Here is a 72,089-nt window from a genome sequence, read left to right on the forward strand (position 1 = left end):
AGCAATGACCCAGGTCACATGAACACATGAAGCTGCCTTATACTGAATCAGACCCTTGGTCCATCAAAGTCAGTAGTGTCTACTCAGACGGGCAGTGGCTCTGGTCTTCCTTGGAGGTCTCCTATCCAAGTACTAACCAGGGCTGACCTTGCTTAGCTTCTGAGATCAGATGAGAACAGGCTAGCGTGGGCTATCCAAGTCAGGACCACTGATTATAGTATGTGTGTGTGTGTTAAATGCCGTCGTCGCTTTCGACTCATGGCAACCCTACAAATCAATGTCCTCCAAAATAATAATAATAGCCCTGCTTAATTTCCAAAGTGAGAGGGAAGCTGAAGCATGCATGCATGTTATGCTCAATGACCCATGAGTCTTCCTTATTAATCCAAAATGAGTGATATGTGGTAGCCGATATCCTGCCTGCATAGGCTCAAAACTTTTTTTTTTTTAAAAAAAATTCAGTACCTCATTTCAGAGCTGAGTTCTGGGTCAGCCCTTTGGACTGTAGCTGGTGTTGCCAGAGAGTCCCAGTAGCCATTGAGCCAATGTTTGAAGATAGACTCAGAAAGGACTTGTCCGCAGAACTGTTTGTTGCCTGAGGTCAAAGCCAGATTTGGCCTGGTCCTAACAGGAAGCGGGGGGTGGGGGTGGGGAAGGAACTGGCTGATTTAGGTGGCAGACTGTAGGAAGCTTAAGTTTTAGAGATCAGGGTTTAATTTTACATTTAAAAATATACAACTTATGTGATAAGCACTATGGAGTGCCCTGCCTTCTGTGGACAAAGTCCACCCTTTGGAGTTGGAGTTGGAGGCAGAGGACTGGAATTCCCTTCTCCTCTCTACCTTTGCTTCACCCCACAGCCACTCACTCCAGTGCTCAAAATCCCACAGGTCCCTTCAGCTATTGATTTATATGCCTGACATAATGCAGGGATGAGGAGGAGAATTTCCTGTGTGAATCAATTTGCTCCCCCTACCAAGCCATATCCTTCCTCTTGGATCATTAGCTCCTTCCCCTCTGTAAGATTCTTAAAGATGCTGCAGGCAAAATGTGGAGTGAAAGGAGGTAGCCCTACTAGTAAACCCATATTATGAAGCTATTTCTCACACCAAACACATAAAATATGAACAACAGATATGAATATACATGGCTCATTAATTTTCTGTTACCTTCTGGGGACACATGTATGAACATGGACATATAAGGAGGCATATTTTACATACTTTATGTGTTTCCAGTTGGAAAACTCTATTTAATACTAGTGTGCCACAGTTGTCAACCACAATGTGAGAGTTTACTTACAATCTTTTACTGTTCTACTGTTCTACTGTTACTTACAATCTTTTACTGTGAAACAACTTTACAAATAGTTGAGTATCATATAAGATGAAGCCAATGTGAGTAATCCAAAAACAGTATAAGCTCACAGGGCCCCATAATTATGGAAAAACAAAGTTTCACACTCAGGTGGTATGTGTGGTTGTGTAGGTATGTAGTTCTTCCCTTTCCCCAAGTATGTGATTGTGGCCCTTATGATTTTGATGGCAATTTGTAGCAATTTAAAGTGTCAAAATATTACGTTTACCTGTTCAATGATTTCCTAAAGCAATTGTGCTTGCCTGCACATTTCTCTTTAGTTAGAAACATCTACAGGTCTTATCTTCAGCTAAATGATTTCCTTTGTATTTGATAGTCTAAAAGAAATTTTACTGAAGAATAGCACACTGTGATTTATATCACTGAGAAAGTTTTGTTCAACAACCCATTTGAAGTGGTATTTCTGCTTGTGCATTCCCCAGTAAAACTGATGGATGTGCTTCATATATGTAAACAATACTATTTGGTATGTTCAGAAATTCCGACAAACTTAGACCTTGAAAACAACAATGGAAAAAATGCATTGTGAAGAGACAATGATGAAAACTAAGAAAATTTCCCTTCCTTAAATTCTGTTCTAAGTCTCTGAGATTAAGCTTTTTTGTGGAAGAAATAACTGGGCCTTTCGTGAAAAGGAGAAAAGAAACAGAGGCAAGCATCTTAACTCTGTAGATGCTTGCTTATGTTGTACTGGCAGGAAGTTCTAACTGTACCCTAGAGAGTTCAATCATACTTCAAGCTTTATTTGCTCAGCCCCTGAAGGGCTGCATATACCTCACCACATGTGTGCAGGGACAGGACAAATATTTGTTTTTTCAAGTTCACACGAGAAGCTCCTACTAGATTGTCTAATAGCCAACTCTATTCTACTTTATTTTTCTATTTATGACAAAAGGAAATTCCCTCTTCAAAATCTTACTGAAGCTTCAAAAAGGCAACAGATGTATTTCTATGACCTTTGGAGGCAAGCCCTACCTTTAACACATGCGCACCCACCGTTTGATATATATCTTTGCAAATCCTATAAATCACAGTCAATATTTGGGGGTGGGGGGGGGAGAGAGAGAGAGAGAGAGGTCATTGCTTGCTGGTTAGCAGCAGTTTGGATTTACAGATTCTTTGGCATCGTTGACATATAGGCATCCATTTTAAGGCTGTTGAGGGAAGGTAGAATTCATTTATCCGTTGCAGGAGTTTGGGGGCTTTGAGTGGGGGATGAGTTTATTGCCAATTTCTTTTAGACTCTTTCTTCCCACAGTGGTGGGAAGTCTTCTTTGACTTGCAAAATGCCACTCATGCCTGGGGTTCCTCCAGCAACCTCTGTGCAAAGCCCTAAAAATCCATCACCACCAGATGATATTTCTCTGATGTGTGCACTCAGTAGTTAGGCTGTGGCTCCTGCATTCTTGGAAAAGTGGAGCTGGGAAGCTGTGCATGGATTTGAGGAGGGAGAAAAGGAAAAAAATATAGGGGGCCCCTGCACTGGTTGGTTACTAATCATGTGAGGTCATTCAATCCCCGAGAAGCAGGAAGGGAGGCAGCTAAGGAATTTGAGGAAGGGGAGACTCTTCATTGCTGCTGGTCTAGAGCAAGTAGAAGGGGGTGGAGTAAAAGCACCTACAGAGGCTGTGAATATGCAAAAATGTCTTTACAACTCACCCTCCCTCGAGTGGAGAAGTAACAGTGGGAATGTTTTCCCCTATCTAATTCTCGAATGGTAATTGTGGGTGGGGGGAGAGGGGGTTCAGATCTTCCACTGTTTGGAAGAGGAGCATTGTTATACATCCTTGTCAATCTCAGGTACAGAAAGTCTCTGTGTAGCCTTTCCAAGAGGTGATGGAAAGGAAGACTCCTCATTGTGTGTCAACATTGTGTGCCAACACCTTACTTGTGTGCCAACAAAGAAAAGTGATCCTATAATAGTTTTATAGTTTCCTCTCAGAAACCCAGGTCAATGTACATAGTTCTTCTTTCTTTTCCCACCCTCATAGTACTCAGGTAGGCAAAAAGTATTACCATCTACTATATGTGAACCCTGTCCACCCTCTAAGGAGATCAAGTTGATATAGATACATCTCCCATTATTTTTCTTCATAACTACTCTGTGAAGTAGATCAATACTATTTTTTTCAATAACTAAATTACAAGAGCACTTGCTGTCAAAAATATACCAAATTTTACTAACATTGGAAACAGCATCAGAACAAGTTAAGGTGTGCATGATCAAATGGATGCAAAACTTTGGCGAAATGATCTCAATGGAAACTTGGGAAAAACTGTGGATGACTGGAATTAAATTTTCTTCTTCTCAGGCGGTCAGAGAAAACTGGTATAAAATGTTCTATAGGTGGTATTTTTCTCTAAAAGATCTTCAAAAGATGTTCAAAACTAACCAAGCAAATTGTTGGAAATGTTCTGAAATGGATGGGACTTTCTTTTACCAGTGGTGGATGTGCAAAAAGAGCCAGCAGTTCTGGAAGATGATACATAAGACAATTCAAGACATTCTCCAAATGAACTAAATCCTAAATTTATGCTACTGGGGATTATTCCAACACAAATAATTCCAGTTCAAAGAGAATTCTTTTTATGTGCAACCACTGCAGCAAGAATATTGTATGCATCATACTGGAAAAACTCTAAGATCCCAACGAAAAATGAATGGATTCAAAAAGTATTTGATTTTGTTTCAATGGCAAAATTAACTTGTTTGATAAAGAAGCAACCACTAGATGATTTTTGGGGCAAATGGCAACCTTTTAATGACAAATATGCATAAGGATACAATTAAACATCTATATCAACTGGTCTATGAGAATACTAATCAAATCTAGAAATGTTTTTTTTTTTAGGGTAGAAAGTTATATGTGTGATTGTGATAAAGTTATAGTGTATATTAGTTTAAGTATTGATAAGATTGACTATCTGTTTTTATGAGTGCATTATATTTTAATGACAACAAATGTATTGAATACACTTGGACACAAACCAATTTTTTTGCTTCCCCATTCCCTTCCCCACTTCCCTTTTTATTCTGTATCCTAAAAACCCAATAAAAACTTTTTTAAAAATACTATTTTTTTACATTGGTATACCACCCGTCCTTCAAGGAATGCAGGGTGGCATATATGGTTCCCTCCCACACCTTATCCTCACAACAAATTACTTGTTTTCCTGAAATATTTTTTGCCCTGGCTCTTCCAGAATGCCCCAAATATGTCATCAAGGCACCCAACAAACTATAGACAGAGAAGGCTGTAATCCTAAACAGTTGTGTGTGTGTAACTATTTAGGTAGTTAACAGTTGTCAAGTTCCTTCTGACTTGCGGCAACCCTATGACCTCCAAACCATCATATGAATAACAGCCTTGCTCTTCCACTTTTCTTGATGCCTTCAACTTTTCCTAGCATGATTATCTTTTCCAGTGGCTCTTATCTTCTCATAATGTGACCAAAGGACGATAGCCTCTGTTTAGTCATGTTAGCTTTTAGGGAGAGTTCAGGTTGATTTGATCTAGAACACACTTATTTGTCTTTTTGGCAGTTCATGGTATCCATAAACTCTCCTCCAACACCACATTCCAAAGGAAACAACTTTCTTCCTGTCAGCTTTCTTCATTCCCCAACTTTCCCAACCACACATAGTAATGGGGAATACCATAGTATGAATTATCTTGATCTTGGTTGCCAGTGATACATACTTACAATTAAAAAAAAATTTCTAGCTCCTCCATGGCTGCCCTTTCCAGTCTCAGTCTCCTTCTGATTTTTTGGTTGCAGTCTCCCTTTTGGTTGATGGTGGAGCCAAGGAATAGACAATCTTTAGATAGATAGATAGATAGAAAATAAATTTCTTCATTGTCAGCCTTAAAGTTATGTTATTCCCCAATGGTCACTACTTTTGTCTTCTTGATGTTCATATTTAATCTTGCTTTGGCACTTAAGCAGTTACCTGGGTGAAAACCCCACCGTACATCTTAGGACTTCCTTCTGAGTAGGCATGTATAGGATTGAACTGCCAGCCACGTCTAGAGCTATGATGTGAAATGCAGTACAAACATAGGGGAGCCACTATAAAAGCTTTCCCAGAGCTTTCCATAGCTTCCCAATCCTCCCCTGGTATTAGAAACAGTTTCCCAGACAGAGACCATGTTAGTTTATCTGGTGTAAAATTTGCTGAATTTTGAAAACTAAATTAAGTACCTTTATATCAATATATTTGGGGTGTGTAATTTCAACTGAGCAACATTTTTAAAAGGATGTTGATAAGACAAAGTTTTATGATCATTAACTGAGGAATCTGTCCCCCTGCCTTTGTTTTTGTAACATCCAGCATGATAAACAGTTTTGGAGAACTCAAAAGCTTGCATACCATTTTGTGCAATTTTGGTTGATGGTAATAAAAGGTATAATGTGGCTTTAAAAATATTGATTTACAGTGGTAAAAAGCATAAATATCTTCATTATGCAACAGGACTTGTGCATTAACGAGGGAGGACACTTCTAAATAATATTTTCATGCTTTTCTTTGTGAAAGATCTGTTTCTGGACAAATAATCCTGGCACTGCTAAAAGAAGATAGAAATACCTCAGAAAGATCCATAGCCAAAACTGTTCTCTTATCCAAGTGAACAATAAAGCTTTTTCAGATACCTTCTATGATCTTCACAGTTCAATATTACCAAGGAATAAGTAGACAAGAGCTCTCGGTTGTGCAAGTGTGTCTAAGAAATTCCATGCCCCAAAGACTGATGGGGATTAAATAATGAAAGAAATAGAGTAGCATATGGTTGCTAGTCCTGAACATCAAAGATTGTGCAACACTATTTAGGTAGTGCCAGCCAGAATCAATAAACTATTCCTGCATTATACATTTTGAGTACAATAAATATATTTAATAGTTGCTGCATTTCCAGGCAGGCAGATAACATCTGTGTTTGAAAATATATCAAAGGCTTTGCAGACCTCTTAGTAGGTGATGGTGTTTTAAAAGAAAATAGTTAACACAAATTGCCAGCAGTGATGAAATGACTTGTGGCCCTATGATAATCTTTTGATCACTATATTAAGGAGAAGGATGTAGAGCTGAAGAGCTGGGTTTTTTATATGCCAATTTTCTCTACCTTTTAAGGAGAATCAAGCTGGCTTACAATCACCTTCCTTTCACCTCCCCACAACAGACACCTTGTGTGGTAGGTGAGGCTGAGAGAGTTCAAAGAGAACTGTAACTAGCCCAAGGTTACCCAGCTGGCTTCATGTGTAGGAGTCAGGAAACCAACCTGGTCCACCAGATTAGAGTTGACGCTTATGTGGAGGAAGGGGGAATCAAACCCAGTTCTCCGGATTAGAGTCCACCGCTCCAAACCACTACAGCACACTGGCTCTCAGGTGGTTTCCAAAGGGTTGACTGTGGTTGGGGATTACATTTATGGGAAATGTTATGTGGATGCTGGAAAGTCAGTAGGATTCAGGAGGGATGGGGGGAGGATGAGTTAGAGAATTTCAGCAACAGGTCTTTTGTGAGAAAATCATTCAGGGATCCCCAACCCTTCTTAGCCTGCAATCACCTTGGGGATTTAGAGGTAGGGTAGTGGGCACCTGTGAAGTCCTCAGGACTAGGGGTTGTACCCCCCTGTAGAAGAGCCATCTTTTTCATATTTTCAGATAGGAGGCAGTACTCCTTCTCTTGAGTAAGCCCTTCATCTCAGGAGGCCTTTACCCCTGGGAAATCCTCTGTTTCACAAGTAGCGAATACTGGTGGGCTTCCCTTTTGACAGTGCCTCCTTTGCTGTTGCCACCTCACCTGGCTCTTTTCTCAGCCCTCCCACTGGGCTGCGGCCCTCCTTAGGACTGTGACCCTGCTCCACCCTTTCTCCCTGGAGGTAGGGAGCCCTGGGCTGTGACAGTGCCACTAAAAATGGCTGCCACATAGGGTTGGCCAGCCCCCTCTATCCCCCCACTGGCATTTCCCACTGCCAAACAGTGGGTGCAAGAAACAATAAAAATGAAAAAGGTCATTGGCTGGTGGCATTATTTCTGGGGGAAACTGGAAGTAACATCTCACCTATCTAGGAACTGGTCAAAATTCTATGGTAAAACTTAGAGGGGTGTGATGTCGCTTCCCGGTTTTCTGGATGGGGAATATAAACACATGCATAATCAGACGTCCAAGGAGGGATAACATAGACACAGAAGAAGATAACCAGGGTGGGAAAGAGAGGATAAAACACACATAATAACATCAGTTGCTCCCTAGCCCCTACTACCTCACATCTGGACTGTTTGCCTTGTATATAGGATGCTGGATCCTTCTCCAATGAATGGAGGGAAAGATCCAAGTGAAAAGCCCCTTTATTTGTATGAAGGCAGCCAGTCCAGGGTCTGTCTTCCCAGTGGCCTCATCTACTTTCCTGAAGCACATGGTGGACACCAGAGGAAGTGCCTGCAGGTGCCATGGTGTCAATACGTGCCACGTTGGGGAACCCTGGATTGAAGAAGGAGGTAGGTAGTGCTAGGACTGGCTTGGCTTCTGTGGTTCAGGGACTCTTGGCCCTGAGAGTTGGTTCCTCAGGTTGCCTGATCCACCCAAATAAACAAATAGAAGCCATGCAAAATAGATATCCAATAGACAAAGACAACTATCCCAAATAAAAGCCTGTCATAAAAGATTATGTTTTATGACACCTGCAACGTGATGACAGTAACAAGTTGACTGACCCCATACTTCAGATTCTTATCACACAGCCCAATAAAAATAAGTCTGTGAGCTAGATGGAAAGATGATCTGTCCCACTGAGAGTCAGAATAAATTTTCAGATCTATGGTTGCCTCACCGTTGTCCCAAAATACAAAGGTCCTCTGCAGGAATCTGAAATATATTTAGGACAAAAAAGTATTTATAAAATATTGCTATTATTTATTTTTCAAACTGTCTGTCAATGAGATGGAATTGAATGATAAACAGCTATAAAAATCTGGCATTTTATTTACATTTTTTAACATCCTGGTGTTTACACATAATTATGTGCAACATTCTCCATCTTTGACGTGTAGCTAAATTAAATCTTCATTGTGGATTGTTCTATTTTGCATTTAAACACTAGTTTCCGTTCAAGTAATCTGTTTTCCATTTATCCATTTTAAACAAATCTTAAAATAAAACACATGCTTCAGGATTACCAATATTTAATAAATCCACATATTTTTCTTTATTTTTGTGAAATATTTCAGGCTTCTCTTTTGCCTACAAGTGAGCAGACATTTGGCTTTTGCCATAAATTTGCAAGGGGGGAGATTATTGAAAGCCCAAGGAAAGATGATGTCAAACCAGATAAGCCATCATTTCATAGTGGACCAATACTGATGATACTGAAAGAGCAAAAAGTCTCAAGGCAATGGAATTTTGATGTCTGTTAGTTGTGTTCAGGAGTGCTTGTGCTAGCAACTCCAGAGGAACATAACTGTAAAGTTTTATGAAAAGTACTGGGATCAAAAAGAATTTTTAAGGCAAATATAATAAGAACATAAGAAAGGCCCTGCTGGATCAGACCAAGGCCCATCAAGTCCAGCAGTCTGTTCACACAGTGGCCAACCAGGTGCCTCTAGGAAGCCACAAACAAGACGACTGCAGCAGCACCATCCTGCATGGAGGGATACGTAGTTAAACTCAGCGTTAATGGCAAAATAGTTTGGTGGAACTATCCTTTCCTTTCATTTATCCCTTAGAAGCTCCTTGATCCATTGATCTTGAGCAGCATATATCTAATGTTTGAGAGATATAAGGACTGAAACAAATCTTGCCACTGACAATGTAGCCTTGGGATCCCTATCGCTTAGTAGAAAAGGCATTATGTCAGATGCAGAAGCATTAGATTTATATGTTAAAAGGGGAGAGATATAATGTGATCGAAGTTTTTCATAAAGGCAGCATTCCAAGAGGGCATGAGCTAATGAATCAATAGAGCCAGAAGAGCAAGGACAGGTCCTGTCTGGATATGGTATATTCAAAATTCTGCCCTGCATAATCATAGAGGGGTTAGCATTCAGTCTAGCTAAACAGAAGGCTCTAGAAAGACGAGGAGTTGTCAAATAATAAGTATAAGCAGGCAAACCACGTGGTCATGGTATTCTGAAGAACTGGGATGAACAAAGGCGGCGAGCCCGAAAAGTAGTGCTGTTATAATCAAGCTCTTTAATGCGCTTTTTCATTTTGGCGAAAGCTTCAGTTTTCCCAAGATCTAATAACATATCCTGCGAGAAGCCCAACAGTGACAATTTCTCGTCTAAGATTTTTTGCCATGAGGATTTAAAAAGGTCATGCTTCAGAGAGGCTAGGAGCCCCTCAGCGCTAAAGCGCAGCTTAAGTAGTAGCTTAAAGGCAGCCAACCATGCCCTGGCTTCAGACGACATTTGGCCAAACTCAGAACGAAGGGGCCAGCAACACATCAAGGGGCATTTAAGAGTTTTCGTAAAAATTGAAGCAATGGATAATCTAAAAATTCATTGACAACAGTTATCCAAATGGCAACACCAGGTGGAACTGTCAGAATGCGACAGACACTCGTTTTTATAGACCAACTTCTGATTTGCACTAATTTGCTGTAGGTATAAAAATGGTGAGTTGTATCCTGGCTATAGTTTTATTGTGGCTTTAAGACTCAAGACTTACATAATCGAAGAAATGTCAGATATGAAATCCTGCAAATGGTCTGACGTTTTACACACAAGGCAATTCTGAAACAATATGAGTGCAACATTGGCCACTGAATGTAATACTGGTTTCATGGGGAAACTGTAGGAGGAAGCCAAACACATTTCAAAGAAAAGCTCAGAGGAAACTTTCAGCTGAGAACAAATAGATGATGAGCACAAAGGATTTCATAGGGAGTAAAATAACAACTACTTCAAAATTGCTGACAGCAGGGCTGTTCTTTTGGGATGATGAGTACACAGGAAGCTATGCAATACAAACTTAAAAATGCTTTAAGTATCCCAGGGAGAGCTCAGCTTGAGAATATCTCATTTCATTCCAGTCTCTCTCTGCTTGGCCTGGGAGGTAACGGATGGAAAATATGTTGGCAACTTATCATGAAGCACCCTGAAAACTCATTGGAGGTTAGAGTCTACATCAGAAGATGCTCAGCAGAGAGAGATGGGACAGGGACTTGAACAAAAGATTATGGGCAATTTGATAGCCGTGTCTATTTGACTAGTGTTCAAGTTAAGTTAGCAGGGAAGGATCAAGCAGGGAAGATAACAGGGCAGGATTCAGAGATAAACATAAAGCACTGATATACTAATGACCAGAATCATGTTTCTGAAGGAAAACTGAAAAATACTTTGCAAAGGAATTACCTTTTGTTACATGCCCATAGATTTACTGTTGGCAGAGAGATTGCACATCAGTTAGGATGCAAGCTGATTAACAAGTAGAGAGGAAGGCACTGGGTTTGTTCCCTTAGAAGGACAGAACACCTGTTAGTCTCTTGCCATGAAAACCCCAAAAAGGGGTCGCCATAAGTCGGCTGCGGCTTGACGGCACTTTACACACAGAGAGAAGTTTTATTCAGGAAGTAACATACTTGATAGTAAAGCAAAGAACTAGGTTCCTAGCTACTGTGCTAGCTGAGAGAGAGAGAGACAGAGAGACACAGAGAGAGTTCTGTTCTATGGAACTACCAAGAAGATGGAGGATATTGCTCGAATAGTAGCAATCTGGAGACAGACAAGAAAGGACACTTATCAGGAAATAAATATTGGCCCTACGTATCTATCTAATGAGTGCTTCCTCTTGTTGCCCCCTTCTTCTCTTCTTTTGTGGTGTACACAAGACATTGCTTACTCCAACACTTACTGGGTTTGTTCCCTTAGAAGAACACTGGAGATTTATGGTGTTTTTACAGTATCTGCTTTGTGGATAAATGTACACAGATGGAGGAGAAGAGGCACTCCTTCAGATCTCAGACAGAGAGATCCTGACCACCTCCTTCAGCCAGCTCACAGCAGCGTCTGTCTGCCTCTGTCGCTTTTAGATCCTCATCCGCACTTTCTTTTCAACAGACACTCACTTATCCCCTCCCTTCAAAAGAAAGGGATGATCACTCAGTCCTTCCAAGTCTTGATTGGTGCTTGGACAGAGCAGTTCCTAACATGTAAGGCCAAGCAAGGAGCTACTTATAGTTATTAAGAGGTGTCACTATTTCTTGTGTCATGGACTCTGGTTTCCTGCAAGTATGCCAGTTTAGAACAATAATTCACTTTAATTCACAACAACATAAATATGTTGGGAACGGGGAGGAGTGAGGGAAGGCAGTATGGTATAACCCAATCTCATCATATCTCGGAAGCTAAGAAGGGTCCAGGGTTGCTATGCAAAGGAAGGGACTGGCAAACCACCTCTGTTAGTCTCTTGCCTTGAAAATCCCATAATAGGTCACCATAATTTGGCTGTGACTTGATGGTACTTTACACACACACATGTACTATGCTGAAAAGCTCTGTTGTCTAGAATGCACAATTGATTTTTTTAAAAAGTTAGTCTCTTCTTCTTTGTATCTTGCATTAACAACATCCATAAGTGACACTAAATGGTTTCTAGAAACACTTGGGTTAATAGCCAGACAGTATGGATTTGATTTGTTCCCAGGAGAATTTTATTGTTGTTGTTTCTTTACATATTCTCTCTGACAATTGTAGTGTTGATATTTAGTCATTACTGACATAAAACTCTGCCAGCTACGGTAGTACAATTCACAGAGCAGTGCCAGATTCAATGAATGATTCATATGTTTCCTATTTTCTCTGACTGTGAGCTGGGCTATTGCTCTGGCACTAAGAGCACTGTAATAAAAAACATTCTTGACCAATGCCTACCGTGATATTGTATAAGTGTTCTGTAATTTTGCCTATCGGGAAGTTATGAATTGTTTGATTGAGTGGGTAATCTGAATCACATACATACTTCCTGTGCCAGCATTTCTTATCACTAGGGAGTGCTGAAAGAAGTACCAATGTGACCTGGGTTATCCATACAAACACAACACGCATATATTGCATGAGAGTAAGCTTTTTAAACTATCATGTTTGGATAAATTCTGACATGCTTTTACAAGCTTCTGAAACAGCCTTTTTGTGTGTGTGTTTTTGCCAAGCCTCTTCCCTCTCTAAGTTCAGTTTGTCACATTCCCGCCCTGGGTCTCTGTGTTCCCACATGTGTGTTGTGTGTTTGTCTGCATGTAAAAGCGTGTTTCCTCCTCGTGCCACCACCCCAAGATATAAAACCCCAGCCTCTCATTAACCAGTGCTTTGGGGTACTCTGGTCATTTATTTTTTATTATTATTTTATTAAATTTATAATCTGCCCTCCCCAGCATGGACTGGGCTCAGGGCAACTCACATAAAATAGATTTTAAGATAAAAAACATGTTAAAACAGTAGTTAAAAGCAGCCTGTACAATCAAACACACAGTAACCTATATCTGAAGGTGCCACCTGTGTGAAATAGAGGCTATAGCACACTGCAGCATTCCACATCCCCAAGATGGAATAATTCAACAGAGGGGTGCGTGGGTGGGTGTGCAGGGTAGGGTAGGGAGGCCAGCATTGATGGAAACTAACTGTAGCTGGCCTCAACCATAGGCCTGGTGGAATGGCTCTGTCTCATTTGAGAGGTGGGAGGTTTGGGGGGCAGAGCCTGAGGAGGGCATGGTTTGGGGAGGGGAGGGACTTCAATGCCATAGAGTCCAATTGCCAAAGCAGCCATTTTCTCCTGGTGAACTGATCTCTATCAGCTGGAGATCAGTTGTAATAGCAGGAGATCTCCAGCTAATACCTGGAGGTTGGCAGCCCTAGTCTTAGTGTGTGGGTGGGAATTCAGGCACAGTCTGCTTTCTTAAACAGGGAAGAAGCTTTATTACTAAAGATTAAACTAGAGCACATAACATGAAAATAGCCATCATAGTAAGAGATAACAGATCTAAGGAAATGAAAGGAAAACATGTATCTAACTAAGTTACATCATGCTAGTTACCTTCAGATGGAGCAAACACATTCCCCTGGTCACGGCATCTGAGCGAAGTGTTTGAACACACAGAACAAAGGAAAGGTTCACCTTTTAACACTTCTTTTAACACTTAGGCAAAACCTTCCTCCCCCCAATCCAGAGTTCAAAATCTTGCCAATGGGCCTCTTCTTACATAGCTCACTCCCAGATAGAATTTCATGATGCCTGTCCATCAGATCCCCTTGGCAGGTAGACCAAATGGCTGGGTTTCCCGCTGACCCAAAGTACCTGTTTTCTCTGTCTCTCCCATGGTAAAATAAACAGGAACCCCCAATCATAATACAGTTTTCTTCTTATGACAAGTTTTTCAACCAAACACTTTCCTGAGCTATCCTAAATCTTTTCATTTATTTAGACCTTCATTTCTGTCAAACTGACATCTACATCAGAGATTTCAACTTATGGGATGGGAACCTCAGGTGTACCATGGAGACCCTCCTGAGGAGCTGCCATTTTGCTGCCTTTTGGAAAGACTTGTGGTATAAAAAGCAAGAGTGCTATGCTTCCTGCCTGTCTTTTCATTGGGGTACACTCTGTGGTATTTGGCTTGTGTTTCCTGTTCTTGGCCCATGGTCCTGCCTTATTAATTAATTATTGTTGTTATTATTGTTGGTCTTGTGGGAGATTTTTTTTTAATGCAGGCTCATATACTTACTGGAAGTTCTTACTTGGTGTGGCAAATGGTAGCTCTAGGAATTGCAGGAAAATTTATGGTAAATCCATAGAGTTTCTGGCAATTCCTGGAGCTATTCCGGAAGCGACACAGGTTCGCTCTAGGAAGGTTGGTCATGGGAAATAATTCTCTACACAATCACATGCCAGTTGTGATATGCCAGTAAAAATTAAAACATGTTTTAATTACTTCTGTAAAATGCTGAAGCTCTATGTTTGATGAGATTTCTAACAGTGATGGAGCCATGTTATATATCAGAACTTCCAAATGTTGTCACTGTAGCCTGATTTAAATGTTATACTTACTAAGTTCTTCGTTGGTGACATATTATGTGGCGTAAGTGGTGATTGCTGCACGTGTTTATTGTTGCAGATGATAATATGCATTGTGTGGTATAAGAGATTAAAAACCAAGTTTAATTACTACGAGACCTGCTGGCATGATGGAGGAAGGCTTTCCAGTGACATTTTGATATCACTGGTGATACAATGACATAATTGCTGGCACGACTTGGAAGTGACGTCATCTCATAGTGGTGAAAGTTTAGCCTTTGCCCCAAACTCTATGGTTTCAGATAACACATTGGAGAACTGGCTTGTGCAAATGTGCCATTGGTACAGGCTTACTGTAATCTTATAATCACTTTAATTTGTGGAATGCATCCAGTCACAATTATAGGACTGCTACCAAGTGTGTTTCTAACTTGTTACAGTACTGGAATTACTATGTACTGTAGATAACATATCCTTCCATAAAAATATGAATACTATAAATAAATGTGCCCTGAACTGGATAGCCCTAGACTAGCTTGACCTTGTCAAGACTAGCTTGACCTTATCAAGCCAGCGTGGTGTAGTGGTTAAGAACGGTGGCTTGGAGTAGTGGAGTCTGATCTGGAGAACCGGGTTTGATTTCCCACTCCTCCACATGAGCGGCAGAGGCTAATCTGGTGAACTAGATTTGTTTCCCCACTCCTACACACAAAGCCAGCTGGGTGACCTTGGGCAAGTCATTCTCTCTCAGCCTCACCTACCTCACAGGGTGTCTGTTGTGCGGAGGGGAAGGGAAGGTGATTGTAAGCCGGTTTGATTCTTCCTTAAGTGGCAGAGAAAGTTGGCATATAAAAACCAAATCTTCTTCTTCTTCTTCTTCTTCTTCTTCTTCTTCTTCTTCTTCTTCTTCTTCTTCTGCTTCTTGGATCTCAAAAGCTAAGGAAGAAGCTAAGCAAGGTCAGCCCTAGTTAGTATTTGGATGGGCAACCTCCAAGGAATACCAGTGTCGTGATGCAGAGGCAGGCAATGGCAAACCACCTCTGAACGTCTCTTGCCTTGAAAACCCTACTGGGTCACCATAAATCATCTGTGACTTGATGGCACAAAACAAAAACAAACAAACATGCAGCCTCATGAACCAAACCAAAGACACAATGCTGTTGATGTTATTTTTAATCTGACACACAGAATTTATGTTAATAGTTTCAACAGGGAATATGGAAGATGATATCTACAGTACAGAGTAATTACAGTTCTATAACAAGTTAGAAACACATTTGGTAGAAGTCCCATAATTTTGACTGGATGCATTCCATGAATGAAAGTGATTATAAGATTACAGTAAGCCTGTACCAATGGCACATTTGCACAAGTCAGTTCTCCAATGCGATATCTGAAAGCCTGCTTCCCTCTCCCCACTCCCCAGTTGATGTATTCTAACTTTGCAGCAGTGAGGCCTGTCCTTGCTTGGTGCTGTTCTTTTCTAAGGCGTGGCATTCCGTTAGTCATCTTTACTTCAAATAATACCCATGGGCATATCCTGCACTAACTTATGTCTGATTAATTTTATTGAGCAGAGAACTTGGCCAGTCATCTGAGTACACCACTGAGCAGTCTTACAGCACCTGTAATTCTTTGGGTGGCTTCAAAGGATTGTGCGCGTTGGGTCTTGTTGTCTTGGTTGTTCACATTCACAGTCTGCTGCTCGGATTAGTTTGAAAGCAGAAGGAAAGGATGAAGTATAAATATTCCAAGGCAGCAAAGCCTGCATGAGTTTGACAATCAGTGGCTTATTCTGACTGGGCTAGCTGTTGCTTTTGGCAGACTTAGTATTTGTGTCCCTCTAAAACACTGGTTCCCAACTGGGGATCCGCGGACCCCCAGGGGTCCATGAGAACGAAATTAAGGTCCGCGAAACAAAGTTATAAACCCATAATAAATTAATATTTTCAATTAAAAGCTCTCTATTATAAAAAATATATTCAAATATTATTCTAAGTTTAATGTTTAACTAACAGTTATGATTAAAGTTTATTTTCAAATTCTCGGAATTTTTATTTTGACCCTTGGGGTCCCTGCACCGAACAAAAAAGTCCTAGTGGTCCCTGGTCAAAAAAAGGTTGGGAACCACTGCTCTAAAAGGATTATTTGTCCCTCAACGGCATTAAGGGGAAAGTGGCAGACAGCACCAATGAACAGAAGAAATGGAGAGCTGTGGACAGGTGTGGGGAAGCAATTTACCAACATAAATTATTACAACCGAACATGTATCCCTGTAACTAGAGTTGCCAGGTCCCTCTTCGCCGCTGGCGGGAGGTTTCGGGGGTGAAGCCTGAGGAGGGCAGGGTTTGGGGAGGGGAGGGACTTCAATGCCATAGAGGCCAATTCCCAAAGCGGCCACTTTCTCCAGGGAAACTGATCTCTATTGGCTGGAGATCAGCTGTAATAGCAGGAAATCTCCACTCTAGCACCTGGAGGTTGGCAGCCCTACCTGTAACACTAATTTATGAGTGGATTTAGTGTATTTCTTTTAGGAGAACACTCTATCTGAGCCCTGCTGTTCAGGAACAGTGACTAATATCTGCATAATTCCTCATTCTTTTCAAAGCTGTGGAGAATTCAGTTTAGCCTTTCAGGGCCAAACTAAACATGCTGTTTTTTTTTGTTTTTTTTAAGAGTTGCTGCTTTGTAAAAAATGTTTGTGCACGTGGAGCAGCAAAAATGGGAAAACAACTCCCTGCAGCACAGTTAGCACATGGGAAACTGGCTTGGGGGCAGGAGCCTTTCTTCCCCATGGTAGTGTTCCATGCCCGAATAGGCTGTCATTAATTTTTAACAGGCATTTCCCCAAGCTGCTATTTGGCTGTGGGGAAACAGAGCTGAGACTGGGCCCCCCAGATTCCTTGGACTCCACTTTTTAAAAAAAGAGTATGTCTAGTTTGGCCCTCAGACCCAACATGTTCCATGACACTTACACATACAGTAGTGGACTGTTGACAGTCCAGACTTCCCAGTGTGAAGCCGCCTTATACCGAGTTAGACCAGCTCAATATTCTCAATACGACTCTGGCAGTGTTAACTGCAGATCTAAGGACTGAGCAAGAAATGCATGTGCTGTATCGCTGAGCTGTGCTTTCCCTCAGATATGCAGGATAAAAGCCACAGGAAACAATTGCTGGTCATGAACAGTTGGCCATATTACAGTTTTACAGGTACGTGGTAATTGTTTTGTGCATACCCATAATAACTGCAATGTGTGAACCAGTTATTAGATTATACACTGTGTATCCTGACATGTGGCATACATGATTACTGTTATAAAACAGAGTAAAAATAATTTGGGTGTTGGGAGAACACCAGCGCCTCAAAATCAACTGATTGCAAAAAACTCAAGATAGTTGAATTAGCTCTCAGACAATTAATTATATGGCTATTTGGTGCTGCAGACATCCACTGATGTTTTGTGTGTGTGTGTATGTGTGCATGCCATTAAGTCACAGCTGACATATGGTTATAAAGGCAAGAGATGTTCAGAGATAGTTTGGCATTGCCTGCCTCTGCGTGGGTTGAGAGAGTTCTGAGAGAACTATGACTGTCCTAAGGTCACCCAGCAGGCTTCATGTGGAGAAGTGGGGAATCAAACCTGGTTCTCCAGGTTTGATTCCGCCACTCTTAACCACTATGCTATTTCATATAACAATAAAAAGCTGAAATTTGGATCCAGTGTCATCTTTTTACTGTGAGAGTTTCCAGGCATCATCTTCTTCCAGCATTTATAAATAGGTCCATAGGACTGGAGAGTGGGTTGATCATGCAATATATTCATCCTACAACAGTAAAAATATTACATTACTGCCCAATAAACTAATAAAGTTGTAAGATTTTTTTCTTTAATAGAGTATAATCACAAAAGGGATCACGTTACTTGGTTGCAACTAGAGCCTCCTGTAAATGTGTCAGAATCTTATCCTGCAAATATGTAGGATAGGAAGACATATCCTCATATCAATCAGAAACTAGTTAACAACAAAGCAGAGAATAAGAGGAAAGGGAAATCCTCTCAGGGGAGAGAAGTAAAAAGTGGGGTTCTACTGGTGTGAGTTTGGGGACTGGTGCTATATAATTTGATCTAGAACCAGGCTGAGCCAAGATTGCAGATGATGTTAAACTTATTCACCAAAGCAGATTGTGGACAGATCTAAGAGAATATCTCCAGATTTGGCTAGTGGTGACAACATGGAAAATAAAATTCAATGGAAATATAAAGTGACACACATTAGGGTGAAAAAGCCAACCTTCAAATGTATGCTGATGGGATATGAATTGGAGGTGATTGATGATGAAAGTGATCATTGGTGATAGTAGATAGCTCAAGGAAAATGTCAACTCAGTGAATGGTAATGGTTTGAAAGGTAAATTCCACGTTAGGGATTATTAGGAACGGGGTTTAAAATAAAACAGCCAGTATTGGAAAGCTTTTGTATGGATCTGTGTGCAGCTGCAGTGGGGATACTGTTTACAGTTCTGGTCATTGGGCTGTAGCACTGTACTGTAGCACTGGAATAGGGGCAGAAAAAGGCACCCACAATTATCCCATCATACATCATATATCAAACCTTTAATGGCATAAAAGAAGCAGGATAAGGCAATACAGAACTTATCGGGTTCAATAAAATACAGTAGTAAAAAAGCGTTATAAACACAGGTTTCGTTTGCAATAGACAAGCTATTGCTTGTCAGTGCAGAGATTCATCGTTAAAATTTTTGCCAAATATTCGGCAACTGCTTCGGTCAAGTAAGGGCACTTATCGGCTAATAAGAGTTGGGTGGTCCTCTTCGCTGGGCCAGGGAAATTCAAAATAATTGGGTCTATGAAGCGGTTTCTTAGACTAGAAAGGAAGGGGCAGAGCAGTAAAATGTGAGTTAAAGAGTCAGGTTCAAGGAGACAGTATTTGCAAAATCTATTTTTAAATGGGATATTATGAAATCTCCCGAAAAGGACTGCCGAGGGAAAGACGTTCAGCCTGGCGAGCATAAAAGCCCGCCGATGGAGGGGATTGGTGGTGTTTTGAATGTAAGGGGCTCCCCCTGGGGTATAGGTCAACAATCTGTGGAAACTGGGGGAGCATGTCGTCCTGGAGCCTGCCTGTTCCTCAATTATCCCAGGGTATCAGCATATTCCCTGAAAATAAAGGGTAAGGTCTTAACTGTTTAGTTCAGAGAAAAGATGGCTAAGGGGATAGACATGATAGAAGTCTAAAAAATTGTATTAGGGAAAGTAGATAGAAAGAACTTCCTCTCCCATGATACTAGAACTCAAGGGCACTCAATGAAATCAAAGTGCAGTAGATTAAGAGGAGATAAAAGGAAGTACTTCTTCACTCAAAGACTAATTAACTGCAATGGGCCATTTATATATGGTTGTTTCCTCTCGGTAACCCTGCCTACTACTTCAGGGCTTTGCCTTGATTATGCATGCATTTCCCGACTGTCAGAGGTTGCCTCGATTTCCCCTCGCGTTTTCATGCATTTTACCCGTGTTTTCTGCATTCATGTTTAGCCAGCATCCGGAAAACCCAGGCAAATGGCACGGAAAGGTGCGGGGAGGGTGAGGCGACCTCTGACAGTAGGAAAATGCATGCATAATCGAGGCAAAGCCCCAAAACCATTGGCAGGGTTACCACAAGGAAACAGCTATGCATAAATGGCCATAGGCTGTAGTGATGGAGATGGACACTAGTTTAGATGGTGGAGTTAGACATTCATGAAAGATAAGCCCATCAGTGGCCATTATCCATGAAAACTAAATGAAATTTTCCATGTTAGAGGCTGTAACCATATGAATAGCAGTGGTGCTGGGGCAGAAGAGGGAGACTCTGGCCTTTATGCCCTGGCTTCCCAGGGACATCTGGTTGGCCACAGTGTGAAAACAGTTTGCTGGACCAGATGGACCATAGTCTGATCCAGCACATCTGGTCTTATGTTCTGGATTTTAATTCACTACCCAAGACCGAATTTTCTGTGTTCCTTCAAAGCCAATGTCTGAAGAATTCCATATATCACTTGTAAATCTTTAAATGTTCCCCGAGACCACTTATGTCCTTTGAATCCCCACAATTACATAGTGGCTGGTGTGTGGGTGGTGCATCCCTAATTTGCAAGCCAAGAAAAATACAAGGCATCTCTGCCTTTCTGTTAAACCTTTTATTGTGCCCGAGCCCACAGCACAGTGAGAACCACTTTATATGAAGCAAAACAAAATGATTAATGTAACAGTAGGACATACAGCATAAGTTCACAAAGACAAATGATCCTTTGTTGTATGGGTGTATTTTCCAGAACTTCCCAGGCACTCAAGGCATTTGGTAATGAGGGGAAAGGGAATTTGATTGAGCCACTGGTTCTTTCTATTGCTCTTAACTCTATGGTGGTCACTGAGTGTAAATGCATGTTCAGCCTATTGAGATGACCTGGATATAGATTTTTCTTTTGTTTGGGATGCATATGAGAACTGACCAGGGTTGAGGTCAAGCTATTCAAAGGGAAGTCTAATATCGGCATACTTTCCTTTGTCCTTGCAAGGCTGTGGAAAATCCACTTCAAGCTGTTTCCTATTTAGAACCTATGGGATGTCTAGTTAATCACATGGATGCATAAAAATGTGAAAGCTCTGTTAACAACTATTAAATGAATCTCCTGGAAAAGAAATGCTAGTGGATTAAAACTAGCACATTTTTTAAGCATACTGAACAAGCAGGATTTGTGTATAAAAATTATTTGTATTTCATATCTTTGTGAATTTTTTTTACACAAGGAAACAGGCTATTTGCATAAAATACAATTTTTTGTTTAAAAAATAGGGTTGGATACCACCTTTCCGCCTAGGCAGAAGTGGATCATATCTTCTTGCCTTTCTCTTTAGCCAGTTGCCTCCTCGATTCCACAAAAAGGTTAATCCAAAAATCACGTCACCTTATGGCTGTGGTGGAGAGAAGAATCAGGTGAGAGGCTTCCTCACTCCTACTGCAGCTGCAGAAAGCGGTTACGACCCAACATATAATCTTTTATCATGCTACATTTATTCAAAGCCATGAGAAGTCAGATTTTGTCTACATTGTTAGGATTTTTTCTAAAAATCATCTTACTTGCATTAAACACTGTAATTTCTGTCAGAAGCAAGATCAGTTTTGTTAACAATAGACAGACACTGATCATTGCAGTTAATTATTAGCAGAAATTGCTCGGCGAAACTCTATATCTGTAAGGAATTATATAATTGCTTTTGCATGGTTTGTACTGGTTCTTCTTCTTTTTTTTGTTGCTAAATTATTTTATTTGACAGCATCATTATAAACAGTCTTGACAAATACAATTGCTTCAAGTGCCTACTTTGTTCTCTAGGATTCAGTTTCCTGGGACTCAGTATTGTAAGTTACTATATGGTATACAAAATCTACAGATGCAGATGAAATGACAGCTGCAGGGCATGCTGTATAAACTAAAACGAGAGAGAGAGAGAAAGAGAGCAAGTGAGAGAGAGACCTTTCAGGACTCTTGCATATTGTGTCTGTAAAAAATATTCCTGACTGTCAGACCTCAGCACCTCGTCGCGTTTCTTGCATAGGGAACTTCACTCCAGACGTAGTCGCGAAGTTTTATTAAGAAAGCCAGCGAGTTCAGCAAGACATAGAAACTTAAGGCTAGAATACAGACGTGGGGAAATACTGGTCCATTTATAGGGTACATACAATGGGGCTGATTAGTTCAGGGTACAGTACAAAAGAACGAGGAGAGGCAGAGTTGTCTTGATAGTTCAGATACAAGGAAACAATACGGAAGTTAACAGCCGGTAACTACTTAAGAAAACACATACAAGAAATTAACGCGTGCAATAGCTAGATGATCTCCAGGGCTCCCAGGCATTGTTCCGCGGGACCTGGTATCATACTAGCGATTACTCGGGTGGGTCTCCATTGTGGTGCAGATGCCGGGGGGGGGGGAAGGGCAGAGGCAGAACGCCAGAAAGCCTTAGCTGACACTGACCTACGGTGGGCTTATGAAGGAGGACAGACAGATCAAAACGCTCTAATGGTCCATCAGATCAAAACCACTAATGGTCCATCAGGCTTGTTTTTATCTAAATATCCACCTGGAAGGTACTTGAAGCTTTAGGATGGAGACGGAAAGGAACAAATTGTGTAGTTTTGCATTTGGCCCGAAGGGAAAAAAAGAAAGCAATCCGAGTTTCAGAGGCAGTGACAGCCTTATAGGCTGAAGGCTGCTGTGGCAGATTTTTGGGGGACTGAAGATGATATAGGATTAGCAGTTTCTGCATCACATGCCTCATTGCTTCCCTCATTGCTTTACCTGTAAATGGATATTACAGAAGTACCTTAAGTCTCCACAAATGTCTCCTCTCAGGCGTCACACCCTGTAAAGCTGCTCTAGAACTTCTTCCCACTTGGATAAATAGGGAGTGCCCTGAGCAGTCATGAAGATAAGACTGTAACTCTAAATTTCTATATACATAAACTTCAACATATACATTTCTCTCTCCCCATATAGCTGTCAAAAGCTACCAAAATAGGGTTGCCAACCTCCAGGAACTATCTGGCAATCTCCTGCTATTACAACTGATCTCCAGCCAATATAGATCAGTTCACCTGGAGAAAATGGCCGCTTTAGCAATTGGACTCGATGGCATTGAAGTTCCTCCTCTCCCCAAACCCCGCCATCTTCAGGCTCCACCCCAAAAACCTCCCACCAATAGCGAAGAGGGACCATTATTTTAGAATTTTGTTCCCTGCAAGCCAGTCAGTTTGTTGAATAAAATATAGGCCCTGCCCTCAATTTGGAAGTTAAATTTAAATGTAAAGACAATTAATTCAAAAACAATATTATTATTATAGTGAGCATTTATTTTTGAGTTTGCACTTTCAGCAAGCTACCCTGTGTCTTCAAAATGTCTCTAGGTAAATCATTGCATTGACGTGCTACAGGGGAATTTGCAAGTGACATGGTGAAGTTAAACAGTTTGGCATACATTTAGCTGAAGGCGTCTTTCAGCTTAAACTTCTACAAATTAACTGTGTTTGATTTAAAAGCATATTATTTGCCTCTGCATTCTGTGGGAGGTGAAACTGTTTGTTATGATTGTGTTCCCTAATTTAGACATCCTCTAATTGAGGATATTTGCCAATTGAATGGTTTGTTTGCCTTGTTTGCAAAGCTGCTGTGTGTTCACAGCCCTCTTTGAATCCGCTCTTCCAAGGCAGGAGAGAGAAAAGCTATAGGCTTACATGGAAAAAAAATATTGGGTTGGTTCCAGCCGGCTTTTTCACTCAATTTCACCTAATTCCTCGCCTTACTAAGCCTCATTCCGTGTGGCTTTTGTCCTTGCAGGTTCTATGATACGCAGCCAACATTTTTGGTGGCCAGTGGCTCCTTTATTTTTAAATAATGGAAAAGCTGTTGGATCCAACGCAATAACTGCACTTGCACATGACAATTGACTTAAGAGCACAGCAATTTATACCTGAACAATCTTGTCCTAGTATTTTCCATACAAGATGAATGTTCTTTGTGCAAAGCAGATCATCTGCCCACTGATCCTCTGTCACTAAACCAGCATATGCTGCTCCAAAAGGTGGGGCAGTGAAAAATGGCAGATCTTTGTGGAAAATGGCTGTTTGTGTGTAGTTGATGACTGCAGAAGCCTCCTTGCGACTGCTTGTAGAATAGCTATCGTGCAGCGTCTTATTTGTATATAGCCCAACACTGGCGGTTGACATTGATTTGACATTTGTTAGCACCCATGTCCTGGCAACAGGGTTGTCAGCCAGGAGCTGGCAACCGGTGGGATCAGTTCACCTGGTGGGAGTCCAGGGGGTGGGGACACGGCACACCATTGTGTGACTGCATGATATCACTTCTGGGAAAACCTGGATGTCATTTCACACCTCTCTAGGAATCTCTAGATACAGCATGATATCACTTGATGACAATTCTCCCCCTCCTTCCAGCTGGCTGCTGGAGTAGTGGCAGGAAATGGGAGCTTGGGCAGGGGATCCTCTGCCCTAGTAGGAACTTGATAAGCCCACCTGGCATCACTGTGTGTGTAAAGTGCCGTCAAGTCACAGCCAACCCATGGCGACTCTAACAGAGGTGGTTTGCCAGGGCATCACTGACTAGAGCCCTAATAAATTGCTTCTGAATGAAGCTCCTGCTTTAACCATTTACAGTACCTTCACTCATGCTCTCGGTCCTCTTTCTCAATACCCATTCCCTCTCCCAGTGGCACAGAGCCCCGTGGCGCAGAGTGGTCAGCTGCAGTACTGCAGTCAAAAGCTCTGCTCACGACCTGAGTTCGATCCCAACAGAAGTTGGTTTCAGGTAGCCGGCTCAAGGTGGACTCAGCCTTCCATCCTTCTGAGGTCGGTAAAATGAGGACCCAGCTTGCTGGGGGTAAAGGGAAGATGACTGGGGAAGGCACTGGCAAACCACCCTGTAAACAAAGTCTGCCTAGGAAATGTCGGGATGTGACATCACCCCATGGGTCAGAAATGACCCGGTGCTTGCACAGGGGACTACATTTACCTCCCAGTGGGCCCAATCTAGCTATGGTGGCGGCTGTTGCTGTTCCTGGATTCCTGCTGTTCCTGGATTCCTGGGTTAAGTTCTCTCCTCCCTCTCTGTCTGGGCCCAATATGGCAACAGCAAGCTGGTGATGAGCAACAGTGGGAAAAAAAAGTGGAAAGCATCAGGAAAGGAAATGGCAGCAAGCAGAAGAAATGTTCTGCTGTCACTTGGCCTGGAGAGGAACTACCTCCAGGCCAGACAGCCTAGTCTTCCTCATGTATGTATGTGAACAGGTTCCACTGAAGCCCTGTTCATGTTACAGTGATTGAACATACAGCCTGCATGTATGTGTGCACACCTGTTTGTAAGGAAGAACCAATGCACATCCACATAAGAAATGATACCAGGGCCCAATACATGGATAAATGTGGGCTTTAAATCATAAGTTTATACAATGAATGTAACATGAAAATTACTCCGCACATGTATAAAGAAAAATCAGATGTATGCTGTATGTGTGTTTGCTTTAATTTGTGAATAGGCTTGAAAGGGGCACCATAGTAAAATGGCTTTAAAAAGTTATATGGTTTTTAAAGAGACACCACATAATATATCAGTAGTATCATGTTTTTTAAATCCAAGCCAGAGAAAATTAAGTACAAAAGAAGCATTTCAAAATGCCTTATTTGGGCAGCCGCTTGACTCTTAAAATGTTTGCTTCGCTGTTCAGGACAGCTTGCAAACTATGTAAAGCTCTTCAAAATCTCCAAGGCATGGAGAAAATGATTCAGCTTTTCCCATTCATGTTGTTTCCACAGTTTGACAATCCACTGGATCAGGAACTGGATTGGAGAGGCTCTCTTCTGACATAGCCTTAGTTATCTTTCAGGGGGGTAGGGTTGTCAAAAGGTACAAAGAAAAAAAATCTTGTCTGTTTAATAGAGGCTTAATGTGTAGAAATGTGCAGCTGAAACTTTTCATGGCATAAAGGTAAATTACATTGCCTGATAAATAACATCCCATTAAAGATGTTTTTTCCTCTCTCCAGGCAGTTGGCAACTCTTCCCAGGAACATTGTGCAGTGCCCTGCAAATTAAAACGACTGCAAATGCAAATATTGCTGTGAGAATGTAGCGGCATTTCTAGAGGATGAGTCCTGCATACTACAGCAACTTTGGAGGCAGTGGATTGGCAAACTATAGTAAGTCTATGAATGTGGGAAGCCTCCTGGGCTATTGACCAACTCCTTAAATAAAACTAAACCCCTCTATACTGGAATTGCTTACTTTATGCTCAGCTCCTATATTATCACTAGGTTTCAAGTAATGCATATTCCTCTTTGGAACAATTTTGTTTGGAAAAAACCACCATGGCAAAGTTGTGTGGAAAATATGTTTTTTATTATAAAACATACAGTATACTGATCTTAATATTATATAAAACACAGTAGAAATATCAGAGTCTTGTAAAGACCAATAATTTATACACTGAGACACAGTCCACTGCAATTCTTCTAGTCTCATTGTCTGATTGGAAAAAATAATAATATATAGAATGACTGAAATCTGCTAGGGATTCCCTAGCTGTGAGGCATTTGCATTGTTACAGTAATTATTGCTAAGTTGTCCTGGAATTAAATCAGAGGGTTGTTGTTTTTAATTGCTAATTGTTGATTCTGGAGACATGATAGAAGAATGAACACCAGGCAGTTAGAATTTATGTTCTGTAAAGGTTCAGCTATGTCTCAGCAGTGCAGGGGATGAAAGAAATAGTTTGTCTGGAATTTTTTTTTAAAAAACCTCAGCTCTTTTGGTACATTTTAATACTATGTTGGTATGTTTTAAGGTGCTTGTTGCATCAAGGAACTAATTTGGACTATTAGTTATCAGAGTGTTTTAGGCTACAGACTGAAGCAAAATGAACTGGGATAAGGATTTGAATCTGCTTACAAAGAATGCAAATTTATATTACCATTTTCCAGCATTCCTATTCATGGATGCCACTGGATCTAAGGTATTACAAGGTTTTAGGTATTACAAGGTAAAAACAACAACATCAATTTGACAAGTTGGTACTAAATTTTATTGCCTTAACCTCAATCAAACAGATTTAGTCTGAGTATATTTGAGGCTGTTATGAAACACTGGGATCACCAAAATGAATTCTCCTCCTTTGCCCTGTAATTTGAAAGAACACTCGTCCCATTGCTTCTCCATCCCCAACAGTGGCAACCAATGATGTGGTGTGGGGGGTGGAGAAATCCTAAATGCAATGACATCATGTCATTGGATTAGCGGTCCTATATGTTATGTAAGAAATGGAGAACAGGACGTGTTTACAGTATCATATCATAATGTGTAGATCCAGCCTTAAGGACACAGAAAGCAATCCAGCCATTTTCAGTTTCCATCAACTCCAGTGATCAACCCACTAACTGAACTTAAGGTCATCTAAAAATGCTCAGCTTTACTCGGATCTTGCTCTTAATTTTTTTTCAAACAGCTATCAAAATGTAATTTTCTTTTTGAAATTCACAAAGTTATTCTGAAACACTAATAAACTCTGAATTTTATTTCAGCTCGTCTCAAGGTGAGAAACCCAGATGCATCAGTTGGGATAGTTCAGAGGTCTTCTCAGGCAAGATACCCACCAGACTAGTATTTTGGTACTGCACAAAAGAGAAATCTGTGATATGCCACCCCTGCCACAACCCTCTTTTTCTCCCCTTAATACAAATGATTCAATTTAGCAATTATATTTTCCTAGCTGTGCTCACTTGGCAGGATCTTTGAATATTTGTGTATTCAAAAGGCATTTGTTTGAACTTTAGAATATGTGTATGTAGGTTGCTTTTGAATCGCTGCCAAGTATATTTTTAGCAGTGCATTTGTAGAAGCCTGCATCTCTTTGTGTAGATTGTTGGATGATTAATGAGCCCTGAGGGTGAAGGAATTTGTTTCCATACAGACGGGACTGAGCTCCTGTTGTCAGATGTGATTTGTCTGGGAGTTCCCAGGTTATTTCTGCTTTAGGAATCCCAATGGCCATACAATTCAGCTTCACTGTATTGCCAGGCCTTGCATAGATGACAGGAGCTGGTTCGCTTGTGATGCGGGGTGGGTAGGCAATCACAATCACTGGAACATTCATAAGAGAAGAACCATACTCAGTTGCCACCTTGCACAGATAAGTACCTCTGTCAAATACAGATGCTTCGCGAACTGTGAGGGTGCCATTCTGCAACAGGGAGAATCGACCAATGGTCTGAGGGCTATCTAATATCATCCCATTGGGCAGAGTCCAGGTTACACGAGCCCGCTGACTGGGCTGGGTTATGCAGTGAAGCTGCAGGGTCTCCCCGTTGATGATGCTCACCAGGTTGTTATATGGATTGCTGATTTCTGGTTTAAGGCCCACTCTGAGGAAGACCACTCGCTCAGCAGAACCACCTGGGTTCCTGGCCATGCAGTGATAAGTGCCGGCATCTGTTCCAGAGAGGGCACTGATGTGAAGTATCCCATCTCTCTTATGGTAAAATCTATGCAAATGAGTGGCTCTTTGAAGTTCTGTGCCATTGGGAAGGATCCAGGCTGTGCTAGGCTGAGGATTTCCATGAACTGAGCAGTTCAGATTGATGCTGTGGCCTGCAGTGGCAGTGATCTTTTCAGTGATTGGATCCCTGAAGGTGGGATTTTCCACATGGTCCATTACTTGTAGCTGCACAATCAGCCTGGCCTCCCCACCTTCATTTCTGCCAATACACACCAGTTGCACTGAATCAGTCTGTCTCACTCCCCGAATGTCTAACGTGCCATTACGGTGCACTGTGATTCTATTCCCATAATAAGGAGCAGGTAGGATCACTCCTTCTGGAAAGGCCCACATGACCCGTGGAGATGGGATGCCTTCTGCCTTGCAGTCAATCAGTTTACGGCTATCTTTCATAGCTGTTTCTCTCACTGAGGTGATGGTGCTGGGATACCCATTGATTCTGGGAGGCTGGACATTGATGTGGATCAAGACAATTTTCCGGTCTTCCCCGGCACTGTTCCGAGCAATACACGTATAGTTGCCACTGTCAGATCTTTGTGCTTTCTGAATGAGAAGTGTCCCATCTCTGTACACCTGATATTTATCTGACAGAAGTGGGATGGGTCTGTTGCTTGGAGACAACCAGGTAACTTTAGGAGCGGGCTCACCTTTGGCTTCACATCCTACAGATACCACATCCCCATATGGGACATTGATAGTTGTGAAGGTTTTGTTCCTAATACTGGCAGGCTCAGCCACTACTTTGACTCGTACTTTCATTTCATCTTTGCCAATCTGGTTCTCAGCATAACAGGTGTAGTCCCCCTCTTCTCTCAGTCCTACTTCATTGAAGTACAGCGTCCCGTTGTTGAACACCACATATCTCTTTGCTCGGCTTCCACTGTCATCAGATTGCATCAAAGTGTTGACCATGCTGCCATCTGGAAGGCTCCAGGAGATCTCGGGGTTTGGCAGACCTGTGGCTACACAGTCAACTTTCAGATCCCCGCCATACAACACCTTGTGGTTATTCTCATTCTTGTGTTCTATTTTTGCCGGTTTCATCATCACATTCACTTTGAGGACCACGTAATCATCTCCAATCTTATTGCGGGCCACACAGAGATAGTCTCCTGCGTCCTTGTCAGTGATGGAATGGACAAACAAAGTTCCATTGCCAAACACCTTGATTCTGCTGTCCAAACTAATTTAGGAAGACAAGAAACAAAACACATGTTGTAAGTTTATGATCATAATTCACCATAATTTGAGCCAGAAAACAAAACATAATTATCTTCATTTGCAAGCAAACAATTCCATCCTGAAACAGACTCTCCTCTAATGGGAAGATGCTTTTATTTACTTTATGCTCTTAAGTTCTAGTTTTGATTGATGCTGTGTTTAAAAAAATGGAAATGTAAAAAAAACTTGTTTATAAACATCATGTCTAAATTTAAAGCAAACTTATATGTGTGGATACACATGTTTACACAATGAACAGGATATTGACAATAAATTCCATATGACTAGATATACACATTTATTAAATGAAGACATGTTACTCAAAGAAGAGTCACATTGGTATGGTTTTAAGTGGTTAAAATAAACCCAAACACACACACACACACTTACACACACACACAAGTGCCTACATTAATTTACACTGGGTGTTGAGAGGTCTGAGAAGACAGTTCTTGTTCCATTAATACAACAGAAGATAGTTTATATTACCAAATTATTGAATGTATAATCCTTGCGGCAAGAGTAAAATGTATGATCAATCTATTTTAAATGAGATGTTTGGCTTAAATGTTGACCCAGCAGGAGTTACTGAGCCTCTAACCCCTCAGACTGTTACTCCTCAATCATTTTTTTTCCATTTCTGGGAGAACAGCCACACTGGCTGAACAGCCACACTGCCATTCTATCAGACAGATGAGGAGTTGCTTTATACCAACTCAGATTACTGCTCCATCTAGCCCAGGGCCCATCTACTCTGAGTGATATCAGATATTACTGAAGAAGTACCCCTGCCCGACATATAATCTCTGCTGTATACATCCCATGGAGCTTATTCTAGCACTCCTAGGGGAACTTGTATACAGCATTTTTATATTCATAGCCTGTTCTTCCTTCAAATATCACAAGAAACACAGCAAACTGAATGCAGAAGTGACTGTGTAATCAGTCCAAAGCTACTTTAACTGGCAACTGCCTTTTATGGCCAGGCACTTGAGATCCTTTCAACTGGAGATGTCAGGAACTAAGCCTGGGATCTTCTGCATGCAAAGCATGTGCTCCATCAAAGATCAGTGGCCCATTTCTCCACAATGAATAACAAGCTGTGGTTCTTCCTGGAAAATCTACACGAGGAATGGAGCACTCAATGCACTGTAGTTGAAGAATGATGCTAAGATCAGAAGGATAATTAGCTTTGTCCTGCTTCCAATGAAACCACTCTCACTACTCCAAGGAGGAGTGAGCAATGGCCTTTGCATTGGCTAGAGTGGGAATACTAGTGTTGCTACTCTGAAATGGTTCTTGCACAGGGCTTAGTTTCAGTCCAGGTTCTAGCATGAAGATACAGTATTGCTCTGCACCAGTGCTAAGACCCTAACATACAATCCTATGAGGTACCACCTCAGATCATTGTCTCATAAGGTCAAGTCTATTAACTAACTTTTTAAAAATCTGCAGCATATAAAGGGGAATAAGACATTATAGGATTGCCACAGAAAAGGGAATCATTGCATTATGCCCCTCCAATAAAGTCTAGGGAAATTCAGCCCATTCTCTCCAGGATCAGAGGAGCATGCCTGTTATATTGGGTGCGGTGGAACACAGGCAGGATGGTGCTGCTGCAGTCGTCTTGTTTGTGGGCTTCCTAGAGGCACCTGGTTGTCCACTGTGTGAACAGACTGCTGGACTTGATGGATCTTGTTCAAATCCAGCATGGCCTTTCTTATGTTCTTATGAGGTGCCATTATCATGCCGTGAGTTCCCCTCTTCTTGCTAGTGGCAGCCCATGATGTGTAACAGGGGTTGGGAAACTCACATGATGGTCTCACACTGAACACTGAATTTCTCTGCATGCTAACAGGAGAGGGGCGACACGGTTTTCTGTGGAAGTGCTCCATCTTCCACAACTTGTAGTTCAACCTTACCTTTACAGTAAATTTTTATAAAACTAAGTCAGAGAACCAATATTTCGTCTCTTTCAAAAAGAAAAGCTCACAACAGCTGTCTTACTTTCGTTCTTTGGACTCAGATATAATTAAGTAAAGGTAAAGGTACCCCTGTGCAAGCACCAGGTCATTCCTGACCCATGGGGTGACATCACATCCCGACGTTTACTAGGCAGACTTTGTTTTATGGGGTGGTTTGCCATTGCCTTCCCCAGTCGTCTTCCCTTTACCCCCAGCAAGCTGGGTACTCATTTTACCGACCTCGGAAGGATGGAAGGCTGAGTCAACCTTGAGCCGGCTACCTGAAACCGACTTCCATCGGGATTGAGCTCAGGTCGTGAGCAGAGCTTGGACTGAGGTACTGCAGCTTATCCCTCTCTGCTACGGGGCTTAGTGACCCCTGTGCTACGGGGCTTAAAAGCAGACATATACGATGACAAAGATGAGATATTGGCTGCATTTATAAACCTTGCATTTATTCACATTCCTCAAGAAGGTTATTTTTTTTTGGAGGGGGGAATCTTTGACCTTAGATTAGTAAATGTTCAACGATCATTTATCCAGTGTGGACAGAAATTTGTCTGTGACTGAAGATATCTGAGTTCAAGTCTTTGCTCAGCTGTAAAGCTTACTGGTTGACCTTGGGCCAATCATTCTCAATGTAGCCTCTCTCAAAGGGTTTTTGTGAAGGTAAAAGGAGGCAATTATATCAGTGTGCTGTTCTGAATTTTATTATTATAAACAACATTTCATTATTATAAACAACATTATTATAACAGCAACAAATGTCTAATAAGGAAACATTCCTGGAAAATGGGTCTGAAAACCAAAATCTGTTTTAAATATCATGGCATCTCTACTGGGCTATAAAATAACTTAAGTGAAGTAGAAATCAAGACCAAACTGTTTGGCAAAGCTTACACTTCTTGGCAAGCTAAAAATATTACATTTATATTTTTAATAAAAAATGTAACTTTAACAAAGGCTTCTTGCTAAATGTATATAATGTAACAAAGAGATAAAGTTGTGCAGCTGCTGTAGCATGCACATCCATAATCTACCTTGAATTAAATCTTTTTCAAATGGAGAATTCAGTATATATTCACTATCTTCCCTGAAATCAATGGCCCTTCACAATGCTCAACTCAGAATGGAGCGCAGCCCATTTTGTTTTCACATGGAACACAGTTCAGTTTTCATATGTGCGCAGATTTTTAGCTCTTCTTCACCCTTTATTAGAACTATTTCAAGCAATTCTAACCTAATTTTATCCATCCCCTCTATCAGAGGACTTTCTTTGTGACAAACAAATGCTAATTTTTCTCTAAGCTACTGGATTTTAAATTTTCTGCCTTCAGAAATGGAACCTGTGTCCTTATTCACATGTCTGCTGCAAAACTTCATCCTGTGAAGCATCTGTGCATTGTAGGACATTCTGAGGCACATTCTGAGGTGCACATGAAAAGCTGGTCAGGCCTTTTGGGCCTCATTGTTCCCCTAAATGCATCTTGAGTACATAACACAACACAACCAAATATTCTCTTGTGGTTGTTCTTGGCAAGGAAAGGCTGTGTGATTGGAGGTAAGCGTCCCTGACCTAAGTGAGGAATTTTTAATATGCTTCTGAGGAATCTCAAGCATGGCGTAGTGGTTGAGAGCAGCGGACTCTAATCTGGAGAACCGGGTTCGATTCCCTACTTCTCCACATGAAGCCTCCTGGGTGACCTTGGGCCAGTCATAGTTCTTTCAGAACTCTCTCAGCCCACACAGGCAGGCAATGGCAAACCACCTCTGAATGCCTCTTGCCTTGAAAACCCTATGGAGTCACCATAAATCAGCTATGACTTGACAGCCCATACACACACAAGCAAACAACACTATGCATGCTTATTAATGAGAAAGACCCACTGAATTCAGTAGGACTTATTTCTGAGTAAACATGAGAAGGATCAGTAGAAAAGGGCAAGAGTCCAGTAGCATCTTAAAGTCTAACAAAAATATTTTCTGGTAGGGTATGAGCTTTCATGAGCCACAGCTCACTTCTTCAGATACCTGTATCTCACGAAAGCTCATACCCTACCAGAAAATATTTTTGTTAGTCTTTAAGGTGCTACTGGACTCTTGCCCTTTTCTACTACTGCAGTACTACTGCAGACAGACTAACATGGCTACCCACTGTGATTTATGAGAAGGATCAGTGTAGTCAAAGCCAGTGTGTTCTGGACTTTAAAGTACTGGACAAGGATGTCTGAGACCTTCAAGTTTCAAATTCCCACTTAGCGTAATGGATAACTTTGGACCCGTTATACTCTATAACCACTTCACAAGGTTGTGGTGAGGGTAAAGGGAGCCAGAGAACCACATATGCTGTCCTGAGCTACTTGGAGAAAGCACAATATAAACATATATACACAGATATGTAGGATCACCCATCTGAAGTCCAAGCATACTTATGATATGCTGTACAGGGGAACCAGGAATGCCACATAAAGGATTAAATTGTTTCTGGAGGTAGTATCCATACAGAAATGACATGTAATATATAAATGAAGAGACAGCATCATGAACAGGTCATTGTTTCTAACAACGAAGCATAAAACTGGAATGTGACATGATTTGGTAACTTGCAAATTGTCCTATAATCGAAACCAACAATGTATGACCAGCATGCAAAAAAGCAACAGCAGATGTTTTACCTGTGTACAGAATCCACCATTCTTTTGGAAGGCAGTCTCCAGAGTATCCGTGGCCAGGGGTCCCCTGATGCACTGCAGTCCAACCGTAGGGTGCTACCATATGACAAATCAGTTCTCTGAGGAGAACTCCCAGTGATCTTGGCATTTGTCGACTGCTTCTTGACATGCAACCATACCAATCTCCTGGCAGCACCTACCATGTTGGCTGCAATACATTCATAGCTCCCACTGTCTTTGGGTGAAACATTGCGTATGTAAAGGGTTCCATTTGGAAAAACAAACAGATTCCCATGGACAAACTGGGAAGTCCTAATCTGGGTACCATCAAAAAGCACCCAACGGATGCTTGGCAAAGGAGCTGCTTTGGCACTACAGTGAATATTAATGTTCTGTCCCACATTAAGGGAAATGTTTTGCTGTTTTTCTTGTTGGATAATAGGTGGTAAGGCAGCTATGTGAAGTCTCACAGCAATGCTATCGGCCCCTGCAGTATTGCTGGCTATGCACTTGTAAACTCCCCGGTCTGCGAAGTTAGTGTCCTTGAGGGATAAGGTTCGGTTCTCATACAGCATCACTCTTCCCTCTGTGGTACTCAGAGTTTGCAATATTTTCCTGTCAGGGAAAATCCAAGAAATGTGTGGGCTTGGGAGTCCAGTGGCTTGGCAATCCATTGTCACCTTTTCTCCAAAATAAACAGTCACATCTCTGAAGCGGGAACCTAATATTTTGGGCTGCTGGGCCAGGACTGTCAACAGAACAATCATTTTATCAACACCGTGCAGGTTCTGAGCCATGCATAAATACTGTCCACGGTCCTGAAGCTGAACTTTGCGGACAATGAATGTACCATTTTTCAAGACTTCAAAACGTTGTATCCTTGTATTAGCTGTCATTAGAGCCCCTAGAAGATTCAGCAGAAAGAAAATAACAGATTTTATTATTCTTAAAAAGATGCTAGAAACCACAATTACTTTATGTTTGCTGCAGAAAACATCTCAACTAATACTTTAATAGAATAAAGGGGGAAAGGAGCAATAATTCATGCCAGATAGTCTCTCATGGAGACAATAAATGCTCTTGGGCATCTGAATATGTATCAAATGATGCATCTAGCCTGTTAAAAAGATCTTACATGAGCATCGCAGCATCCATCTGGATCTGAATGGTACATTTCCATCCACATAGTGAAGGCTGCTAGATTATTGTGATCATGATTTCAAGACAGTGGCTGTGTTAGTCTGTTGCAGCAAAGAAAAACAAAACTCAATGACACTTTGGTTTCTTAAAGGTCTTAAAGATGCCACTTGAGTTCTGTTTTATTTAGATCAGTGTGAAATACGGCACTAGAATAAATACAAGTATGGTCTGAGGTTAGGTACAAAATTACAAGATGCAATAGTAATAATGGGAAACTCACTTTTTAAATAGGTAGAGCAAGGGGTATGTGAAAGGGTATGTATATAGCAACTAAAGTACATAACCTTTTTTTTTTAAAAAAATGCAGGTTCTCATGCTATTTGTGACTTCACCAACCTTAAACACTCTTACCTGTGGAGACTTTTGTCCAAGAAAGGAAAGGTTTGGGTTCTCCTGTGGCATCACAAGGGATAACAGCATCTGATTCCGCAAGGATGGATACACTGTTAAATCCTTTTGTTAAAATCTTAGGCCTTGTTCCCTGTGTGCTAAGATTTGTGGAAGATTTAATTATGCTAGAATTAAATGCCTTTCCTCCCAGTTTAGGCACAAATGGCACATGTAGATTGCTGTTAGTGATGCTTTGGGACAACTGTAAGGTTGATGCCATTTGAGGTTTAATGCTTGGAGTTATGAATGCAGGAGGGATAGTTACAGCTGGTGGTACAGTACTTAAGGCCACGGGAGGGACTGGAATAGCTGTGACCTTTCCAGAAGTGCTCTGTGTTACACTGGTTGGAAAGATAAATTTCTTCTTGGTTGAGCTTGCTGGGGCAAGCTGATTAGTCATCATGGATTTAGAATTTATATCCAAGTATTGGACTACTCTGGTTCTGTTAATCAGGAAGGGCATTCTGGGCTTGGGGATATATGGTATAGCTTGATTTATTATTTTTCCATGCTTGTCTTTGGTATCAGGAAGGTAGTTATTGACAAAAACTCTAGATGGAATGTTGTATCTGGTTTCACCCTGATTGCCAAATCTGCTTGGAAGATTTGACTTAGGTCTGTATAGTGGAGCTGCTGTTGTGGTAAGAAAGGTCTCTGTGTAAAGAGGAGATATTTTTCTGTCTTGTGTGGTGTGAGCAGCATAGGCAGTTATTTCTGGTTTATTGGTATAATGAAGGGGAGGCTGATGAGTTCCAAAACGATAAAATAGACCTGGTGCAATGAGATATGGAGGCCTCACTGTAGCTCTCACGAGAGGACGTTTTGGTGGTGAAAAAGCAGGTGGCTGATTAAAAATTGGTATAACTCCCATTGGTTGGTGAGGAACATTTGGATTCAGAGCTAAGTTGTTGAATGTTCTGCTACCAGATGATTCCTTCAGTTGCACTTGCTTTTGCTGTGTGGTTATTCTGTCCTGGTTTGAATGGATAAAGAAAAGTTCATTCTGCCGTGAGCCAAATTTGGCTTGTATATTATCAGCACTGGATCCTTTAAGGTCAGGAGATAGGACTTGACCAGGTGTATAATTTTCCTTAGCAGAAAAATGGTCAGACCAATTAAGAGTGCTAGATTCCAATGGTGGGAGAGTAGTCGCCAGAGATGCAGATGCAGTGGGCAAAACTGGAGAATAGTTTATTTCAGTTCTATGAATAGAAGTCTGATCATTATGGTTTTGTAATTGAGTGATAGTTTTCTTTGTGTTACTCGAAGATGTTGTTATTTGTGTTTGATTATGTAAAAGGCTGGTAGCTTGGTTAGTTTCTGGAGGTGTTAAAAGATCATCAATTATTGTACTATAGTGAGGTGAAGTCTCTGTTTCTCTTTGATTAGAAGATGATGTGATTGTAGTCAGTGTTAGCGAGGCTGAAGATTTCTGCAGTTCATCGACATTTGAAGGATTGGTAAAATGAACTGCTGTGCTATCAACAGTAGCCCAAGCTTGTATATTGGCCAGGCTTGATTGAGGTGCTTTAGGGATGACTTTATTTTCTGGAGATGATGAACCTACAGATCCTTTTTCAAATTCTGGAACTGAGGAAACCAGTAATCTAGTGAAACCTGCAATAGATACTGAAGAGCTTGGTGTATGTGCATCCATGCCTTCATAGCCTGTTGTAGGCACATTTCCTTCAATGGTTTGGATGAATTCATTGTCTGCTGATGTTGTAAGCTTATGCCCTAAGCTAGGATCTAAGAACAGTTCTGGATCACAGGCTGTGATCAATGCCTCATGTAGTGATACCACAGTCTGAATTTTCTGCTCTTTGGTAATATTAGAAACTGTTGCAGGTGTCCTAGGCGGTGAAGGAGAAAGACTGAGGACAGAAACTGCTTCCAGGTCATGGACTTGGATGGATTTTTGTAAAGCACTAGTACTTGTAATTAAAGAAGAGCTCTCTTCCAAAGGTTTATGTTCATTTGAAACTTCAGCATCAGGTATATGATGACTCCTATAAATATATCTTTGCAAACTCTGGGTTGCAGCTTCAGTTTTAGGTTTATTTTGAACAAAAGGCCTAGCTCCCACAGGAGAGGCAGTAGGAGGAATAGGTCTTGGTCTTCTGAACCTGTTTGGTCTTAATCTCCTTCTTCCATATGGTCTTCTTCGAGAATGCGGGGGAACCTGTGAGTTAGAAAGAGTGTTTTTTCTTCCATGGTCGGGAATGACTGCCACTGTGGTTAGTCTGTCAGCAGCAGAAGTCATTAGCCAGTCACGTTTATTAAACGGAGCAGCAGTTCTTTCCAAATTAGAAACAGACTCTGGTATTGGAATATGAATGTTTTCAAGTATTACTCCTTCCAATACCATGTTTGGGTCAGAATTTTTGTTTACTTGCAGATGTTCTATGCTATCACTGTTCCCAGGACCAGAATCTTTAAGTGGAGAAGTAGGTATAAAAATGGTGATTTGGGAGCTTTCAGAGGTCTGATGGCCTGCAGAGACATCAGCTTCTAGTGGTCTTTCTACAGAAGAAAATGTATACTGTGTGGTTCTAACCTCCTTGTGTGCTGTGATTAAAGTGCTCTGAGTATAAGATTGGCTGCTTATTACTTCTTCATTTGAATGCTCTTTGGTGAAAGAATTGGGTTCTGTTGGGTAATAATCTGTTCTCAAATCACTGTGTTTCCACTGTTGTGATTGTTCAGTTGGGGAGATCCAAGAATCTTTAGCAATAGGTGTTGATGATTTGTACTCTATAACAGGCTTGGTCTCAGGACTTCCTACTGTAGGTGATTGAAACTGATTATAATCCTGTGCAACAATAATGGGAGGGCCGGTGACTGAAAGTGGCTGTGTCTCTCCCAAGTAAGATATGTCACCAGACGACTCCTCTCCACTGACAGGAAATTCCATAGTAGTCATTTGTGGGGGACTGACAATAGGAGGAGGTCTTATAGTTTTATGCATGAATGGAGTCTCTGTAGTAATCCTTAGAGAAGGGACTGGAGCCAAAGTTGTTCTAGGAAACTTTTTGCCACGGACCTTGGCCAAAATGTTGGCCCAGTGCTGTGGGTTTATCTGCTTGTTTGCCATGTTTATTCTCCTCCGAGATTCAAATACTCTACGTCCCTCTGCAACATTGATCTCTGGAGAACTATCCATTCCTTTCCATAACTTCATTTTGCGTTTTCCTTTTTTATTCTTTTTAACATGACCATGAAAAACATTGTCAGTCTTCTGTTTAAGGGATACTTCATGGTTCTTCAAGTGGATTTTTTTACTCAGAGTTTCATCTGTCTCTCCAGCACCTGAGCCCTCATCATCATCTATGACTTGAACCTTTGTTTTTACTGATGTTCTTGAACCAGGACGCTTTTTTAATTTCATGCTTTTTGAGGATCTGTCAGACACCATTTTATTTACTATTACTCTTATGGCAAATTTATCTGATCCTTGTTGGTTTATAGCCACACACCTATAATACCCACTGTCACTGACATGGCTGTGTGGAATTAACAGTGAGCCATTGTCTAAAAGGTACCCATTGGAGGAGTTTGATAAATCATTGAGAACATAGCTGTTTGGGAGTATCCAGCTTAGGTGTGCATCTGGTATGGCCACCGCACTGCAGGGCAAAAGTATGGACTCGCCCACGTTTTTCTGAACCTTTATGATCTCAGAGTCTGCTGGCTGAATGACTGAAGGCTGCACCAAAATTCTGTAGGACATTGAATCAACATCACTTCTTACTTGAGCAACACAATGGTAGACACCTGAATCAGCATAGGCTACTGATTTGATGACCAGCTGACCACTGCTGAGGACAGAAAACCTGTTGTCCTCCATTTTGAATGGAGCTTTCAATTTAGTCCCATCTGGAAGAAGCCATTTGATGGAAGGACTTTCTGTTGCTTTCACATTGCAGCTCAGATGAGCATCTGAACCCTCTACTACACTCTGAGCTGCCTTTGTGTGCAAGTCTTGCTCTATCATAACCCAGCTGTTTCTCTGCTGTCTGTTTCCTTGAGTTTGAAGGGTTTGGGAAACATGGGTAGAAAAAGACAGCACCACTTTCTTCCCAGTACTTTGGCGTCTATTTAATTGGATGTGTATTAGAGACTGCATCAACCAGGCAGGCTCCGCAAGGATCCTGCCTTTGACACCTGTGTAGTAAAGTGCATCATAATCAGACCCTTGCCTGTAATGGTAGCTCAGCTTAGGTTCATGGCTGAGTACGTGCTCCCTTTCTAACTTGACAGGGACTTCACTGTAGTAAGCAATTAGCTTCCACAGCTTTTCATAGTTTTCTCGGCTCATGAGGCACTCCATATCCAGGGAAATGGAGACATTGACTTCAATTTCTTTGGTAGAGATTTGATTCCACTTGATTTTGGTGGAGTCTGTTGGTTTCTTGATTTCACAATTCAGGTTCACGATGTTTCCATGCTCATCTGTCAAGTTCAAAGTAATGTTCCATGGAGTAAGTTGAAATCCTTTGCTGTGAATTTCAGAGCTGTCATCATCTTCCTCCTCTTCCTCCTCATTGTGGCTGATGTTCAGTTTTAGTGGAGACTGTATGATGGGCTTTGTGCAGGAAATGTCTTGCAAATGTTGAATATCATGTGTCTGGAGTTGCTTAGGGTAGGTGCATTTTGGGCAAAGTTGCCCATCCTCATAGATTTTGTCTTTTTTACACTTTAGGATACCTGGAAGACAAAAAAAAAAAAAACCTAGATAATCCATGGAACTTTCACATAGAATGTTTTTAGCAGAAAAATCAAATATGTAACGTTTCTAAAGGCAAGAACTCAAATCTCACAAGCAAATTGAACAGAAACATACTAATTCTAGTTTCATTGTTTGGGGGCATAATTGGAAAGCTAATGCCAATTTAAAACAATAGAGTATGAAATGTGAAACACAATTATTTACTTATTTACTTTATTTTCTTATTTATTTACTTTATTTTCATATTTATTTACTTATTCCCCACCTTTCTCAACAATAGGGATCCACAGCAGTGTACATTGTTCCTCCATTTCATCTTCACAATCACCCTGTGAGGTAGGTTAGACTGAGAGTGTGTGACTAACTCCTGATCACCCAGCAAGCTTACATGGCAGAATGGGAATTTGAACCTTAAGTCTCCCAGATCCTAGGCTGACACTCTAACTACTGCAGTATACTGGCTCCACACAAGAGATTTCTTCTACACATTCCTTTAATGTCACACTTCTCATCTGACCTGACCACCAGAAACTACCCGACACCTTGATTTTCAAGTCAATTCTACAACCCTGAAAAAAGGATATGTAAATTTTTTTAAAAGGTTTTGATTTGGGAGGACCTGGTTTTCTTTTTATTATTCCTACCATTTGTCAGATTCCTTAAACCTAAATTGAGGTCTTAAGTTTGACAGCCCTTCCCTGATTATCACCACTGGGGATTGTTTTCACCTCTTACATTGGTTGTACACCCATGACAGCACTATGGATATCCGTTTGAAATGAGAATATGTCACAGAATGCTTTTCAACACTGTATGGTATTTTTAGGATGCATTCTCAGATTGTATGGGAACACCCTCTGCCCCAGCATGCAAAAATCCTCCCAAAACCTTGAGTTGGCCCTGATGCCCGGGCAAACGTTTGCTCTTTAGGGACAGCTGTCGATATGACGTCTACATATACTTCTAACAAGTCATAGTCCCTGCTCAGGAATGTAGAAAGCAGTTTGTCTGTAACCATGCCTATAAGAAAACGGTAGGACTTAGTCATTGACCCAAGGAGATTCAGAAACTAGCCTTCTCTCTGGCATAGTAAATTCTATAGTTTTCTGACAAATGCTCCCCCATTTAAAACTCTCTCTTGGGCTCAAGTAGCATTTAGAACCCAAAAGGAATGTGGGCCTCCATAACCAAATGTTTATGTACCCAAAAGGATTTACATAAGAAATCAAGCCCTTAACAAAAGATCTATTTGGGCCCTCAGTAGGTTCTGACCATCTTAGTCCTGCCTTACATTTTCAGTGCATTCCTGAAAGGGGGGGGGGGGCAAAAGAGGTTTGAATGCAGTTTGACTCCTGCCCTGGTGTTAAGTGCCACTTATGCTGGCAAAATGGGCATTTATGCCAGAGCGGGGCCACTTACACCAGTGCTGGGGAGCAGCACGGCAGCGCCATGCACAGGCACCGCCACAGTCTCAGTGGCAGCATATCTCTAACACTGGGGCTTGCACCAGCACCAAAGGGGGCATTCTTGGAGGTGGGGCTGACTTTAGTTAGCTCCCTAAGCCCTTCCACCCCTGGAAAGCCCCCTTTTGCCAGTGTCAAATTATGCCAGCAAAAATGGTGGCATAATCTCAAGGGGCTTGGGGATTTTTCTGATTGCTTTGATTGTCATGGTATAGCAAACCGATCAGGAGGCAGCCTGGTTGTGCCATCCCTGGTTGCACCTCTATTACCCCCCCTTAGGATTGCTCTGTTTGTCATTCAGGAATGACTTAGATTCCTAAATTGTGCCTTTCTAAATTGGTCTCCATCAATCAAAATCCCAAGAAAAATTGTATTTGGCAAATCACAGGATCAGTTCAAACATACATTTTTATATCTGATGGAATTTTTTTGATATTGTTTTGTTCATTGCAATCTGCACCGAATTACAGAAAGGTAATCTATAAACTTAATAAATAAATAAACCAAACCTTGAGTGTCCACACCAAAGGCATACAAAATATATGTACCAGTTTCTGTTGAAGTCAATTTTCTAGCTTCTTAAAAAAAAAAACCCAAAAAAAAACCCCTTACCTGCAGACTTTTCATTCCATTCAAGTAGCCATCTCAACCTGCAGTCACAGGACCAGGGGTTCCCATGAAGATAAACGTTCTCTAGGAGTGGCATTTTTTGAAAAATGCCCACAGGCAGTGTTCTAATAGCATTTTCAGACAAATAGAGGTGCTTTATTGTTGACAGCCTGAAATAATCCAGAACGATAAATGTGGAAAATGTGTTGGGGTGAAGCTGTTGAAGTAAATTTCCTTCCAAATGGAGAAGTCGAAGGGAAGTTAATCCATTAAAAGCATTTGGATGGATGAATTCGATTCGGTTGTGGTCCACATGCAGTCTCATTAGGCTGGAAAGCCCTTGGAGGGTTTGTCCAGTTAAAACTTGCAGCTTGTTGTAGCTTATTTTGAATACCTGAACGGTTGAGGAAAATTAGTACATTAGTGAGATAACATTTCATAAAAACACATAACACAATGCAGGAAAAAGCATTACCTCTGACTCATAAAAGTTGTCACATTTACCGTAAATTCTATTGAAATCAAAATGATTTAAGTTCTACTGAAATCAAAATTATTTAAGAGAGGTGCATCTAACTTGTCCCATTGATTTCACCAACACTTAAGTATAATTCTTGTTCTATGGATCAGAACCATAAACAGGACACTAAAGAACATTATGAACCATAGCAATAGACTGATCCAAAACCTCAAGATCTTCAAGGAATAAAAATGACTGTGCACAATAGAAGCTCAACAATGGGTGGTATCCTACTGAAGAAGCATTCTTCCAACTTAAGTGGCTCTTCCATAGGGCAATATACTTATTTCATTACAATAGGACACTGATGTGGATGACAAAGGGCTTCTCCTCTACATCCATCAAACTTTCTCAAGAAAGCTCAAGAGTATGGAGTAACCTTGGCTAATACTGACTTCTGGATACATGCAGGAGCCACGTAAAGTCCATGTATACACTCTAGATTTTTTGGGGAATACAGCAGAACTCTGGGTTGCCTTCCTTGCCTGGTACCTGGTGAATTTCTGAGGTGGAAAAAGTGTGGCATAGCCAGCTAGCCAGCCAGCAGTCTGTAGTGAGCAAGGGTGAAGTTGTAGCTGTGCTTGAATGCCAGGAAAGGAGCATGCATACCTTCTTGCCTAGCACAAAAGCAGCCACTCCATCATGGTCCTCCTTTTCGTCCTTGGTAGGTAGAGGAGGTGAACTCTGGGGTACTTGCAAAACACATTCAGTGGCAGTTTCTGCTATGGGAAAACTGTTTTCTATCTCCTCCTTCATTTGCCAATGGATAGGAAGAGGCAGAGAGAGATGGAGGCTGGAAGCTGCAGTGGGCGTGGGAGTGAGTAGGAGGTAGTAAGCTACTTGGACCTTATCTACCCCACCTGGGTTAGGCAACTTTAGCTGTTACTGTGAAGCCCCTCCCCTCATCTTCCATGGGGATGCTCTTTTGTTGCAGCCCTATGAATTGCTTTGGGTCCCTTCTCAATGCACCCTTATAGGGCTTTTGGGGTCCTTGGAGGGTTTTTTTTTTTACAGGAGCTCCTTGCCTTGCTGCACTACTTTTTTTCTTTTCTTTGACTGTCCCCTCCGTTTCTTTTGATGTCAATACCACCTAGCTGTTTCTCAGCAGATGATGATGAGCACTTAGCATCTGTTAGACAGGAAACTTACATGCCATTTCATTTTTAAAGATAACTAAATTTGCTCTCTTTATTCATGAGCTACTGCCTAGCAGCCTTAGCTTTTTAAAGTTGCCATTTCGTTGGGTGGGGTTTGTGATCAGTGTAGTAGTACTGGTGAGGGAACAGAGTGATCTTCTTGAACCTTCTTCTCATATGAGACTATATTATTATTTTTTTAATCCAAGAAGGATCTCTTTAATGAACTTCCCAATCCTGTCTCTCATAAGCTTAAAATGCCAGCTTCATTTGCTCCCTCACACCAGCCATTGGCAGAGACAAAATGTGTCTGGACAGAATATAAAGGTCTGAGCTATAACCTGCAATTAAGATAGCAGACCAAGTAAATTTGAATTTGTGGGTCCCCATACCAAAAAGACTGGGAACCAATAGAGTAGAAGACTATAATAGTTATTCTAAAGGAAACAAATTGATTTTACCTGTAATGATGACAGATCTTTTAAGGCCCCATTAGGTATATTTTGGATGTCATTCCCATGGATCATGAGAAGTTCTAGTTTTGTAAGTCCTGCAAATGAGTTTTCAGATATAGTCTGTATGCTGTTAAACCTGGGAAGAAAACACATTTAGTTATGTTTTGTAATGAATGACAGCTGTACCTGATCTTTTAGATAACTTTGGTTTGCTCTTAAGTTATCAACTTAATTTGACATGGTTAATGAAGCATGCTAACAAGGTCATGCATAATTTATAGTTATTTTCATACATATTTTCTAAAATGAGTTTTCTGCTTCTTTAGCCACTTTAAAAAAACCTACTAATTACAATTTAAGAGTCAATATCAATTAGAATAGGCTTTCCCCCCTTCCATGCACTGGGGATATTAGTTAATGGCAAGAAGCCATATGATGATGATATGGAGCCTGGCAAAACAGTAGACCTGCAAGAGTGCCAACAAAACATGTAACAATAAATGAATAAAGATTTGCGTAGAGGACATTTAAAAATGGATGCCTGCCAAGCCATTTCTGGAAGGAGAAAACCATAGCTACTAGCTAAACTGCTAGATTTGCAAATAGAATATGCAATTATGTATTTAACTGTTAAGATAAATCACTGGTCTTCAAATGGCAAAAGTGTGGGTCTAAAAATAGGGCTGGGATCTCATTAAAATGTAATAATTATAAATCACGTAAGCATCTAGAGCTGTACAATTTTTAATCATTTAAGTTTTGATTGATTAATTATGTTTAAATACATTTGCAAATTACCCAAGCTGTGTTATAGGTCACTCTTTGAGATACCGAAAGCCCACAATGAACTGAAATTGGACTGTCAGAAACTGCTATGCATTGTTAGGGAAAAAAAATACTCTAACATATTGGTATGTGCCCTGTCACTCTACTAAGCAAAGTCCAAAGACTTCCTCCAGCCTAAGTTGCCTCCCTCTAACTTGTGGAAGAACCACTCACATTGGACAAAGTCTCTAAGGAGTGGAGGACCTTCATGTAGCAAAACCACATGTATTCACCCACCTCTAGCTTCAGGTTTATGTAGACTACACACTGAAAGTCAGGACTCAAAGTCACATCAGATTCTGAGAGATACCATGAAGGTCTCAGTCAATACACTACCACTAAGCTATAACCAAGACAGAGGCTCCAGCATAGTCAGCTAACCTGCAGCCAATTGAGTAGTGGTAGGTATACACAACAGAAGAGAACAGTCACTGGAAAAGACAATCATGCTAGGAAAAGTTGAAGGCAGCAGGAAAAGAGGAAGACCCAACAAGAGATGGATTAACTCTATAAAAAAAGCCACAGTCCTCAATTTGCAAGAACTGAGCAAGGCTGTTAAAGATAGGACATTTTGGAGGACATTGATTCATCAGGTTGCCATGAGTCGGAAGTGACTTGATGGCACTTAACACACACAGGTTAACACAGGTCATGTGGTAAGGTCAAGCCTTTGGGTGATGAAGCAAACATCTGCCTTGATCCTAGGACCTGGCCTTCTTGGATTAATGGAGGCTGGGTTTGACACTGATGCCAAGCTTAACTGCATGGGATCAAACAGCTGAGGCTTCTGATCTGTTAGATTCTGCATAAGCTTTGATGTGTTGACAGGGCTGGAAGTTCTTACATTATGACTCTGAAACATTTCCTCTTACTTCCTGCCACATCAGAGCAGTGGGTGCCTTATGCTGCCAAAACTAAAAATAATTGGCTGTGACTGGATTGCTCTTTTAGTGATTTGGGTTGTTATACATCCAAAGGCAGTTAGGCCTGGATATTGTCAGCAACAAAATACTGGAAGACCAGATAAAACTTTTAGTCTCTCTGTAAACCAATCTTTCATAGCTTAAGTTGATCTTAAGTGATCATGTCATTCATAGGAGACACCCTTTCCAAATGCTGCACATCAGCCATGTTTGCACCTATTTGAGGAGATGAAAGACTTTATTCTTAATTATATCAAGGTCACCAATTGCTTGTTCCCCTGTAGCCTTTTTTTATACATTAATGGATTTGGTTTCTTGATCTTTAAAAAGCCGAGTTGTTTTTGGCAAAGCACCGTCAATTCACAACAAATGGATTCTCAATGTTGTTATGCGCTATCCGTTTGGGGATTTATTTTGCTTCCTGAAAGAAACCATAACCTACCCCAAATGTCATCTCATGAGAGTCACAAGCAGAAGAGGAATTAAGTGCTTTCTTCTCTTTGGCAAATACAAAGAGATCATAAGAGCGCTTTAAATGATAGCAACCAAACACTGTAAATTCCTTTGGAGAACAAAAATGACCTAGCCACTCCTGTGATGCCCTTCCTAAAATGCTACATAGAAGTCATTGTGTTAGGGCTAAAAGTTGTCTTCTCTTGTGTTGCTGAGTTTGAGTCATTACAAGATGACACAATAAATGAGCATCAGAATTAGAATTACAGCAAAAATGTCAGTTTATTTAAGAGAATGGTATTCAAAATGGCTGTTGAAGCTGGGCATACATGCAGCAAGTAGTCTGAGTGATCTGTACCGCCACCCTAAGCAGAGTTAACACTCATCTATGTTCCTTGAAGCCAGAGTGTAACTCTGTTTAGGAGGGCATTGTTGGAGAGTAGGATGATGGCGCTAGAACAACAGACATGACTGGTGGTGAGCAGAGACTGCAGAAAAGGTGTGGAAGAGAAACAGCAGTACAAGAGGTGATAGTAAGATTCTGATTACTTGGGAAAAGTAAAGACCTATGGAACAAGCAATGTAAGAATGATGTGGAAACAGAAAGAAAAGACAATGCCTAAACTGCAAAGGGCAATGCAGATATGGTGAAAACAGTAAGTGGGAGTAGCTTCATGTAGAATCTTGGAAGTGGCAAGGCACATAGGGACTGAGGTGGGAAGTTGGAAATCTCTGAAAGGAAGATATGTACAAGTTATGGTATTTGTTGACAGAGACCCTAATGCCTGTAACAGTGTTTTTTCATTCCGAAATTCCAACAAGAAGCATGTGGACAGGATATAGTTTTGAGGCACATGGAGAGAAAGCACACATGATGTACATTCCATGTTGGCCCATCTTTTTAGTAATGGATTAAAGGCAGAAGTGAGAGAGATTTGAGAGAATATAACAGTCTCACAAAAATGCCAATTAGAAGAAGAACACAGGGATTATAGACCTGGTTTCATTAGCATTCCTTTTTATACAAAGCTTTTGATTTGTACAGTAGAGGTATCAAATTACAACTCTGTTCAGTAGTGATGCATAATTCTTCAACTATACGCAACATGTGAGATGAACTCTATAGGATTATACTCAAAGAATGTAAAATGCTACAGTAAACTTGCAATACAAACCCCAAATTGATTCGTTCCACATGTTTCGAGATTCTTGTTGGCACAGCTACTAAGGATCGAAATGTGCAATGAACTTCAGTGGGAACATAACAGGCGCATGGGTGAGGACACGTAAGTGTGATTTCTGGAAGCCCCAGAGAGAAAATCAGCACCACGGATAGTGCCCCCAATTGTGGTTTCTTTAGCATCTTTTCAAATTTCTTCATTTTGCTGTACCTATTTCATTTCCAAAAAAAAAAAAAAAAGATAACATTAATTCTCACACAAATATACATATAGCATTGACCTCATTTAAGTACCCCTGAACATTTGGGCTAACCTATGTGCTCCTGACACTGTGTTAGAGAAGCTCCTGTTACTTATCATCTTAACCACTTTGGAGTCAGTTTCCAAGTCTTAGCTTGAAACTTTATCTGTAACCATCTGATATTGCAATCCTAAACACATTTACAATGGTGTAAGTCCCACTGAACTCAGTGATTACATGATTAGAGCTGCACTATAAATAAGCAGACAGGTATAAAGTTTTATATGTGTATCCACAGCCCATGGCACAATAATAAGTAACAATAACTCAGATAAGTATTCATCTGCTTTATTGTTGGGCAGCACAATCCTGAGGAGGGGGTAGTTGTGCTGGGGAGGGCACAGCCACGGCGCAACCAAGCCACCTCCTGAGCGACTTGCTTCACTGTGGCCAGCAAGCCAAAAAGGAACACTCCCCCAACCCTCATGGAACTGATGTATACAGTTCCACAGACTGCACCACCATTTTTACTGGTGTATGTTCATGCCTCGTGGTGCAGAGTGGTAAGCTGCAGTATTGCAGTCCAAGCTCTGCTCACAACCTGAATTCGATCCTGACGGAAGTTGGTTTCAGGTAGCCGGCTCAAGGTTGACTCAGCCTTCCATCCTTCCGAGGTCGGTAAAATGAGTACCCAGCTTGCTGGGGGTAAAGGGAAGAAGACTGTGGAAGGCAAACCACCCCGTAAACAAAGTCAGCCTAGTAAATGTTGGGATGTGACTTCACCCCATAGGTCAGGAATGACCCGGTGCTTGCACAGTGCTTGCTTTACCTTTAAGTTCATGCCAGCAAAGGTGGGCATTCCTGGGGCGTTTGGTGCCGGTGTGAGCCCTTATGCCAGAAGTGTGCTGCTGCCATGGCTGCACAGGTGCACATGTGTGGTGCTGCTGTGCCACTCCCTAGTGCTGGTGTAAGTGGTCCGGCACTGGTGTAAATGCCCCTTATGCCGGTGCAAGTGGTATTTATGCTGGCACCGGGGTCATGCCTCCTCCTAAGCACTTTTGCCCCCCCCCTTAGGATTGCACTGTTAATCATTGTGTTGTGGCTGTAGTCACACAAATAAAATTACCACCTGTCTGGCCACTCATAGTACAATTCTATGACAAAAGTACAGACATAACCTTCCCCAAATCTCAAATTAAGCACCAAAATACTTTACATAATGATCATTAAGGTATCCAAGTAATAGTATATTAGTGTCCAAACCTTCTTTGCCTATTGTGTAGTGTTCAAATAAATCTGTCACTACTTTGCCAGAGTTAAAACAATTACTGTAATTTTTCGTAACTTCTTATTACTCACAAGTAAAAAACACAGGCAACTTACTGTATATTTGATGGTTCATATTTTTTGAGCAGAGGGGTAGGAATTTACTTTGCTCATTTGCAGAGATGGGACATTATAATATACAATATGTAATGTTCAGTATTTTGCCTTCCAAACAGATGCAGTGCTATAAATTAAATGAAATATTTATAAACCTGCCATCCAGCATTGCTGAGGGCATTTGCTGAAACCTGAGAAGAATAAATGTTCTCCTCAGTGAATTACTACTTCAATCATCTAAATACTGTTCAAGACATCTAAATAAATATTCAGGATTATATTTCAAGTTGTGGCATATCTGCAAATATGAACTCAATGTTTTTAATCTAAGGAACCCAACATGTAAGTGTTCAACAGAAAAAGTTCCCTAACATCAATCTTTGAATACAGAGGGGATGGGAGAGCCATACATGTTTCCCTGGGCTCCTTGGAGGAATCTGTGGGCTAAAAATACATAAAGGGACAGGTAGACGAAATCCAACACATCTAAAAATTGCTGCCAAAGACACCCACAAATATATTCTGCAAACTCTGGCCCTCTCCTCCTCATTGGAGCATCAGCAATAGCTCTCATCGGTTCTCCTGTGCCTTGGGATGTAAGCACACCTGAAAGTACACGTTGAAGCTCTCTGGCTTCAGTAATGTAGCAGTTTTGATGTCCAGTGACAGGATCTGCCCCAGACTTGCATGGGCAACTCACCTTGGCTGAGACAAGCCATATGTAAGTGACAGCTGCATCATTCAGGCCAGGGCTGCAAACTCTAGGTTCAGTAATTGAGTTTGGCAGCCACGTGGAGCCAGTCAAATAATCAAGCTGTGAGTGGGAGAGGAGGCAATCTAGGATGTCAGCTGCATCTGAGACAGGGTGGCAAGAGACTTCTGGTTTGGTGAGCCAGGGAGTGTGTAAGAGTAGGGAGGGGGAGAAACCCCACCCCAACCCCAGTCTGAGATCTTACAGATCCTCAGTTGCAGGGAAGGACATAGCAGAGCAAGGACAACATGACCCCTGCCCCAGGATGTGGTGATGGCTGCCAGCTTGGAGAGCTTTAAGAGGGGAGTGGACATATTCATGGAGGAGAGGGGTATTCATGGCTATTATTTAGAATGGATACTAGTAATGCTGCATACCTATTCTCTCTAGTATCAGAGGAGCATGCCTATTATTTTGAGTGCGGTGGAACACAGGCAGGATGGTGCTGCTGCACTCGTCTTGTTAGTGGCTTCCTGGAGGCACCTGGTTGGCCACTGTGTGAACAGACTGGTGGACTTGATGGGCCTTGGTCTGATCCAGCAGGGCCTTTCTTATGTTCTTATGACCCTGACCATATTTCATCAACAGAAACATGAAAAGACTGTTGAAAGGCTGGTCCGTAGTGCCTGAAGAGAGTTCTTTGGTTGTGCATAGAACCTTTGTGATTCTTCTGTTTGGTCTGGCCCGAATCCTACCCAATCTGTTTTTATTCCCCTTCCTGTTTGCTTATAGTCCTCCCTCCCAATTTTGGTATATAATCTTTGATCTGGTTTGCACCTGGACAATAACTCTCCTTTCAGGGCAATACTATGCTGTGCTAAAGACCAGGGAGAAACATAAGTGCAGCATACCAACAGCTTGGCCCTAATGCTTTGGCAATGGGACAAATTGCCAAACTCACTCATCAGTTCCAGACCCTACAAGCCATTTCCTCCACACAATAGCTCGTACAATAGAGTCATTAGTCTCCACAAAGCTATTGCTTTGTGTGTACGTATATAGCTGTTCTTAAATATATATCCCAGCAAAAGAGCTGGTCAGGCTGAAGGGCTTTCTTGAATATCTGTGGTCAAGTCACTAAGCAAACTGTCCCTTTGTTTAAAAATAACTCAGTGAAATGTCTAAAAACCATGTGCTTAATGAGGTGTCTCTTAAAGTTGGCATGTTTAAATATGTTGCTTATTTTCTTTCCTTTAGATAATGAATAAATACCCACTTCTGCACTCAGAACTTTTCCTAAGAGCCAAACAGAAGTTGCAACATCAAAAGAATACTTGCTATTCAAAATCCTGGGCTCATCCAAAGTGGAAATTATGCACAGTGACGGTTTTGATCTATAGCAATGGAAAGTGCATTATGTCTTCACACTGTCTTCCATTACTGTAGATATTTGGCGCACCAGCACATCTACAGCCGACTACAAAACAATGGCTTTTAAAAGGCTGGAAGTCTTTACTCAGAAGCTTGGAAGCCTTTATTACTCAGAAACTGGCATGTTACAAATGAGAAGGAGTAGGCAGCCCAATACAAAGAATAACTTTTTGGCAGAAGGGTTTTTATTAATTTGGAATACCCTGTTCAACCTAACGTAATCCATTGCAAGTATAATGCACAAAATTTGAGTCCAATAACACTTGACCTGGATGGCCCAGGCTAGCCTGATCTCGTCAGATCTCAGAAGCTAAGCAGGGTCAGCCCTGGTTAGTATTTGGATGGGAGACCACCAAGGAATACCAGGATTGCTGTGCAGAGGAAGGCACTGGCAAATCACCTCTGTTAGTCTCTTGCCATGAAAACCCCAAAAGAGGTCACCATAAGTCGGCTGCAACTTGAAGGCACTTTACACACACACAACACCTTAAAGACCAACAAACCTTTCTAGGGTAGAAGGTTTCATGAGTCAAAGCTCACTTTGTCTGATACAAACAGGAATGAAGATCCATCAGCCCTTATATTCAGGTCAGAAAATGGGAGCTTTGTTGCAAAGAAGGGCCACTCAGAGTTAGGTCAAAACACAATCAGCTTGATTAAAGCTGGGAGAGATGCACAGAAGCAGAAAAAGCAGGAAATTGGCATCTGCACTGAGAGAAGAATCCTATGTCCCTGTTCAGTCCTGGAAGGGGTGGGGGACTATTGTCCTGAACTTGTTGATGAATTCTAATACAGTGATATCAGTCTTTCAGTGCTAAACTAGAATTCATCAACAAATTCAGGACAATAGACCCTCCCCAGGGCCGAATAGGAACACAAGATTCTTCTGTCATTACAGGTGCTAACTTTCTGTACTTTCTACCTCTATGCACATCTCCCAGTTCTAATCAATCTAATTATATTTGCATTGTACCTCTATATCCTGACTCCAATTGGCCCTTTTTTGGAACATCCCTCCCACCTTCTGACCTGGATCTTCATTCCTATTTGTATTTAACAAAAAGTTAGCTTTTTGACTCGCAAAAGTTGGGAAATTGTGTTGATATTTTAGGTGCTACTGAATTCAATTTTTGGAAACCACTGGAAAGTATAATGCATGTACACATGCAAGAATGAGGCAGGTTAGGCTGAAAGATGAAGACTGGCTCAAAATCAGCCAGAGAGCTTCATGATCAAGTGGAGGTTTGAACCTGGGTCTCCCCATCCTGGTCTGACACTTTGACCAGTACATTACACTTGTTCTCCATTAAGAACATATACATTCTTCTTGTGGGACCTATGCATGCTTTATTGATAGATTCAGTACAACCCTAAGCACAACTATATACTGCAATGGATTTAGGAGGGTGTAGCTCTATTTAGCATTGTACTGCAAATTGTGAACATATAAGAAGCTGGAAAAAGAAGGAACATTCAGCCTCACAGCTACTATAGAAATCTGCTGCGAAGTGAAGGAACGCTTTTCCTTACAGATACACTCAACCAGCATCACTGGTGGAAAGTTGCTATTAGATTGCCTTTAAATTATACATTTCCACTTTTAACAGCAACAGGGATATTGGTGTGACTCGTGGCAGGGATACTGATGTGGTACCACATCTGTACTGTAGTGAAAGAAAAAGCTATATATGTTAAAGGACCAGAGGGGGGGCCCCTCCACTTTGGATGAGGAGTCAAGTCTGCAGTTTCCTTTCCTTTTCAAGCTCCCATGACCCACAGGTCCTGAGCAGTTAATAGGGAGTGGTTTGCAGTTTCATGGTTTTTATAGTGATCAAATGCAACAAAGGACAGGTCTACCTCAACACTTACACAGCAGAAGGCATTTCAACAGATATAGCTAGTTACACCATATGCTGGAAGGATGAGAAAAATATTCCCAGCCCAAGTTTTCTCTTCCATGCAGCCATGAAAAAACACAAGAACGCTGGCCTCTACTGCAGATCAGGCCAACCTAACAATTGCTTTTTAAAAAAGAGAGAAAAACAGCTCAGCTGGTATGCTATGAAAAGCAATGCTGTAGGACACTGAGCTTTATGTACAGAAAGCTGAAAGTCAGAGAATGCATACTGCTAACATAAAAGTGATGCAGTGAATGAGCATCTCGCTAGCAAGATGAAAATGTTTACTCCAAATTGGTCACTGGCCTGTAGACATTAGCTAGTGGGCAATGCAACCAGCTTAAAAGTATTAAGGATGTCAATGCTATGAGCTAGCATGGCAGATGCAAAGCACTAGGAACCAGCGTGGCAGTGTGGGCAGAGTATAGACTTAGATTGGAAAGATCCAAGAACAGGTTCTTTCTTGGTCATGAATCTCACTATGTATCTTTGGGCTAATTGACATCTCTTAGCCTAACCTGCTCCACAAGGTTGTTCCTGGGATTAAAAAAAAAAAAAAAACAGAAACAGAAAGCCAGATGAAGGGTAGAGCTTGGACTCTGTGGTAAATCTCTGCTGACAGAAGGGATTTCCTGCTGCAGCCCCAAATGTTCCCTTAACTGCTGTTCTGGAGGGTCAAGGAACTCTCAGGAACAGCATGAGGGGGAATTTGAGTTCTGCCGTGTGAAGGGCAATGTCAGCAAAAATTGCTCCCCTTCTGTAAACAGAAATTTCCCACTGGATCCAAGACACAGCCTTCTCTGTGGAGGCACCCTGGCTGTGGTACTCCTTCCCCACCAATCAAATGAACTTTGTACCACTCATTCATACTAATCACAAAAGAAGTCTGCCTTTTTATTCACAAACTTTTAATACCTGTGGTTCATTGCAGGATTATACTCATTTATTTTTTCTATTGTGCTTTGAATTTACACCTTGAAATGCCTTTTATTTTTGTTAGCTGCCTTGACCGACGTTATAGCTGAGAGGCAGCCTATACATGGTTTAACCCCCCCCCCCAAAAAAAAGCCCATGACCACCACATTAAAGAAATGGGGAATTACACATGATATAAATAAACTTTCTTCCCAAGCTTTTTGCTTGTGGTACACACTACGATCAGGATGTATGATCCATGGAGACCAGAGTGAGACTAGACGACCTGTGGTCTCTTCCATGCATGGAACCCTGGTTGAACCAGCAAAAAGCCAAGTAGCAACAAGGCTTCTCAGCAACATATTTCAAAACAATAGAAAGAAACCGTTACAATAAAAATATTTTCCTTTTTGAAAAGTACACACAAAGACAAAGTCACGATAATGTCCAAGGCATTATCATCTGACAGCTGAATGGGAAAGGTGAGGAAAGAAGTCCTGCTGGCATTTACACCACACACCAAAGGTGTGTATATGGCATATACAGCTACATGACCAAAGACCAATGCCACATTTCAAATAACATGTATCAAAACACAGTGGCTCCCAAAAAAGCAGTTGCAATGCTGCTTTTTGGCCTCATGGGATCTATAAACACATTACTAGAAAATGACCCTTTGGATGTGTGCTGGATGCTAAGCAACATGTTCATGTCATAAAGATATACAGTGTGGATTTCTGGGTACAGACAAATTCATCTTCAGTATGTGTTGTGTTGCTGTTGTTGGCAGTTGTATGGTTTTAACTGTCTATCCTGATTAATACTGAATATAACAAACAGCAGCCAGGCTGAAATTCTACTTAACAAAATGCATGGAAGGAACTCAAAAGAACGATGCCTGGGCAGACATTGAGTAGTAAAGAGCTTTAACTTATCACCGGAAGAATCAGATTGTGCCTCACTGCCCTCTAGGGACTGCATAGAGTTATTGACCAGGTACAAGTATATGGGACAGAGATGGAAGGATTGCTATTATCATGCATGTGAAATGCTCTGAGCTATACAAACTCTATATAACAACAATAACAACAACAAAAGGTATGTTATAGCAATGAGCCTATAACTTTGGCAAAGAGATTGAAGTAAAATCACAAAAAAATTCATCTTTAGTCTGGCATGGAACCCTCCCCCGTGCATCTCTGCAGATCATTCCCTATTGCTTGCAACATTTGCGCACGTTCTGTCTGAATAGGAGCTCTGGGACCCAGTCCAGGGATTTATCCCCAAGGTGGCCTCAGGTTTCCTTGCTAGACAGCAGAGAAATGAGTAGGTGGGGAGCAAGAGAAGGGCGGCTGATGATTTCACCAGCCACACTTAGGGCGGCAGAAGGATGTGCCTCCGCTATGCGGTGCGCGATATCAGGAGACACTGGGGCTGGTTATGCCTTCCCCACTTAAGATTAATTTTTACAGCACATGCTTCCCATTAGAGAAGAATGCCCTTAACTCACTGAGCCATTACAGTTCCAGCGAAAGAAAGAGCCCTCCCCTGAAACGGAGCTTCTATTCAACGTTTTCTTTCCAACTTTTCCAACCCAACAAAAGAATATGATAGGGAAGGCGGGGGGGGGGGGCCTCCAAAACAAACCCACTAAACTTTGCAGCTCTCCCCTCTCCTTCCAGCTAAGGAAAACAATTCGTTGGGCTTCTGTAATTCATCCCTTCCTACTTGGAAATGCGACTTTGTTGAAGTGCAAGGAGGTGTAGGGAAAGCCTCCCTCCACTGAACTGTGTCTGGGCGGACAATAGGCTGCCCATCTTTCCTTGAGACCAAAACGGGACACTGGGATGGCAAAAACAGGACAGGGGTCATGTAATAATGTAACCCAACAAGAGGTGGACGGACTCAATAAAGGAAGCCACAGCCTTCAATTTGCAAGATCTGGGCCAGGCTGTCAAAGACAGGCCATTTGGGAGGACTTTCATTCATAGGGTCGCCATGAGTCGGAAGCGACTTGACGGCACTTAACACACACACACACACACACACACACACACACACACACACACACACACACACACACGGCCATTTATTCATGGAAGGTTTTGCATTGGAGTTGCCACTCTTTAGATGCACTTTCCCCCCCATCCATATCCTCAAAACTCAACAATAAGCCGCCATGCAGAGTTTTGAGAATTCAGATGGGGAAAACGGGCATCTATAGAGTGACCAATCCAATGCAAAACCTTCCACGAACATACACACAACCCAATCGGAGCCCCTTTCCGACGAGAATGTGCCTAGCCATGCCTGCACGCATCAGGAGAAACGTCAGAACGGAAGGGCTATTTATTCCTGGGAGGTTTTGCCGGGGATCGGCCGCTGTCGAGATGCCCGTTTCCCCCATCCAAATTCTCAAAACTCAAAGATAAGCCTCCCTGCGGAGTTTTGAGAGTTCAGATGGGAACAACGCGCATCCAGAGAGCGGCAAACCCAAGGCAAAACCTCCCGGGCATCAACGGGAAACGAACGTCGGAAGCGCCACGAGGTGCAAAACGGGGCGCAGCTGGCACTTCAATGGAAAAGACGGGGGGACGGGAGGAAAACGGGACCGTCCCTTGGAAAACGGGACGCACGGGGGGGAGACGCACCAATACCCTCCCCAGTGCACCATGACCTCAGTGCACCATAACCCCCCCCCTCCCCAAGAGGAGAAAAAATAGCATGACCTACTTTTCGGCAGGGTGTGGGTTAGACCCAGCGGCCCTCGGGGTCCATCCTTCCCGGGGCAGCGGCGAGCGCCCCCGGCGGAGCGCGCGCTCCTCTGGGTCACCTCCCTGCAACCCCGGGCCCCTCCGCTCGCGCCAAGAGGGGGTCGCCCAGAGGTCAAGAGGGGGTGCCCCCCCCCCAGCCCACGGCGCTCGACTCAAGGCAGCCTTCCCATTCTCCCCTTCCCGGTCACTTCTGCAACAGCCGGTTTCGGAGGGTCGTCCCGACCCCCCCCCCGTCCCCCGCGGAAAGCCAAAAAGAAAACGGAGAAGGAATGAGGGCGGAGGGAGGGCTGCGGAGGAGCGACGCCGGGGTCTCTGGGGGGGCAAAGCCACGTGCGGCGGCAACCCAAGAGGCGCGCGGACACTGTCCGGACGCCGGACCCGCCCTGCCGCCCAACTGGACGCCGCCGCCGCGCGCTCAGCCTCCCCGCTTCTGGCGCGGCGCGTTTGGAAGCAGGCGGGGGGCGGCGGCGGCCCTCCTTCCTCTGTGGGCGGGGAGCGAGAGGGGCTGGAGCCGCCGCCTCGCCGAGGTCGGGGCGTGTGTGTGTGTGTGTGTGTGTGTGTGTGTGTGTGTGTGTGTGTGTGTGTGTGTAATTCACAGTGGGTAGCCCTGTTAGTCTGTCTGCAGTAGTCAAAAAGGGCCAGAGTCCAGTAGCACCTTTAAAGACTAGCAAGAATATTTTCTGGCAGGGTGTGAGCTTTCGTGAGCCACAGCTCACTCCTTCAGATACAGCTAGAAAGTGAATTCATCGGTCTTTAAGTATAGTATATAAGTATATAAGTACTCTCCTATACTTAAAGACAGATGTAGAAAAGGGCAAGAGTCCAGGAGCACCTTAAAGACTAGCAAGAATATTTTCTGGCAGGGTGTGAGCTTTCGTGAGCCACAGCTCACTTCTTCAGCTACAGCTAGAATGGGGATCCATCGGTCTTTAAGTAGAGGAACAGTATGTCAATGTGAATAGCAGGCGTGATGGGATGAGGTGTGGTATGCAGAAGAGTCTGTGATGCCCAGGGGAGAGATGGGGGTGGAGAAATCAGCGTTGGTCATGGGCCATGAATGCAAGGCCTTGATTCAGCCCAGGTAAATGCATTGACTTTAGTTTGAATAGCAACTGTAATTCAGCAGTTTCTCTTTCCAATCTCCCTTTAAAATTCCTTTGTAAGAGAACTGCTACTGTGTGTGCGTGGGGGGGGGGAAGAGCCCGCCCGAGGCTGCTCGGCCCCGAGGAGCTCCCTGATCCGACGGCGCGCGCCTGCCTGCCGTCGCCGGCACGCCCGCACCCTCGCGGCACGCCTGCGGTCTATCCGGCCACTGGGTTTCGAGGAAGGGAGGCCCTAAGGTCCGCTTGTGAGGCGGCCCCAGGGCCCTAAGCTCTTGAAGGCAATGGGGCCCTTTCTAGGGCCGGCTGTCCTTGGCCAACAACAAAAGGTCGCCGTTTTTTGTGTGTGTGTTGAATAGACGCTATATGGTCATTTATGGACCCAATAGGTATCTAAAGCCATTTGCACGTAGCAAAATATGTATTTTATCAAAGTAATTGTTGAACTGAAATACAGTTAAGAAGAAAATTCACAGTGGGGAGCCGGGTTAGTCTGTCTGCAGTAGTAGAAAAGGGCAAGAGTCCAGTAGCACCTTAAAAGACTCACAACAATATTTTCTGGCAGGGTAGGAGCTTTCGTGAGCCTGTGTGCAGTAGTAGAAAAGGGCAAGAGTCCAGTAGCACCTTCAAGACTAACAAGAATATTTTCTGGTAGGGTATGAGCTTTTTCGTGAGCCACTGAAGAAGTAAGCTGTGGCTCACGAAAGCTCATACCCTACCAGGAAATATTCTTGTTAAACTTTAAGGTGCTACTGGACTCTTGACCTTTTCTACTAATTAAGAAGAAGGGGCCCTTTAAATAGATCTGTGCCTCCCGGCCGGGATTCACAAACCTGTTCCACCCCCACCCCCGAGCGCCTTCAGGGGGCTTCCCTGAAGGTACGCGCGGGGGGGGGGGGGCTTTAAACAGATCTATCTGTTTAAAGGGCCCCCCACACGCCTTCAGGGAAGCCCCCTGAAGACGCGCTGGGGGCCCGAATTTTCCCCCAAACTCCAGATCTCGCCCGAATTTCGGAGATCTGAAGCGGGGGAGCTCGGACTTCGGCACGGCCCAAATCAAAATGGGCCGAATTTTGCCGAATCCGAATTTTACCGAATTTTTTTTCCAACAGCCCTAACTAACAGAGGTGGTTTGCCAGTGCCTTCCTCTGCCCAGCAACCCTGGTATTCCTTGGTGGTCTCCCATCCAAATACTAACCAGAGCTGACACTGCTTAGCTTCTGAGATCTGACGAGATCAGGCTAGCCTGGGCCATCCAGGTCAGGGCAGGATAACCCTATATTCCTTTAAAATCGGGACTCTGTCATCTTTTTTCCTGCTACAACGAGCCCTCGCAGCCACCTCTTTAGATAAAAGATCATGGTTTTCTGCGCCCGGCACAAAACATGCAAGCTAATTCCCCATGTTAATCTGAATGTATGTTCCCATGTTATTGGGGGTTTGGTGTGGTAACAGTATATATTCCTTGTTAGACACCAGCAATGATAACCACTTCCTTGTGAAACCCATGTGAATACCATAACTATGTGGTACAGCCAGTAGTCTCTCATTTGATAGTCACCTGGCTAAGAGAGAGGCTGATAATTGGATGGGTACAGTCTATGTAATTAGTCCCAGTCACATAATTCTAGTATTCATGCCCATATCCAAACTATGTGGGTTTCCACTAAAAAGAAACATCTCCCTTGCAACTGCATGTACCTGATGAACAGAATGTGTAGCCCTGTACACAAATTACGGAGGATTCACATGCAATCCATCTATACAGTACACTTGATTTTTCTTTGTACAGCAAGTAATTCTTATGTAACATTCATTCTGCGGACAGCTGAACATGTGATTTAAACATTGCATTTATCCAGATAATGGTCCCCAGTTTTTATTTTTAAAGTGAGTGCACGTTGGCTCTTTTGAACAAACAGATACGTGCATGTACATGCACTGTGTATGTTAATTCTCTGTAATGAGGGTAGAGAGCATGTGTTTCATGGTTCAAATATCACTTGGCCCTATAATGAGAGGTGGCACAAAGCTTCAGCTCCACAAATGATCAGTTTCATCTTCACAACTTTGCTGAATGCACAGTATTTTATTTATTTATTTGACTTATAACCCACCAATATCATTAAAAGCACAACAAACAGCATACATAATCCTCAATAAAACTCTAAACTCCTAACAGTATGGCACAGTGGCAACCCTTCAAGTTACATTATTCCCACTCAAGGGAGAGAAGGGGGGGGAGAGGCCAGTAAAGATGGTATAGATCCGTGTTGGCGAACCTATGGCACGCGTGCCGGACTTGGCACGTCGAGCCCTCTCTGTGGGCACGTGCGGGTAAGTTGAGCAGCCATCGCGTCTGCCTTCCCTGGACTCCCCGCTGCCCAGCTTAGGGGCTTTGAACAAACATTAATTGTTCAAAAGCATGCCAAATGCAAACTTTTACCTTTCAATAAAAAGTTGTTTGTATCATTGAAAGCTCTGTTATTGTGTTTTTCTTTTAAGGCAAAAGATGTTAATAATGTATGTGTTGTTTTTTCTAAACTAAAACCTCAGTATTCAGGTTAAATTGCCGTGTTGGCACTTTGCGATAAATAAGTGGGTTTTGGGTTGCAGTTTGGGCACTCGGTCTCTAAAAGGTTCGCCATCACTGGTAGATGATATAAGCGGCTGTCCTCAGTTGTAGGCCTGGTAGAAAAGCTCTGTCTTACAGGCCCTGCAGAAAGCTTTCAGATCTCACAGGGCCCTGATGTTACCAGGCAAAGCATTCCATCAGGCTGGATCCAGGGCTGAAAATCCCTGGCTCTATTCGAGAACAGCCGCATGCTCTTAGGGCCAAAGAAAGGAAGATGGAACAAGAACTTACACCATGCAAATGTTAATATATCTCTTATACTGTCAGAATCGGAAAATGATTTTAAAAAATAGATCACATACAGATGCCATTATTATCTTTTTTCTAATTGCAGGTTATTGCCTCATGTCTAAAATGATTTTATGAGATCAGCATCAGCCATCCAAGGCTGTAGATTTGTTTTCATCCTCAAACTCTTTCACCATGTTGAACTGCTTGTCTCTTACGTGTTTGGTAACAGGAGTAGCACAGCTAATTCTTCAAAGATGTGTCTAATAATTCTGAATTATGTTTTAATTTAAATAGATATTTGTGGCTTATTGAAATGGCAAAGTACTGCTTTTAAGTTCTGTCAAACAAGGAAATAGCTTTCTCCTCCAAAATATTTTCCTTATTCAACTAAAAAATGAATGTTTATTAAAATGAGAGTGAAACTAAATGAGAGTGAAGAACTCAGGGTTGCTGCTGAGAAATGCATCTCTATGTCAGGTTCTCTCCCTCCAGAATATATAGCAAAGCTTCCCCTCCACCAATGCATGGACTCTTCCCTTCCCCTCATCATTGCTGGAGGGTTTCGGGACAAAAAAGACATGCACAACCATGTGAGGATCAATCTAGCCAATAAGGGATATGACTGAGTTTATTTAATTTTTAAAGTCTTTTTGCAGTTTAATACTTTCTGAGAGAGACTAATATCTTACTTAATTCAATAGAGCTTATTACCAGGTAACAATCATTACTCTATTCACTGTAACAAGAAGCCAAGTGATTCATTTTGTTAAGATATTTGTTTTAGATCAGGGTCATGGGGGGTGGGGGACAGATGGAATTTTTGCCCAGGGGCCCATGATGGTTCTTGGTAGCTCTGAGCCTTTGCAGTTGTTTTATATTACACATCAGAGGTTGGTGCTCTGGCAGGAATATAGGAAGCTCTGAGCATGTACAGACTGAAATTCTGAAATGTTGTAAAACCTCACTTCCCACCCTTTCTCTCTTCAGATTTCTCTTTTGATCAAAATTTGGTCAAATTTCTCTTTGGCTCAAAGTAGAATTGATTAGAATCAGACTCCAAATTCTTAAAAAGTAGAATTCATAGCATTAATGCCAGGGATGGGTTTCCCTCGGCCTCCCTTAGAGACAAGGAAGGCACCAGGCTTGATTTGGGTTCTTACTTTGGAAGCAGCCAATCAGGAGGTGCGAATTTGCCATATATATTTTGGCCATGGCTCCTCCATGCAGGCCTTTTTTTTTTGCTGGTTGCTGACCCACCCTCCCTGCCTTTAATATCATGGTTAGGGTTGCCAACTTCCAGGTATTAGCTGGAGATCTGCTATTGCAACTGATCTCTAGCCGATAGAGATCAGATCACCTGGCCGCCTTGGCAATTGGACTCTATGACATTAAAGTCCCTCCCTTCCCCAAAACCTGCACTCCTCAGGCTCCACCCCAAAAACTTCCTGCCGGTCGCAAAGAGGGACCTGTCAACCCTAATCATGGTTGCCTTTGGGGCCAAGCAGGCATTTTGGGGGGTTTCTTCTGATTGGCCATTGAGGTGGCCTTTTTTCTCCTGCTTCATGATATTGGTGGTTAAATAGGCCAGTTCTTATGGGCAGTTTAGGCCATAACTCATTTGGCAGGGATAAGGCAGGGATAGGTAGGGTAGGGATGATTGGCAAGCACCCTGAGGTATCAGCAGTGATGGAGGGCTGGTCCGGAACAGCGAATGCGGCAGGGTGTGACTGGGAAAAATGCTGAGCAACATCTTTCTGAACCTGGTAGTGGCTGTGCTGCACATTAGGGGAAGGGGAGATTGCGCTGGGCACCTCTCGGCATCTTGCATGCAGGCAATGATAAATGAGGCCAGAGGAAGACCCAGGCCGAGTTGGGGTCAGGGTTGGTCTGTCCAACAAAAGCAGCTACTGCCAGACCATCTAGCACAGCCTGTCCATTTAAATATGTTAGCATATTTATGAGATTATGTAGATGTGCATATTTAACTAAATAAACTAGTTAACCCAATGTTGTTGTCTCATCTCTTCATTGGGAGTGCCTGGGGCAAGAGGAAAAGAAAGAAACTGCTGGATTTTAGGAAGGAAATGGGAAAAGAGGAATTGAGAAAATTTCTTTTAACAATGCTGTTCCAGAGCCTGTTTTGTATCATAGTCGTTCTCAGAAAATTCTGCTACTGCAGACAAGTTTAAGCCTGTCAGCAGACCCATGTTTTTGATGTCTGTCTCTCTCTGCTGATCCTTTTACTTAGGGGGTTATTCCGTTGTGATTATACCATTCCATGTTCTTTCATATTAGAAGACTGTAATCAACAATTACACTCCCAACTGTCATTTCCTGAAATTCATCTCACCTGCTATGCCAAACTGCCAGCCTACAAATGTTGTCTGAACTGCACATATATATTTACAATCTGAGATAGATTAGTATTTCAAGATAGTTCAAGACATCTGGGGAAGAAGTATGGGCATGTTCTACTTATTCAATATTGTAATTCACTTTATAATATTGACGTTTAGAAGAGAACATAAAACAGTTGGGTTTGTGATCAACTCCTGGCAGTATTTTTTTGATAAAATGATAAGATCTTAAAATAAGTTAATTATATTTAAATCTGAATTTAATAGAACCCAAAGTAAGCATTATGGCATAGCAATCGCAGAGACTGAAGAAGAATAATTCTTAAAAACATAGTAGTTTCCCAGTTAGTTATCTGTCAAATATTTGTTTACTCCAGGGGGAGCAGCAAGTGCCATCCCCAGATGGCTGCCACAGGTGGTGAAGCCAAACTCAAAATGGCTGCCAGAGGAGGCAGATCCAAGCACATACCTCCCTCCTGATTTTGCAAAAGAATTGCCTTCAAACCTCACTGAACACATGAAGCTACCATTAGTTAGTGTTATCTGTACTTTGGTGAGAAGTGTGGTCCATACAGTATGCAGCAACATCAACAGCCTTGGAAATAAATCTGAGTCAAAGGTTGACAAGAGAGGTGCTGGGGTTGTCATGAGTGAGTTGGATTACATTCAGCATATTGAAAAAACCAATACCCACACTACATATGCTTGGGCCTCATTGAGTAGTACCAAAAATAACTCTGTGACCTATTGAAGAAGATTCCTGTAAAAGTGCAGGAGCAAATCAACATATATACACCCCAGAGAATTATCTACTATAGGACAAGGCCAGCAGAAAAGAGAAAATGCTACTAAGAACATAAGAAAGGCCCTGCTGGATCAGAACAAGGCCCATCAAGTCCAGCAGTCTGTTCACACAGTGGCCAACCAGGTGCCTCCAGGAAGCCACCAACAAGATGAGTGCAGCAGCACCATCCTGCCTGTGTTCTACTGCACCCAAAATAATAGGCATGCTATGTGTTGTGTGAAAAAAAAAACTATGTATTGTGTGAAAAAAACTTCCTTTTATCTGCTTTGAATCTCTCACCCTCCAGCCTCAGCAGATGACCTCGTGTTCTAGTATTACCTTTTCATTTTTCTGTTGATCAAATATGGTCAGGGTCATAAGAACATAAGAAATGCCCTGCTGGATTAGACCAAGGCCCATCAAGTCCAACAGTCTGTTTACGCAGTGGCCAACCAGGTACCTCCAGGAAGCCACAAACAAGACGAGTGCAGCAGCACCATCCTGCCTGTGTTCCACCACACCCAAAATAATAGGCATGTTCCTCTGATACTAGAGAGAATAGGTATGCAGTATGACTAGTATCCATTTTAACTAATAGCCATGAATACCCCTCTCCTCCATGAATATGTCCACTCCCCTCTTAAAGCTCTCCAAGCTGGCAGCCATCACCACATCCTGGGGCAGGGAGTTCCACAATTTAACTATGCGTTGTGTGAAAAAAACGTCCTTTTATCTGTTTTGAATCTCTCACCCTCCAGCTTCAGCAGATGACCCTGTGTTCTAGTATTATGGGAGAGGGAGAAAAACTTCTCCCTGTCCACTCTCTCCAAACCATGCATAATTTCATAGACCTCTATCATGTCTCCCCTCAGCCACCTTCTTTCCAAGCTAAACAGCCCTAAGCGTTTTAACCGCTCCCCATAGGACAGTTGCTGTAGTCCCCTAATCATTTTGGTTGCTCTTTTCTTCACCTTCTCAAGCTCTGTCATATCCTTTTTTAGGTGTGTTGACCAGAACTGTACACAGTATTCCAAGTGTGGTCTCACCGTAGATTTGTACAAGGGCAGTATGATATCAGCAGTTTTATTCTCTATTCCTCATCTAATTATGGCCAGCATGGAATTTGCCTTTTTTACAGCAGCCGCACACTGGGCTGACATCTTCATTGAGCTATCCACTACCACCCGAAGATCCCTTTCTTGGTCTGTCGCTGCCAGCACAGATCCCATCAGTGTATATGCGAAGTTGGGATTTTTTGCCCCAATATGCATCACTTTACACTTGCTCACATTGAATCTCATTTGTCATTTTAATGCCCATTCTTCCAGTATGCAGAGATCCTTCTGGAGCTCTTCACAGTCCAATTTTGTTTTAACCACCCTAAATAATTTGGTGTCATCTGCAAACTTGGCTACTTCACAGTTTAACCCCAACTCCAGGTCATTGATGAACAGGTTGAAACAGGTTGAAAAGCACCGGTCCCAACACAGACCTCTGAGGCACCCCACTGCTCACATCCCGCCATTGTGATAACTGACCATTGATTCCTACTCTCTGCTTCCTATTTTTCAGCCAGCTCTCAATCCATAAGAGGACTTGTCCTCTTATCCTATGACTATGAAGTTTTCTTAGCAGTCTTTGATGGGGGACTTTGTCAAAAGCTTTTGGGAAATCCAAATACACAATATCCACAGGCTCATTCCTGTCCACATGCTTATTGACGCTTTCAAAAAACTCTAATAGGTTAGTGAGACAGGACCTACCCTTACAGAAGCCATGTTGGGTTTTGCCCAGCAGACCTTGCCCTTCTATATGCTTGACAATTCTAAAACGGCCTTATACTGAATCAGACCATTATACTATCAAGCTCTGGTAGCAATGGTCTCAAATAGAAGCCTTTCCCTTGAAGGTGCCAGGGATTCCATCTGGGACCTTCTGCAACATCTAGGGTTGCCAGCCCGGGTCCCTCTTTTACTCTGGTGGGAGGCTTTCGCGTTTAAGTGTGTGCGCGCGTGCATTGGCACATGCATGCGCTGCACTTCCGGTTTAGAACTGGAAGTGCCACCTCGCAAAGGGCCTTTACCTCTTAGTTTGAGTGGTAAAGTGGCCCTTTACCACTCAAAACGAAGAGGTAACGGCCTCTCACAAGGAAGTGCCATGCGCGAGAACATTTGCCCGCCGACCCTCAGGTGGTTGGCTGGCAGAGGGGGCAATTGCTGGGGGTTTGCCCACCACCAGTGGGCACCTGGCAACCCTAGCAACAACCCTGGCACCAGTTCTGTCTTCATAACAGCAACACTATCATGGATCAAAACAGCAGCAGCAGCCATAATGTGAAGGAGATTGTGACAGGTCTTTCCTTGCAAACTGAAGGGACCCATATTGCCTCTCTGATGAATTTGTGGAACTTGCTTGGTTGTGTGTTATAAACCTTTCCCAGAGTTTTAATATGTTCTTAGAGTAGCAAGTGTAAAAGCTTTGGGTTGCTGCTGTGAGATAAGTTTTGTATTGTATTGAATATGAAGAGATCACTGAAGCAGGAGGTTCAGTAAAACAACAAAGAACATTAATTTATGTACAGGTTACATGTTGAATTCTCTTTAAAGTCTGTAGTTACCAGGTCTGCCCATCACCAGAGACAGGCCTCAAAACTCTATCCTCTCCCAGAGGTAAAGTTACCTCTTCCGGGCACTACACATGAAACTGTCTCCTCCCTTGCTAACTCCCCACGCCTGTCTCAGGCAGCCCTCAATCCACCCACTCCATTTGAAAGGAGATCGGATGCTCCCATAGGTTCAGGCATGAAAACAGCTGAGTAGCTGGTTCACCTCCCAGGGGCAGGACGAGGGTTGCCAACCTCCAGGTACTGAGCTCCAGCCGATAGAAATCAGTTCACCTGGAGAAAATTGCCGCTTTGGCAATTGAACTCTATGGCATTGAAGTCCCTCCTCTCCCCAAACCCCGCCCTCCTCAGGCTCCGCCCCAGAAACCTCCCACCAGTTGCGAAGAGAGACCTGGCAACCCAAGGCAGGACAGCCTTCTGTCCATCACAGAGATCTGCACCTTTTTCTTTTAAAAATCATTAAGGTTTTTCTGTAGGATAATCAAAAGAAATACAACATTAAAATACAAATCTTCCTATTTATATTCTTAAAACTGAAAGAGGACAACCAAGTAAGCAATAATATTAACTGATAAAGGAGACATGTGAACAAGGCAAAAATCATAACAAATCTCAATATTATTCAATTTGCCAAGAGCTATCCAGAATTTCATTCTGGCGCAGCTTCTGATGCAATATTTGTGGTCATTTAAAAACAGTCCCCTCCTGCCATATTCTCCCATTTATTCAGGACAATGTGTGTGCAAAGTTTTAATTGGACACTACCTAGAAATGGTAACACTCCATTAAAAATTGTTTCATTCATGAACAAGCTGGGAGCATTTCAGTTTCTTCATTCTGCAGCCAACCATAATGTTGCCAATGGCATACTTCAACAAAAGAATTCCAAGAGGACACACTAAATTCAAATTCTTTAAATAAATTTAATGCTCTGGTGTTTGGACTCCCCAATTCTGGGAATGATTAGTTGACAACAGAGTTTAATTGTAACTCTTTAGATGATTACTCATAAGGCTGATCTTGCTATGTCTATTAAAGATCAGCTATTGTTGATTAATAATAGCATCATATTATATTGATTGAATATTGTATTAACTTGTTAGTCTGTGTTCTGTGTACTCTGATTAATACTGTAGTATATCTACTGATACATTTTGTACTGGTTTCTGTTTGAAAAGGGCTTAGTTTTAAAACTTTTTCCTTTTTCCTTTCCTCTCAGGATATATATATATCTGCCTACCTCAGGCATCTGACTAAGCGGGCTCTGATCCACCAACAATTATGCCAAAAAAACACTGATTAGTCCTTGCTGAGTCATGATAGGACACGTTATTGTCTTTATTATACAGATTAACCTTTGTGGAGAGAAATCTTTAGCTTATTGACAAAAGAAAATGCCTTTGCCTCTATGAAAGTTAAGGAAAGATGCTGAAAATTTCATTGCAGCTTTTCATAAATATGGGAGCAATTAACATTTAACCTGAAATGCCCTGAAGATCAAACATGTTCATAGTGGTTTCAGACAGTTTCAATTTCAGAATTAAATTAAATGCACATTAAAACAAATGAGGTTTTTATTATGAACACTGAGTTGTTGATTGCAAAATTCTTGCGTGGTTCGTTGTAGCAAGTTGCCAATGAAGTGCTTCCTCTCTATCTCTCTCTTCTTCTCATTGTTCAGCTGTAAATTGTTCAATAGAATTTTGGGGGGGATCCTCTTATTTCAGAAATGGTTATTTGTATAAATATATAAAATATTATTTGTATATCCATATATGCATATGTCATAAATTGTGAAGCTTTAACCAAGCAGAGCATATAGCAAATTCCTATAATCAGCAGATATAGAAAAAATAAATATATGACCTCTGGAGACCCAAGTTCAAACTTCTGCTTGTCATGGAATTCATTAGGTCACCTTGAGCCAGTCATCCTCTCTGTTGTGAGCATAAAATTGTGTGTGTGGTGTGTGTGTGGTGGGGGAGAGCCAAGAATACTGCCATGAGCTCTTTGGGGAAAGGGTCTGTAACACTTTTACCTACCATTTAAAGCTTATAATAGTAAAAAGAAACCTCCATGGATGTTAATACAAACTTTAAAATAATACGACTAAGAGCAAAATACCCTTTAATTCCTTACGTAGTTAATCCTCAATGTACTTAAATTTTTCTCTCAGCTTTGGGATATAGACCAGGGCCCCCCAACCTTTTTGAGTCTGCAGGCACCTGTGGAATTCTGATACTGGTAGAGGGCACAGGGTAGCTGGCTGTCGCAGGAGGTGGAGTCAAATACAAAACGCCAAGGAGCAAGATTTTATATAGCTGTAATAGCAACTCTTCGACATTTCAGGCAGAAATGTTTAACAGGGTGCCTTTTAATCTGCACAGCCAATCAGATGCCCTGCTGTGCAAATGTCCCTGTAGCCCCTCCCACTTTCTAAAAGCACCTGGTGGGCGCCGGAAAAGGTGTCAGTGGGCACCATGCTGGGGACCCCTGATACAGACAATGCTTCATTCAATTCAAAATACAAACATTTGGAAATCTCTGTTTAGCTAGGCAGGATAATGCTCCAGTCATCTTGTTTGTGGGCTTCCTAGAGGCACCTGCTTGGCCACTATGTGAACAGACTGTTGGACTAGATGGACCTTGGTCTGATCTGGTATGGCCTTTCTGATGTTCTTATGTAGCTTCAGTATACTCTAAATCAGGTATCTCCAACATGCCGGCAGGTTTCATGGTGTCTGCTGACATGTTCCCTGGCACTTGCTTTTTTCTTTAGTCTTGGGGGATAAAATCCAAATAGTCTAAAATTGAACATAAGAAAACTAATAGCTTTGGGTGGCTCCATTCCAACTAATTGACTAGCAAAATGCTGAGCTCAGCCCAGGAAGGCACCCTTAGTTTAGTCACAAATGTTGTCTTCCTTATTTTTCAGTTATTGCATGTTCAGTTGGCCACAGAGTGTCCAAACTCTTTCTTTCCTTTGGAAACTAAACCAAACAGTAGCTATTCCATATTCTGTTTATTGTGGGGGCATCCAATACCCTTTCTCAAAATTTTGAAAGTGCCTGCAGAACCAACAAGATTGGGCTCCCGTGATCTAGAATATGTCTTTACTGTTATTACCACAGAAGTGATACATGCTGTACAATATCCTTTCAAGTTGACTCATAAATCAGTTGATTCCTTTATATTTGAACACGAACAACAAATGCATCAGGAACAAAGTTGATGCCCCTGGTAAAGCATATTCAGAAACACTGATACAATAAAAAGAATAAAGATTGTTATTGCTTGGAGAAGGTGAAAGATAAAAGTCAGAAAATGCACAGCAAGCGGCAATTCAAATATCTGGACAAGTGGGGGACTCACAAGGACTTGCAGGGGGCATCCTATTTCCCCTTACCCCCACGACTTCCTCTTTCTGTTCCCAGAAAGCCCCCATGGGCCCACCTCTTTTCCTGTTTTTTCTCTCCTTTCCACCCAACTAGAGTTGCCAGGTCCCCTGGCCACCAGCAAGGGATGGATGGGAGGTAGGGTTGCCAGATCCAAGTTGGGAAACTCCTGGAGATTTGGGGATGGAGCCTGGGAAGGACAGGGACTTCAGTGGGGTAAAATGCTGTAGAGTCCACCCTCCAAAGCACCCATTTTCTTCAGTGGAACCGATTTCTGTTGTCTGGAGATGAGCTATAATTCTTGGGGATCCCGAGGTCCCACCTGGAGGCTGGCATCCCCAGCTGGAAGGGGGAAGGAAGGAAGGTCTGAATTTGAAGTGGCAAATGAGAGGGGAAATTCTACAGAATTCTTAATGAATACGTGTTTTTGATTTCAGGAATTTGGGGGGAAGAACAAGGTACAAAGTAGTGACTTCAACGAGCTGATAATGAATCCTATAGTCCTAAATTCCATCAAAGAAAGCTCAATTTTAGTTTTCAAATGCATTTTTTCAAGGTCAAGTATATTTTCAAAGCCAGATTTCACTCCAGAAGAGGTTATCTGCCCATAGACCCATGGATCATCTTTGTAAATTAGATCTATGCACACAAAAGGGTGCTGTGGATGCACCCTGCCATATAGTATTAGTTGCCTAGGAAGAAAGGGATTACAGGCATGCTTTCTTCTCTGCACCTCTGCCACATGACCCCCACATTCTGGTCAGTAACATAGACGTGTTCACAGTTATGCATACTGCCCACTGCTTTGCATGAGGAACCTTGTTGTATCAAATAGAAAATAGAGGAGGATTTTCTATTTCCTGTGATTGTTATTTTGCTTTTCTTTTGCCTTAATAATTTTCTTTCAAGCTGTTCACTGTTTGCATGTTACATTTGGCAAGTAATGTGTTGCCTCTGCTGTTTCCCGGGTCATCACATTCTTAATACTGTCACAGACCTCTAAGGAAAAACTTGTAGTTGCTTTTATATTGTCTTTATAAAAGTGATGTTGCAGTTAAAATCCGACTCTGTCACTCCATCAATTGAGAAGAATATAGCTGGCAAAAACAAAGATGTGGTTCAAAACCTGTACATGTGCTTCCAGGAATGTTCAAACAGCTGTTAGTAGTTTTACCTCTTTTCTCTCTTGCCATTGATGTGAACTCAGCTTCTCCTGCTAAGTGCATTTTGTGAATGATTCATTCATAAGCATAGATCCACAGTTTGTTCATAAGGCTGCCCCCTTTGCAACTTGGATACTGGGCTGTGATCTTTTTGGGCTCTTTTGGAATGTCTTTGCCTCTTACACTGGCAGGGAACTATTTAGTAAACTGAACT

At 42.1% G+C, this 72,089-nt stretch overlaps 1 protein-coding gene across 1 annotated transcript; it reads right to left on the bottom strand.

Moving 5' to 3' along the window:
* Window positions 1-27,732: 27,732 nt before the first annotated feature.
* MXRA5 (matrix remodeling associated 5) lies at window positions 27,733-48,457 on the bottom strand. The gene is made up of 6 exons (XM_056861963.1): window positions 48,249-48,457; window positions 44,879-45,008; window positions 42,765-43,155; window positions 35,922-40,667; window positions 34,374-35,274; window positions 27,733-29,696 (listed from the first exon to the last, which is right to left on the bottom strand). Exons 1-6 carry the CDS (start codon window positions 48,452-48,454, stop codon window positions 27,788-27,790), a joined length of 8,283 nt encoding a protein of 2,760 aa, XP_056717941.1. The 5' UTR covers window positions 48,455-48,457; the 3' UTR covers window positions 27,733-27,787.
* Between the last annotated feature and the right edge of the window lie 23,632 nt (window positions 48,458-72,089).

The sequence above is a fragment of the Euleptes europaea genome, chromosome 16, assembly GCF_029931775.1.
Source record: "Euleptes europaea isolate rEulEur1 chromosome 16, rEulEur1.hap1, whole genome shotgun sequence".
NCBI lineage: Eukaryota > Metazoa > Chordata > Lepidosauria > Squamata > Sphaerodactylidae > Euleptes > Euleptes europaea.

What these genes read in the sequence shown, in the direction of transcription:
- MXRA5 (XM_056861963.1), bottom strand. Translation starts at nt 48,454, where the DNA reads ATGAAGAAATTTGAAAAGATGCTAAAGAAACCACAATTGGGGGCACTA. An exon ending in ATGGAATGAAAAGTCTGCAG is followed by an intron (nt 40,668 to 42,764) that starts GTAAGGGGTTTT and finishes TTTGTCTTCCAG; the next exon opens with GTATCCTAAAGTGTAAAAAA. An exon ending in TTGGACAAAAGTCTCCACAG is followed by an intron (nt 35,275 to 35,921) that starts GTAAGAGTGTTT and finishes TGAATCTTCTAG; the next exon opens with GGGCTCTAATGACAGCTAAT.